Source organism: Semicossyphus pulcher, unplaced genomic scaffold (genome assembly GCF_022749685.1).
Source record: "Semicossyphus pulcher isolate SPU_LCO1_2020_fin unplaced genomic scaffold, fSemPul1.0.p SCAF_5, whole genome shotgun sequence".
Taxonomy (NCBI): domain Eukaryota; kingdom Metazoa; phylum Chordata; class Actinopteri; order Labriformes; family Labridae; genus Semicossyphus; species Semicossyphus pulcher.
Window position 1 is genome coordinate 5,357,789 of NW_027211726.1, and position 72,089 is coordinate 5,429,877.

The window sequence follows — 72,089 nt, forward strand, 5'->3', positions numbered from 1 at the left end:
GACACCAACAATAAAAATGACGAATGTCTGGGAAATAGCTTTAAGATTAATTTAAATGTAGTATAAGTTCAAATATATATTTCGAGGTAAAACTATATAACGAGGAAAATGTCATATTTAGGTTCAGTATGTTGTCGCTGATTGTGTTTCTATGTGCAACATTTTTGAACATATGCAACATACATTTTTTTATTTGTTATAAATTCAGATGAAATATAGACACTATAAGACAATTATTATCATTATTAATTAATTAAAAACTAGAACAAATATTAACTTTAGTTCTAAAATAAAGCATGATAAATAGCACTAAATTAACACTGTTTCTATAAAGAGGATATGAACAAGTTAAAGACTGAATATGAGAGCTCTATTTATAGTTTGTGAACAGAAACGCTTTGTTTTCTTTATTTATCTGTGACTGGTTCGTGATGCGTAGTTATGCTTCTCATAAATAGACTTTTTTATAACTACTCGGAGTTATTGACATGAACAGACAAGACTTACTATTCTTACATGAGATGTTTACCTTTAACATTTCTATTACCTGCAAAACTAACTCCTGAAACTAAACATAAAATACTATCACATGAACCTAAAATTGATACATTATACAAACATTTTTCTCTTTACAATCAATCGACTCAGATGATTCTTTACTCACCTGCCGTCGCGTCATGTAGGACTGTTCCCAGGAGAGTCAGGAGCATCAAAGTCTTCATTGTGACCTGTGACTTCTTCAACATAAATGAACTTAAAGCTAATAAGTCTCTTTGGTGAACTAAAGACAAACCGTGCTACAAGCTCGAGCTCTGAGGGTGAAATGAGGTGAGAGAAAATGGAGCTCTTATATAAGACCTCCGTCTAAAGCCAATAGGAATTTAGCTTGAGCATCAACGTCACTTGTAACTCGGTAAAACTGACCCAATGAGGTTATCAATGAAAGTGAAAGTAAAGTTAGCTATGGTTTCAGCCCATCTGAAGACCCCTATTGCACCTGAAAGCATTGGGGGACGCGCGGGACTTTATTCTATCATCTTTGTTCACATGTGAAAGTCGTATTAAACCTCCTGCTGCTCAGATTTGCTATAATATTTTGTAGGTTAATGTGATGCTATGAGCACAAATGTTTTAACTTTCTGGGAGGTCAGAGGTCAGATACAGATCAAATGGAGTTTGTGAGGATGCAGTCGGTCTTATTGTGCTTTTGTTCTGAGATTAAAAACAGCTCTGATCCAAATATAAACAACAAACAACAAGCGAAGTGTTGTTTCATACGTGTTATAGAGAGTAAATGTGGGGAGGTGCTCCCCCTAGTGGCTCAAACCTGCAGTTGGTGTGCAGCAGAACCATTGTACTCATGAGGTCTGTTATTATCTGATATTTAAATACATCTGTGCACAATCATAACATTAAATGAGGTTATTAAATGTGATGGAGGGAGACATCTTATATTCTTTAAAGTCAATATCAAATGATTTACTTTTATATCTGTGTTGTGTGTCACATGTCAGTCGAGGCCTTCACACAGGTCTGAGCACAAACTAACTAACTGTCAGGACAATCATTACAATTTAACTAAAGATAGTTTAAATGAAACATTTTGACTCACAGTTTGTCTTTGAAAACAAGAACCAAAGCAGTAAACTGAAAGCAGAAAGAGAGTCAGAGAGCTTCTCAAACATCAGATCAGGTCAGCTCTGTCTGACAGGTTCAATGCTGCTGAAGTGATTTGGAGCTGTGTACGCTGAAAACTGCTCCAACAGGAGAAATGTGACACCTCTGCTGATGTTTGAACACCTGATGCTGGTTTTCATTTCTCTCTGGCTTTGACGCTGTAAACTCTGTTTCAATCCCCACTTTTGAATCATTAAATCAATCGTTAACAGAACACAAACAGATCAATATAAGTGTCACATCTTTTATCTAGATGTTACATCTATATTTTTGTGACATTGACACGTAAACTCTGGTTGACAGAAGCTCTTCATGCTCACTGCGGATCAACACCTGAGTTTATTATAAGCCTGTACATAAGAGGTGAACGTGGCCTTAACTTGAAGAAGTGAAGCCAGTTGTGGAGGAACCTTAAACCTGCATTCTTTCTTTTTTGAACAATATGTTTATTTCCTTTTATCAACATAGTTATAAGACATATCCTATACATAATATATACCTTACACTAACTTAATATCAACAGCGTAAATAATAGGCATAGAAAGGACAAAACGACAAATAAGAATAATAATAACGACAAAAACATAAAAACTGGAAATGAAGATGAAGAAACAAACAAACAGACAGACAAAAATAAATCAAATTAAATTAAAAACCAAAAAAAAAACAACAATTTTGGGGCAGGGACAACAATTTCCCATGCAACGCACATAATCACATCACTAGAGGTACTTTAAAACGGACCACAGACGATCACCGGCAGAATGGATCTGTTCCAGTTATTCATTTTTAAATGTACATTTATTTGCTTATTGTTCATTGTTTATCAAAAATTCAAAATCTCAAAATCTTTGCCATATCTGGGGTAGAGCAAAGGGAATGAAAAGTCAATGATCATGTGCAGTCCCCCACAGCTGTTGACCAGATCTCTCATGGATTCACATTGACATCCCTTTGTAGCAGACCTGACACACTAACATTCCCCAGTAGATGGGTGAAAGGGCCCCAAATTTTTTCAAAGGTTTCACCTTTCCTTTTCAGGATATAAGTTATCTTCTCCATAGCATAACAATGACTCATTTCTCTAAGCCACTGGCCCACCTGTGGCCTTTGAGTATTCTTCCAGGATAAGGCAATTGAACGTTTTGCTTGGAGTAAACACATATTCATAAGAATTAGTTTATTTCTTGAAATGACTAGGGTGGGAGGATATAACCCTAAAATAAACATTTTAGGGTCAAGGGGTAGCTTTACAGCTAACATTTTATGTATTATTTGTGAAATCTCACACCAAAAAGTTGCAATCTCTTTGCAATCCCACATGCAGTGAAATAGTGTGCCTTTAAACTGTTCGCATTTAACACAAATATCTGGAATATTATTATTGAACTGATGTAATTTGGCAGGAGTTAGGTAGGATCGCATCAGCCAATTATATTGTAGTAATCTTAATCTCATGTTTGCCGTTTGTCTATGTGCATTAAAACATATCACACCCCAGTCATCCAAGGAGATATCTTCCTGAATATCTTTCTTCCAGGCTTCAAGCCGGTCAGTAGAGGATTCAGGTGAGTTAGAAACCAACATATCATACAACACTGAAATACGCCCTTTGCTATGACAATTCCCAGAGATCAAACGTTCCATTTCAGAAAGAGGTGGAGGAGTTAATAACTGATCACGGGAAGCGGTTATAAAGCTTCTTACCTGCAAATATTTGAAAAAGTGGTTATTCAAAAGGTCATATTTAGTGCGTAGCTGTTCAAATGACATCAAATTTTCGTCTTGAAACATATCTCCTAGTTTAGTAAGACCTTTTGTGGCCCAAAGACGAAAGCCTTGGTCCGCTTTACCTGGTTTAAATTGGTCATTACCCCAAATTGGACTAAAATGGGATATTGAGGAGTTTTCTCCAAGGAGATCTCTAACATTGTACCAAACATTGATCATATTCAACACAAATGGGTTAGTTGTTTGTTCCCTAAGCTTTTTAATACTTGCAGAGTACATGTATGCGTTAAGTGTTAGTTTAGGTGTAAGTGAAAATGATTCGATGTCTACCCATGCTGGGGCTGACTCCGAGGAGAAGTAATACATTATAGTGCGCAACTGTGCGGCCCATTAATACCACTGGAAGTTTGGAAGTTCGAGTCCCCCCCTGTCATATGGCAAATATAATAATGTCAAACGTAGCCGGTGTCGTCTGTTATTCCAAATAAAATTCAGACATGTTTTCCTTAATTTAGAGAAGTAGGATACTGGCAGGGGTAGAGGTATATTTTGAAACAGGTACAATAGTTTTGGTAGAACATTCATTTTAAGTATGTCTATTCGCCCTATCAAAGAAATCGGCATATTAGACCATCTTTCTATTGATTTATAAATTGACTCCAGAGTAGGATTATAATTGGTTTGGACAATTTTCCTCACATCAGGAACTATGTGTACACCAAGATAGGTAAAATTATCTGTAGAGCTAAATGAGGAAATATAATCCATAGGGTTGTGCCTTTCTAGTTCATTCAATAACATTATAGAGGACTTTGTATTATTGACCTTATACCCTGATAATAATCCAAATGTCTTAATTACATCTTATAAGGCCGGGATTGAGTTTGATAGGTCCGTAAGGAATAGAATGACATCATCTGCAAAGAGAGCTATTCGATGATCTACCTGTCCTAGCCTGATCCCAGAAATATTCTCGTGTGCTCTAATTGCCGCGGCGAAGGGCTCTATAGCTAATGTAAATAAGAGGGGTGACAAGGGGCACCCCTGTCGAACCCCTCTGTTGATATTAAATGGTTGAGAAATAACATTGTTAGTCAGAATTTCAGCAGTGGGACGAGTGTATAGTATCTTTACCCATTTACTGAAAGCTGACCCAAATCCAAACCGGTCCAGAGCCGCAAACAAAAAAGGCCATTCAATTCTATCAAACGCCTTTTCGGCATCGAGTGAAAGCAAAGCTGTATCAGGGGCATCTTTTTTTTCATGCAGTATATTTAACACCCTTTGACGTTATGAAAGCCTTGTCTCCCTTTAATAAACCCATTTTGATCCATCTCTATAATCTTTGGGAGTACAGACTCTAATCTACGTGCTAAAACCTTGCAAAGAATTTTTATGTCCGATTCCAAAATGAGATTGGGCGGTAAGATTGACATTTATGGGCCTGTTTGTTCGGTTTTAAAAGTAGAGTGATCATTGCTCCTGTCAATGAAGGAGGGAGTGAACCGTTGTTATAGGATTCCTGAAACATCTCCATAATTGGAGTTATAAGTTTAATTTTAAACTTTATAAACGTCAACTGGCAAGACATCAGGGCCAGCTGCCTTACCGGCATTCATGGCATCAATTGCTTCTATAATTTCATTCATTGTCAAATTAGAATCTAGATTGGTTTTTGCTTCTTTTGAAATGTTTGGAAATTTCAAATTGTCTAAAAAAAATTTCTGTGTGTCCGAATTAGGAGGGTATTCTGAATGGTATAGAGATTCATAGAACTCTCTAAAGGTGTCATTTATCTCTTTAGGGTCCACAGTCATTTCACCCCTAATATTTTCAATTGCATTAATCGCTCTTTCCGATTGTAATTGTTTAATTTGCCAGGCTAGGAGCTTCCCTGGTTTCTCTCCTTGGTCATAAAAAGTCTGTTTCAGTCTCTGTAAGCTAGACATTTTGTTGTATTCAGCCTTAAGTAGTAATAGTTCCCGATGTGGGTCTGTTGAACCATCCAAAAACTCATCCCTCTCTAAGGAGTGATTTTAGAATCTAGCTGTTCTAGTTTTAGACAGGTGTGCTTTAATTTAGGAGAAGTAAAACTTATCATTTGTCCTCTTAAAAAGGCCTTAAAAGCTTCCCATTTAGTACAAGCCGAGGTCTGTGTTGTGTTAAATTCAAAAAACATATCTATTTGATTTCCAACAAAATCTGTAAAAGCAGCGTCCTGTAGCCACTTTATATGAAAACGCCATCTCGGAGGGCTATTAACCAACTTAGTATCAGAGTAAATAAAAGATATCGGCGCGTGGTCTGATATTAATATACTATCATATTTGCAGTCCTCAATTTTATATCTAATCTGTGTCGAGATTAAAAAATAATCTATTCGCGAATACGTTTTGTGTGTGCCAGAGTGACAAGAATATTCTATATTGTTTGAGTTCAGTTCACGCCAAATTTCAGATAAGCTTAGATCTTTCATGAAATTCAATATAGATTTTCTTGCTCTCGTGTGAGATGTATCGGAACCTGTAGACTTGTCTTTTAGTGGGTCTAGGGTGACATTGAAATCACCCCCTATGATGAAATTCCCTGGGAGTGTTGACAAGGTCAGGAATAGTTTATCAAAAAATGCAGGGTCATCCTCATTGGGACCATATACATTCACTAAGTTAAGTTTCTCGTACACTAAGATGCCCTGAAGAATAATGTATCTACCCTTGGAATCAGTTATTGAGTTAACTACCTGAAATGGAATAGTTGTATGGATTAAAATTAAGACGCCACGGGCGTGGGAACTATAGGAGGCCGAATACACTTGTCCCTGCCACCTTTTTTTAATTTTAGATACATCACATGGCATCATATGAGATTCCTGAAGAAAAACTATGTTTGAGTGTTTTTGTTTCAATCTATTGAGTACCTGTTTCACTTTAGTCAATTTTCCTAAACCCCTGCAGTTCCACGATGTCACCTTAACCTTCATAGAACCAGACATACCTCGATCTCACAAAGCTTTTTGTCCACTTTGTCGTCCTGTGACTGTGCACTATTTATAAGAATATTCATTACTGCCCTCACAAAAAACAAGTAAAAGTAGAAAGACACATATAATGACATACACATAGATCCCAAAACCTCTAACATACATTTCCCCCTGAGAACTACATCTCCCCACCCTTGTAACACCTCCGACATGGCCAACCGACCACTCGACCCACACATGTGAGGGGCCGTCTTATCACCTCCTGTGTCACCCCCACAGCAGGCTACAAACTCCCCTTGGCAGCTTAACAATTAAAGAACCCAGTTATCCCCACATATATCAATACCTCCCCCCCTCTTCTATGACACTGTTTCCCAAAAGTCTATAAAATATTATAACTTAACCAATCCTAATGACAGCAGGATATCTAATTCCTAACTCAGGCATGCGCAGGTATTATAAACTTCACATTCAGGTCCACAACGTACGATTTGGAATCAAATATAAACCAGTGTAAATTATGGCTTGTAAATTATAGAGAAAATGGAAACAAAATATAAAGCCATTTCTGCATTCCAAAATTCAAAATGAAAAATGTTTAAAAGAGAACAGAAATCTGAGACACAAAAATATGTCACTCATCATAAGGGATCCCTACAGATGGATGAACTATTGGGTTTATAACTTAAATAGCAAACAGATTGGTATGGGGCAAGCCGCCCCATCTACCATCCATGAGGGTGTCTCACTTAGCAAAAGAGAAGGAGAATTAATAAAATAAAATAGAATAAAATAAAATAAAATACAATCAGAGCTATCCGCCCCACTGCTATGTCCAGGGGTGTCTCTTATTTATGGTCAATTCCCAGGCACGGTTTATAAAACATGACCAAACAAATAAACTAGTCAAGTTATCAGTGAGGTAGAGTGAGACATAACCGGGGCAAGACGCCCCGCCGCCTCTCACTTACGTCATCCTCCTATAATCAGCTGGCCGCCGGGCGACACGCAGAAAAGTTTTCACCTGGACACGGAGTGTGCTCAGATGTCATTCTCGCTGTCATCCTTCTTCTGCATCTTTGTGATGAAGATCTCTGCCTCCGATGGGTTGTCAAAAAAGTGAGATCGACCTTCATATGTGACCCTCAATCGTGCTGGAAAAACTATTCCATACTGGACGTTCATCCCTCGCAGCTTTCGTTTGACTCCATCGAATCGTCTGCGTTGTTTATGCAGCTCAGCAGAAACATCAGGGAACAGCATCACTTGACGATCTTTGTAAAGGACTTTACCCATTCGTCTTGCAGCATTCTGGACGCGGACTTTATCCTTGTAGTTTAAGAACTTCATGATAAGCGGTCTGGGAGGTCCATTTCCAACAGGTTTCGGGCCGGAGAGCCGGTGGGCGCGCTCGATAACCATAGGAGAAGCAAGCGGTGCCAGTCCTAAGGCTTCGGGTAGCCATGATTCCAGGAATGCACAAGCATCGCTTCCCTCTGCCGTCTCTGGGAGATTTATCAGCCGTAGATTGGATCTTCTGCTCCGATTCTCATAGCTGTCCAGTTTTGAGGTAAGCGTTGAGACTTTCTCTTCCAGATTCTTGGCTCTTCTCTGTAAGGACACAACGTCGTCTTCGGTGGTGGATATGCGTTCCTCTGTCTCCGCGATTCTATTTTGACAGCTCGCCAAGTCGCTTTTAATGCTATTGATGGCTAAGAGTACCCCATCCAACTTGGATGAAAACTCCGTCTTCATGCCGTTGATTGCTTGCAAGATTGCGTTGCTGTCGTCGGGGCTAGCGTTAGCTGCTGAGCTATCCTCGTTGACCTTGCTAGCTTGGAAGTTTCCACCTTGTAGCATGGCCTCGGCGCTTTCGTCTTCAGTTTGGATTCCCTCCTTTTTACCTCGTGTTCTCAGCGGCATGATGTGTATTTAGGGGTTAGAATAGCCAATTCGGCAACTTTAGGTGGGTTCAGATGTTTTAAAATAGGATTTACTTAGGAATTGTAGCCGAGCCGGGGAGCGTCAACCTCTCAGCTCAGCCTCATAACCGGAAGGCCATTAGAAACCTGCATTCTTTCTAATGGCCAGCAGGAGGCGACTCCACTGGCTGCAACATTTTATTGTGTGGAAGCAGATATGAACATGAGTAATGTTTCACCTGCTGCAATAACACTCATAAACAGTCCATAGGTTATCACTGAGTTCACCTTGACAGAGAAGTCAGCGATGTCACAGCGCCCCCTGTGGACGTTTATGTATCTGTCATTCAACTGCTAATCGGAAATCACCTGAGTATGTCAGTATGTTGGTGGAGATAGTGACAGTACATGATTCTACTCACATCACTGATCAGATGTAGAAGAATAGAAACAAACAGCGTCTCTGCTGCATGAAACCAAGAGATAGACTATCTTTGAGAGAGCTGAACTCCTGAGAAATCCTTTAAAGGGAAACTTCACTGAACCTCATCTCTTTCTGTCTGAGTTGGTATAAAGTGTGAAAAGTGTCTGAATGTGTTGCTTGTGTTCTCTGTGTTTCTGGGCTGCAGCTCTAAACAGCAGCATGCTCTGTTGTTACTCCGGCACCAGCTCCGTCAGCTGACGTAGTCTCTTCCCCTGAAAGATTTCAGGCTATTCCAGCTCAGACTTTTAGTCTCTCTTGTATTTCAAAACAAGCTGCAGAAAGCAAAAATGTAATCCCTAAATATGAGCACAAAGAATGTTCCAGACACGCATTTACATACAATTTAATAGGTAGGCGTATTTCTTTGAGCTGAGTATAACGCTGAAGACGGGCAGCAGAGTGAGGCCAAGGCTGTGGGTTCTGGCTCGCAATGCATCCTGGTACATGTAGGCCCTGTCTGCGCCACGGCATGAACAAGAGAACCAAGCTTTCTCTGTCAGTATAGTACACACTGAGGAATCTATTACTGCTATTAACTATTTACCATCAGCCTTACATCAGAGTGAACTTTCTCTATAATGTTTTGATGTTATTGAACTATGAACCTCCAACAGACAAATAAACACATAACTGTTTACTGTTGTTTTAGAAGAACTTAAAAATGAATGTGAACAAGTTTTAGTAAAAATGGGGACAGTTAAACTCTAAAGTAACGTCCTCAGTAACCATTAACACACACACACACACATACACACACACACACACACACACACACACACACACACACACACACACACACACACAAGCTGTAATGATAGAACATCTGAAAGAAAACTGACAATAAAAACACTTTAAAAGAAAAGAGGCCAAAACAATAAACAGTTTGGAGCTCCAGATTATTAAATTATCTTCAGCTTTTATATTTTACTCACCTATGAAATCTGACTGGTGCTGTTTTAAGAGAAGAACAAATAAGTTCACCACATAAAAAAAGCTTCTTCTGAACACTCCAAACATCTGCACAGACAGGAGATCCTCTCTTTAACAGAGATGTTGTGTTCGACCGAACAGGACACAGAGACACACCAGCATCCCACAACAACTGTGTTCAGAAAGAAAAGAGTGTCCAATGTTGTGAAGGAGGGTTTGATGATTTTAAATGATTCAGTGAAACATTAAAACACAACTAATGATACAATTAAAATTAGACACCTTGAAATCTTCACCTTCACCTTTAAGCTTTCTAATAACCACTGTTGGAGCCATAATGAAGTTTTTATTTGTGTTGATTCTATCTTTGTATGAGCCACTCATTAATAAAGGCTGTTGTGTGTAAATATGTATATAATTCTGTGAAGAAACACCTGATGAAGCCTTGGTTTAGACTGAGCATAAAGACAAGCTACAGGTAATTGCAGGCAGGTGTGTGAATTGGAAACTTTGACTGTGTCAGCGAGTTACCGTGAGTTTATCAGCTTTATGATTTATTTCATATTCATTAAATTAAACCTTTTAGTGAATTAAAAGAGAATTTTGCTGATATTAATATGAATTAAAGTGTAAATAAATTGATCACTGTTGGGGTGTTGGTTTAGCTCAGCAGTTAAATCGTGCGTCCCATGTACAGAGGCTCAGTGTTCGACGCAGCGACCCCGGGCTTGACCCCGACCCTCGGCCCTTTGCTGCATGTCGTCCCCGCTCTCTCTTCCCACATTTCTGACTCTATTCACTGTCCTGTCTAATAAAAGCAAAGGCCAAAAACATCATCTTTAAAAAACACAACATAAAATAAATGGCTCACCTGTGTAATAAGTGACAGCACATTGGATATTGTTTTTATTGTCTCAACAAGAACAAGCGTCTAAACTTGCTCCAGTTCCCCCTCAGTGGCTTGTTTTAAATAAATGTAGTTGTATTGAAAATGAGTCACTACAACCACTGTTTCATTTCAAAGTTAAACTTTAAAGCTTCTCAAAGGTAGCAACCTCCTGGGCCGTGAGATGAAGAGCTAAAACTGCATTTCCTGAACGTCCTCACCACTTGAGCCTATTTACAGCCTTTTATCTTAAAGCTACGACAAAGATTTCACCTTTAAAAAGAGTATAAATAATGTCTCTCTTTTGGTCTTAAATAACGTCTTTTCACATCCTTTGGGATCTTGAGGCTTCAGGAGACTTGAGTTACACTGGATGAGCTGTATGGAGCCATTTGTTGTTTTTCTGTTTCCCCAGCTGCTTCAGTTGTTTAGACGAATGCTCCAACGCTGTTTTTCTGTGAAGCTTCAGAAATGTTTTGGAGACAAGAAACGTCACCAGATTTTCCATCAGCATGTGGGTGAGCAGATAATGACTGAATTACTTTTTATTATTGGGTGAACTTTTCCTTTAAGACACAAAACCCGGGGGTTAAAGTTCATTACATGGTATCAAGTTTACAGTCCTAACAAAGAACTACACTTTTGTCATTTGATCTATAACTTAAAGATCATGAAACACTCATGGTCCTGCACTCATCTAACCCTGCGCTACACTCACCTGGATGTCCGTGGTTGAGGGTCTGACTCAGGACCTTGTGGGGGTGTCATCTGTACAAGTCTCTGCCGTTTTGCTCGTCACCTCCGCCGCGCTTCTCTCCAATACCTGCGCGTGTCTTTGCTGCCACTCTGCCCGTCTGCCCTGCATTTTTCCTTCTGTGTCATCTACAGGGGTCAGCATCATGCGATGGCCTGTATTTTCATCGCCTCTCAGCTGCTGACAGCTTCATCTACCGAGAACAGAAATGATTACATTTCCTCAACCTGGAATGGTATACCACAGCTGTACTCTTTACAGTAAGAAGACACAGAAACTATAATCACTTTAAAATTGTGCAAAATCCTTAAATGTAGCTCAGCGTAAGTTCAAGAAGGAAGACTGTTTATACTCGTTCATTCATCCATTAGCCATCATTCAGCATGTCTCGTTCTCTCTCTCTCTCCCTCTCTGTCTGGTGATCAGCTGATCATGGGCGTTTACAATTGGAGAACTAAATGTCATGAGTCATTCTAGTGTAGTTATGTTGTTGATTTGTATTTTGGTGTTTTGATATTATTTCCTTTTTTTTCCTCAGTCACTTTGTCTCTTGTTGTCATGAGTTCTTATTGTTTAGTTTGTATATTGTGTTCTGTCTTGGTTTAGTCTGGTTTAGTTGTGCATTTCATTGAGATTATTTCCTGTTTTACTTTGTAGTCCTGTCAGTCCTGAGTTTGGTTCCTAGTGTTTCCTGTTTTATTTTGTAGTTCTTGCCCCTTGTATGTCACGTCTTGTTTTACTTCCCTCCGTTCTGTTTCCCACCTTTCAGATTGTTTTCACCTGCCCTTGATTGTCTCACCTGTGTCTAATTAGCTTCACCTCCCAAGTTTATTTAGTCTTTGTGCTCCCTTGTGTCATTGTCAGTTCGTCGTCAACTTTATCCCGGATCCTTGTCAGTGATCCTGTTACCCGAACCTGTACCTGGACTTTCTTGTGACTCCCGATGTTTCTGTTGGATTTTTGGTTTTACCTTTCAGTTGGATATTTTTGTTGGATTTCGACCTGGACTGTTTCACAGTAAGCTTTTGTTTGTTGCCCTTTTGTCTTTTGTTAATTAAACTTTTTGTTTTTGTCTGCACCTTGGGTCCTCTCGCTTTTTGTTTTAGTCCAAACCCTGACACTAAACCAACCAGAGTTAGCCTCCACGTCTGTCGACCAATCATCCCTCTGCTGTCAAATTTTAAAGCTGTTCTCTCCCGCAGACAGTTTGTCGTTTCAGCTCGATCATTGCGACCCTCCTCCACTCCGTTCACCTCCAATCCATCTCATCAGCGTCCAAGTCCAGCTCCTCAGCTCATCCTGTCTTCACCATCATCACCACCACCAGTGTCGAGACTCCATCGGGTGGTATCCCATCCTGCTCTCGGCCTCTCTACCCCTTAAAGTACATGAAGGCATCACGATGGAGTCTAATCGCCAAAGACTTTGCACATTTCATTCTTTCCAAACTTGTAAATAAATAATTGTTCAATCTTAATGACGTCTCTCCTGATTGAAATGTGATTAACATTTGACTCTATCAATCACGGTCAACGGCCAAACACATTCAGTAATGGGTGGGATGGGAGTCATTTAATCAATATTTTATGTACACCAGCCATAACATTATGAACACCTGCTTAATATTGTGTAGCTCCCCTTTTGCCGTCAGAACAGCCCTGACCCGTCGAGGCACGGACTCCCCTCGACCTCTGAAGGTGTGCTGAGGTATCTGGCACCACGACGTTAGCAGCAGATCCTTTAAGTCCTGTAAGTTGCGAGGTGGGGCCTCCATGGATCAGACCTGTTTGTCCAGCACATCCCACAGATGCTCGATTGAGATCTGGGGAATTTGGAGGCCAAGTCAACACCTTGAACTTGTCGTTGAACCATGTCTGCAGTGTGGCAGGGCGCATTATCCTGCTGAAAGAGGCAACTGCCATTAGGGAACACTGTTTCCATAAACTTGGTCTGCAACAATGTTTAGGGAGGTGGTACGTGTCACAGTAACGTCTACATGAACGGCAGGACCCGAGGTTTCCCAGCAGAACATTGCCAAAGAGCATCACACTGCCTTCTTCCCATAGTGCATCCTGGTGCCATGTCTTCCCCAGGTAAGAGACACACACGCACCCGGCCATCCACATGATGTAAAAGAACATGATTCATCAGACCAGGCCGCCTTCTTCCATTGCTCCATGGTCCAGTTCTGATGCTCACGTGCCCATTGTAGGCGCTTTAACCGGTGTACAGAGGTCAGCATGGGCACCCTGACCAGTCTGCGGCTACGCAGCTCCATACACAACAAACTGTGATGCTCTGTGTGTTCTGACACCTTTCCATCAGAACCTGCATCAACTCTCTGAGCAGTCTGAGCTACAGTAGGTCTTCTGCTGGATCAGACCACACGGGCCAGCCTTCGCTCCTCACATGCATCAGTGAGCCTTGGTTGTCCATGACCCTGTCGCTGGTTCACTGGTTTGGACGTCTTTTGGTCGGTCCTGACCGCTGCAGACCGGGAACACCCCACGAGAGCTGCAGTTGTGGAGACGCTCTGACCCAGTCGTCTAGCCATCACAGTCTGGCCCTTGTCAAAGTCGCTCACATCCTCATGCTTGCCCATTTTTTCCTGCTTCCAACACGTCAACTTCAAGGACAAAATGTTCACTTGCTGCCTAACATATCCCACCCACTGACAGGTGCCATGGTAACGAGATAATCAATGTAATTCACTTCACCTGTCGGTCGTCATAATGTAATGGCTGATCAGAGTATAAATTGTGTCAAAGATATGCATCAAAATTTACTATTAGTGGCAGAACATAGTTTATGTTTGCATCTAGGCTCCGCCCTCATCACTCCTCAGATTTATTTTACATGCAGAAATTTGAGGAGTGATGAGATAATATCTTAAACCTCTCTAGCCGGAGCCTGCAGGTGGATGCTGGGGTGGTGGTGGGGCTGAAAGTATGAGCGCAGTCCTGGTGCAGGGCAGCGGTGGCAATGACAGAGCAGAGGGAGACACTGGAAATCTTACAGCTCAACTAGACATTGGGAAGAAGTGTTTGTCAGGTGACGCATGAACCAGCTCGCAGCCGTCGCTCCATTTAGTGTAATTATCGTGAACTGATTTAATAACGTTTTTTTTTAATTACAAAAGGTTTATCTGGGAGACGCGAAACGTGCCCATAATTCTGGAATGAACCAGATGTAAGCCACGGTTGGAAGGATGAGTCTGCAAAGTCTCAAACTCATAAAAAAATAAAACAAAATAAAAACATGTTTACAGAACTAAGTTTCAATAAAGTTTAACATCTACAAGTCAGAACCACATTCATTCAGTGACTGTATGAGGCATTACAAAAAGACACATTTGGATTTTTAGGGGTTTTATTGAAAAGTAAGATTAAAGTACAAAAATAATCAAATTGACAGGCAACTTGTTTGCGATGTACACCCAACACAAGAAGTGATGGATGTTAAATTTCTGTGTTAACACAACTCAAGATAAAACGTTTCTTCTTCTGAATTGTGGAAAAAAACATTTACTGAAGCTTCCTAACAGCTCGCTGAGAAGATTTAAAAATCCCACAGCCCTTAAACATCTCGTCTGAAACTAAAATCAAATCATTACAATTTGATCACATCGTACTGAGATGCTATCATACCTCTGCATCCTTCATATTGAATTCAGATATTATGGAAAACAACAACAACATGGTCCTAATGAATCATGAAAAACCTTAAACACATAAATTATATTTAGCTCGAGCCTTATCAATCAAAACATTTCATCAGCTTTACAGAAATATACAAACAATATTTACACATATTTACAGTTGCACATTTACAACTGGAAAATAAATTTTGTTTTTTTATTTTGTGTGTGTGTGTGTGTGTGTGTGTGTGTGTGTGTGTGTGTGTGTGTGTTCACTCATTCAGCATGTTTTTGGATGTTGCTGATTTATTTGTAGTTTTGCTACCACTGACCAAATACAACCAGAAAACCAAACAATGGCTTTTTTTGTATAAAAAGTAAAGACTATTTCCACTGATTCACAAATATCTGTATTGTTAATGTATATATTATGATATTATAGACCTTCTGAGTATTGATCTGAAAATAGGATGGCGTGTGGATGTGTGTGTTTATAAATGTAGAATAACGTGTGTTTTACCAACATCAATTTAAGCACAAAGCTCCCAAAACCAGAAGCATCAAACTGTAACTACGGCGGATTTGTTTTAAAAGCACACAAAATATTTAGAATGTAAATATGAAGAGAAGTGAGACGCTTTGATGGATTGATTGTTGTTGTTTAACTTCTCACCAAGAAAAAAATAATCATCCTCATTTCAATAACCAAAGTTACAGCATCAAAAGAAAGGCCACTTTTTTTAAACTAAGTTAACCAAACAATCTAATGTCGTCTTTTATGTTTGAGGAGATTTGTACAGCGTTGATCAACTAATTTTCAAACTTGTTTTCTCTGCATTTCAATCAATAAGCATCTAAATCGAGATTTCCAACCCTGATCAGCTCATTTCATGTGATGAATAACCAATAAATTCCCAGGACAATGTGCTGGAAGCGCTGCTTGTTCCAGTGCAAAACGTATCCATAAACCTGAAGAAGAAAAAACAAACATGAAATCAAAAACAAAATAACTTCATAAATGTTTGCAGAGTAAGTTTCCACAAAGCTGAATATTAAAAGTCATTGAGACCTAAAATATGTTTGCTTCAATCATCAATCCAACAGTTTCACTTATTTTTGTAGAAGACGAGTTTATGGTCAAATATTTTATTGACAGCTAAAATGTGTCACCAACATGTTACAATAATAAAGAATCACAGAAGGTTCCTTTGAACAGTTTAAAGCAGCTTTAAAGCAACAAGTTCACGGCCTATGTGATGCTACTCACTGTGTTCAGGGTGGTGTGTTTGTCTTTTAGGCATTTTGATTCTCAAGCATTTTTTCTTGCTCCACGACAGGGTTGTTCACAGCTGTGAGGTCAGAAGCACAATGTTAACAAGCAGCAGATATATAATATCACAACAGATAACACTCCAGAAAACCGCTTTAATACAAAGAGAGCGTTTCAGCTCAGAGTGAATAGAATAAAACAGGTTGTACTTACGAGATGGAGGGCGTTTGGCTGAAAATAAATACAAACACATTATTAAAGATGTAACCGTTAAATATTTCAGACAGTGTCACCTTCAGTCCAGTGATGATCCTCTCTAATACCAACTCAAACTGATAAATAAATCCTTATGACTTTTGTTTAAATCTTACACTATTTCTTTTCTGATGGCCTCTTCCTTACATCATCGTGCTGCAGTCAAATTATAATTAAACTGTTTCTGGGTCTTACAGCGCTTAACGTTGATAAAAACACATTTTAAATGTTAAGAAGATCATTTGTTTCACTTTTGCAAACTGGACAGAAAAAAAGTCTAGAAAGAAAATACAGAAAATAAAATGACTTCATGTTTCTGCTTTGGTCTCTCACCATTCCTCTTCTTCAACATGAACACAACGGCAGCGATGAGGGCGAGAGCAAGAACAAGCACTGCAGCAATGATGCCGATGGTCACGTGCATGGAATTCCCTGTTGAGCAGAAAACAACAAAACACAGTCACAACCTGAGCAGGTGAAGCAGGTGAAAGAGAAGAACATCTGCCAGTCAGACCATAATCCTGAATATAAGCACAGTTTGTTTGTGCTGCTGATGTTAACTCTCATCCTGTCTGTAGATAATTACTGTATTGATGCTGAATCTTTGAACAAGTCCATGAACTCATCTCCTAAAACTGACATGAAGTAAAATACAGTGCCTATAATCTCTGAACATGTAAATGGTTACACAATGACTGAAAAAAAACATTCTAAACTTGTTTGAGTAAATTCTTTTTACAATAATCTTCAGACAACTTTCTAAAAAATGTCTTCTATTGGAGGTAAATAAAAAGAAGTCTTTATCAAAAATATAAACTGAACAAAAACACTTTTTTGTGTTTCATTATTGACATTTGTCTGTGTTGATCAAAGGTCAGTAAAGAGCGGACAGACAGCACAAACAGCTGCAGTCATCTATAATCCTTTGAAACAAATCATTTAAATCTGATAAAAGTTTCTTTTTATTCTTTTATTGTTTTGCTGTCAGGGTCCAGAGGTGGACACTTACATTGGTTTCATACTAATCTCAGCCTTCAAACTGTTTATTAAATGTAGAAAAAACTTGATGAAAGTGAGTGAAAAACAATATAAGGAAACAAAACTTCCCTTCCAACACAGGACTGTTACAGTGAACTTCCCACTCTCATCCCCTCTGACTCCAGTCTTACCTTCGTTGGTCCTGATCGCTTTTGTGCCCAGCTTGGTGACGATGTCCTCCTTCACACCAGAGAGCTGAAACACACATTCGTACTTCCCCCAGTCTGCAGAGGACTCTGATGGAAGCTTCAGCTCGACACTCATCTGGAAGGATCCGTCGTGGTTGGGGAGGATCTCTCCGTGGTCCACGTCCTCATGAAGCTCCGCTCCATCTTTCCTCCAGAACATCACGGCGCTGTTAGGGTAGAAACCTGTAGCGTGGCAGCTGACTGGAGAGGAGGAAGTCTTCTGGAGGAGAGACACTGAGGGGAGGTCTGGAGAGAGAGAGAAAAACCGATTGTAGTTTCTTTATCATCATTTACTGTTAATTAATATCATAATTCCTGTTAACTGTCATGTATTTAAATGCCTGAATATCAAGATTATATTTATAGTACCTATGCAAAGAAAAAGAAGCTCACTGGAGTGTAAATGATATAAATATGGGAGGGCAGAGGAAGGAAAAAGACAAAAGGAGACAAAAGAGTGAGAATAAAAAGTAGAGAGAAAGAGAGAGAAGCAGAAAGATGAAGAGAGAGCAGGAGAGAAAGAGAAATGTGTGTAACATTTATTGTCATGTCAGGAAGAGAAGAGGTGTATGAACGTCGTGCTAATAAAAACACATCAGGTCATGTGATTCTACCTGTTCTCAGCAGAGAGCTCCTCCCATAGTCCACATACTTCTTCACCCACTCGGGGCAAATCTGGGTGAGGTAGTTCTTGTCCTGTGCTATTTGAGCTCTGTTATTATCCCACTTGTGTTTGGTGATGACAGCCTGTGGTGTTGGAGCGATCCATGTATCTGTCCTCATGTCCAGCACTACGAAGTCTTCTCCATCATAACCAACCTGATCAAAACCATTAACGTCTTGAGTCTCATCATCCCACTCACAGCCGTACATCTCCTGGTAAAGGTGGATACCTGAGAGAGAGAGAGAGAGAGAGAGAGAGAGAGAGAGAGAGAGAGAGAGAGAGAGAGAGAGAGAGAGAGAGAGAGAGCAGAGTGAGATCACAGCCCAGTCATCATCTATTAACAGAGACACACTGATCCACACACACCAACACAGAGCACCTACACCTCCTGCTGTTATTGGCTGGATGGAAGACGCTCACAGCCAATCATCATGTGGACAGTGTGGACGGTTTAGAGAGAGAGAGAGAGAGAGAGAGAGAGAGAGAGAGAGAGAGAGAGAGAGAGAGAGAGAGAGAGACTGCTGGGAAACAGAGTGACATCCTAACACAGTTCACATCCTGCTGTTGTTTTATTACCACAGAGACACACTGAGGCCAACACACACACACACACACACACACACACACACACACACACACACACACACACACACACACACACACACACACACACACACACACACACACACACACACACACACACACACACACACACTCAAAACCCTCTCCCTGTGACAAACTACACACTAGACCGCCCCGAGCTGCTCTAGAAGCTTCCACTGAAGGAGAGTCTCAGTCCAGGATCAGTCTGTAGACTCCTCCTGCTCAGCCAGCACAGTGTTCAGCAGTGTGTTACTACAACTGCTCACAATAAGGCAGAGACCACCAGGACCACTATGGAGACTGGGAGGCAGTCTGTGCGTCCTGATTGGTCCATCCATCAGTCAATCATTAGACACAACCGACAGCTGTTTCTACCTGCAGGCGTCGGCTTGATGCTGCCTGAGAGGACGAACCGACACACTGTGGTCAGCACAGTGGAGATAATCTGATCTCATCTGTTTTCTACATTTTGAGAGAACAAACTAATCATGTTTGTCATGTTTGATTATGTTATGACTATTTTTTAATTAATCAATAAATAGTTTAATCTGTTAAATGTCTTTAAAAAGTCAAATAAGTTCATCACAACGTCCCAGAGGCAAAAAGGTGAAATCTTTAAGTTGCTTCTTCCGTCTGAGCAACACTGAACAGCATTTCATTTCTTTCAATAGTATATTATGTCAGAGACACACTGAGGTCCAGTTCAATTAATCTGATCTGTGTTTCTGCTCTTTATATATCATGGACACAGTGTGGTCAGTGCAGCAGAGTCGAGCTGTTACACTTTTGAAACCTCTGATCACAATCACACATTCATCATGTCGTCCTGTCAGCCACGTTCATTAACACACGCTGCTCCTCCTCTCATGTGCGGACCCAGCACAAGCAGCCTGTGTCCCATTTACAGTCCTGCACCTTAGTTTTAGAAACCAGGCGCTGACGTTCCTCTATCAGCTGTGTGTTGTAGAGCTGTTGTGATCAACAGGTTTTCTACAGGAGAGTTCATATGGACCGACTGACTGTGGGCAGCCCAGTCGAGTTATTCTGGTCTAATCTAGTGGAGATAAAGGGTTAATAATCTCTGAAGGTTATTATGGGATGGACAGAAACGCTGCATCAGGGCAGTTTAGCAGCATCCAGCAGTCTGAGTGTCAGTGATGTTTCTGTGAGTCTGACTGTGTTTCAGACAAGAAACGCCTCCAAACAGCTTCAACTACGTCAGTGACACACTCCTGACTGTGTGTGTGTGTGTGTGTGTGTGTGTGTGTGTGTGTGTGTGTGTGAGATTTGATTTTTAACCAGATCTTTATTGATCACTCTTCACACTGTACAAAAACATAACACAACCTTGTTTTAAACGCACCAATCACATTCACAGTTTCACTTCAGCATGTCTCCCACCAACAGCTGACCCTCCACCACAGAGCACAGCACCCTCTCATGAGCCCAGACTGACTGGAAACTCTCCAGGTCCTGGTTGGCTCCGTAAAAACTGAAGTCCAACAACAACCTGGACTTCAACATTTTCACAAACAGTAGCTTTACATGAAGCTCCAAAGATTCCCCCACCTTCCTCTTCCTGCTCACATATATGGCCATCTTTGCTTGTCCCAGGAGGAAATTTATGCTCTGACATTTATGCTTTTGGTGCCGAGTGTATTTGAACCCACAGATAAAAACCTGTTAAGTAAAAATCTCTTTAAAACAGCCAAAAAACTTTCCCAGTAAAACAAACAGAGGAGTCAGACGAGTGCACTCTAAAGAGCAGTGAAACACTGTCTCCCTGTGCTCACAGGAAGGACACGTATCCTGCACACTGACATTCAGAACAGAAATAAAAGCAGTGACAGCTATGATGCCATGTAGGATCCTCCACTGTAGGTCTGCATGTTTCTTGATCGGGGGGGGTTTGTACAGAGACCTCCACTCAGGTCTGGCCTCAGGACTGAGCCCCAGATAAGTCCTCCAGGGGGTGTCACTGCGACCATTCAGGGCTTTTTTATGTACAGTCTTAACAATCAGTTTGTAAAAAGTCTTCCCCGCCCCGTCACTTAAAGAAACACCTGCAGTGTTGGTGGAAGCCAGTAAAAGACCAGAGCAGTCCTTCAGGTCAGGAAGCAGTGCGAGAGCAGGGTAGGGGTCAGAGCTGTCTGGCAGCAGAGAGCCGTCACCATAGTCAGTAAGTAGAGACCACTGGTGCCCTGTCAGCTGATGTTTCCAGCGCCTCAGTAACTGTCTTATGATCCGTGTGGATCTCACTCCCAGACGAGCAGCCAGACCAGCCGGATTGTCCAACTGAGGTCCAGTCGGCTCCACCACCTGCCCCAGCGTAGAGATCCTGGCAGAGAGGAACATTCTGGACAGAGTGGGTCCAGCCCAGCGAGGAGAGCCCAAGCGTCCGCCTAACAACACCGGCTCTTTAAGCAGCCAGTACAGAGAGTCTGCCTGTTCCTGTCTCTGCTTCTTCAGCAGAGTCCACACTGTAAAAACACTGAGATAAAACCCTGGCAGAGAGGACATGTTCACTTTCTTTAAATCCATTAAAAACAGAGCTCAGTCCCAGTCCACCAAAACGCTGCAGGATACAGCAGGACAGCGGCCTCCACACCAGGTCAGCGGGCCCAGTGAGCAGTCTCTGCATGAACTGAAGGCGGACAGTAGCACCCCTACTGGCTAGATGAACCAGACCCTGCCCTCCCTCCTCTTTAGGGAGAAAGAGCACACTCTGAGGAACCCAATGCAGCCTGTCCCAGAAAAAATCCACCAACACTTTTTGGACGTCAGACAGGAGAGAGGGAGGAGGATCGACACAGGCCAACATGTGCCACAGAGCAGAGGAGACCAGACTATTGGCCACAAGTACCCGCCCTCTAAAACACATTTTAGGCAACAACCACCTCCATTTCTTAAGACGACCTTTGACCTTTTCCACAACACTTTCCCAATTTTTCTTTATGAAGGTCTCATTCCCCAAAAAGACTCCCAGATATTTCAGACCTCCTTTTTTCCAGACCAGACCTCCAGGTAGACTGAGCTGATCCCTCAGCCTCTCCCCCACCATGACAGCCTCACTTTTCACCCAGTTCACTTTGGCAGAAGACATGGAACCAAATAAATTAACATTTCTTTCTAACAGATCAATATCTTTCTGCTTATTTACCAGGACAACGGCATCATCAGCGTATGCAGACAGTTTAAAATGAACATCAGAGCCTGGAAAACACACCCCGCACAGATCTGAGGTCAGTTTGTGAAGCAGAGGTTCAATGGCTGAAGAGTGTAACATGCCAGACAAGGGACATCCCTGCCTCACCCCCCTCTGCACACTAAAAGGAGCACTCAGACCTCCATTGGTTTTTAGAACACTCTCAATGCCACAGTACAACACCTGGATCTTGGCTATGACACGTGGGCTGAACCCAAAGGCAGCTCGAGTCTGCCACAGATACTGGTGTTCAACCCGATCAAAAGCCTTTTCCTGGTCTATTGAAATCAAACCAGTGTCTACAGCCAATGAACGAGAGACCTCCAGAACATCTCGAATCAGAGTGATGTTATCACTAATGAGCCTGCCGGGCACACAGTGGGTCTGATCAGCGTGGATGATGGAGCCCATCACCTGTCTGAGTCTAGAGGCCAGGACCTTGGACAAGATTTAAAAGTCTGTGCAAAGTAACGACACCGGTCTCCAGTTTTTCAATTCCTGCAGGTCACTCTTCTTTGGCAGCAGAGTAATGACCGCCCTCCTGCAGCTCAGAGGCAGCCGACCCCTCTCCAAACTGTCTCTGATCACCTCCAGCAGATCCTCCCCCAGCACAGACCAGAAGGACTCAATCCCAGGAGCTCTACCATGCTGCAGACTCATCAACGCAGAGTACAGTTCAGGCAGGGACAGCTGGGCCTCCAACTTCACATTTTCCTCTGCCCCAACCTGAGGAAGACCAGCATAGAAGGACTCACACACCTCTGGACGCTCTGTAAATTCACTCCTGTAGAAGTCCTTGTAAAAGTTAGCTGCAAACTTCCTGATGTCAGAGGAGTCTGAGATGGAAGAACCGTTTCTGGACCGTAAAGAATGGATGATCTTTTTCTGTCCATGTTTCCTCTCCAGGCCAAAGAAGAAGTGAGATGGAGCATCCATCAGTGTGACATCCAGGACACGAGATCTGACCAGGGCCCCCTGTGCTGTGACGCCCAGCAGGTTGGCTAGAGCCGACTTTTTAGATTGAAGGGAATCCAACAGCCCTCGATTTCCTGTGGAGTCTACCAAACGCTGGAGCTCCACCACTTCAGTCTCTAGATCTCTCAAAGATCTGCTGATGTCTCTGGTGACATTGCGAGTATAATACTGACACAATTGTTTGATCTGACATTTGCCAAAGTCCCACCACTGCTGAACACAATCAAAGTCAGACTTACACTGTCTGTGGGTGACCCAGAATCCTCCACAGCATCCCTAAAAGCCTTATCATGTAACAGGGCCGTGTTAAAATGCCAATAAGCACTGTTCAGTCCGACCTTCTTAATAAAAACAGAACAAAACACAAGACAGTGATCCGTGAAGCCCACAGGGTTTATGTGACAGCCTTTAAAAACACTCAGCTGGTGTTTGAAAGAACACAAGCGATCCAGCCTGGCCAGAGATAAAACATCGTCTTTAGAGTGACTCCAGGTGTACTGTCTGTGATTATGATTGAAACTCCTCCACACATCAGCCAGCTCCTGAGTCTCTGTGAGCTGTCTGAGCCTGTGTGATGAAGCAGCATGAGGCTCCTGGTGATTCCTGTCCAGTTGGATTTTCTGTCCAGTTAAAACCTCCACCCAGAAATAAATACTCGTCACTGCTGCAGCGTCTGATGGTGTCACACAACACACCCAGAACAGTAAGTCTGTCCACATGAGTGCATGGTACATAAACATTAATCAGAGGGAGCTTAACATTTTCATACTGAACTTTGACCTTCAGTAAACAGCCTTCAATAACTTCCTCTACCTCACATGAGACAGGCAGGAAGCTTCTAGAGAACATAATCCCAACTCCTCCACTACAGCTGGACTTATGGCTCCGGATCACATCCCCACCCCACTCTCTCCTCCACTGACTTTCACTCTCGGAGGTGCTGTGTGTCTCCTGAACCATCAGCACATCTAACTTCTTAAACTCCTGCAGCTGAAACAGAGCGGCTCTTTTAGCAACATCTCGAGCTCCGTTCAGGTTCAAAGTGCCGACTCTGAAGTCACACATGGAGAGAGAGAGGTTTATAGAAGACACAAGAAAAACACACCACAGAAAGAAAAAGAAAGAGATCAGAGTCTGTTTAAGCATCATCTTCAAGGATTTGTGCTTTAACTTTTAGAATCAGTTTCCTGAGACGATAAACCTCCTGACCTGTGAGGCCTTCGTCCCCAAACGCTCCGGACTGTTTGGTTAGAGGCCGAGCTGACTCAACAAACCGCTGCAGGTCTGGAAAGTAGCTCTCTACTTTCACCAGCTTCGCTCCCCGAGTGTCCTGAAGGAACTTCTGGATTTTAGCTAAAGTGAACCTTCTGTGTCCGTCCTCCTGTGTGGACATGAACTCACTGTCAGACTCTGCTGGAACAGCCTTTAGACCTTTCTTCACTTTGGACCCTTTAGCACTGTTCTGCACACTTTCTGGGCTCTTTCTCTTCTGTGACATTTTTAATAACTCATCATCAGACATGTCCTCATCTTCCACAGAGTCAGCACACACTGAGATTACATTTCCCTGAGCTCACTCTGCATCCTGACTTTCACTTATCACACCTGTTTGTTCCCTCCTGTTTTAAATCTCACTTTGTTCACCTGACTCCTTCTGTGACTTTGTTTCTGTTTCTGCGTCTCCCTGCCTGCTGTCCTTTTCCTGCCGCTCCTCAGTGACTCTGTTACACTTGTTTCTAGCATCAGGGACCCTGCCTCTCCGGGGGGCAGCTTCAGCTCTACTGGAGTTTTCCGGGCAGGAGCAGATTAAATGCCCCTCCACACCACAACCAAAACATTTCATTGTTTCTGACGTAGCAAACATCATGTCGTTAAATCGCTCTACTTTGAAATTAAAGGACAGATTCAAGTCGGCAGTGTTGTCTTTAAGCACCATGAACACCGGCCTCCTGTGACAAACAACATGTTTCAGAAGATTTACAGCCGAGACAAACCATCTTGATCGGGGAGACTACCTGTCCATACCTGGAGAGCTCTTTGGCCAACATGTCATTTTTAATGAACGGGGGGGCGTTAGAGATGATTATCTTTTTAGCCGGATTAACAAGAGGGAGTACGGGGGTGAAAGTGTCTTTGATGACTGCACCTTCCTCCACCACTTCACCGACTTTGACGGTGCTATCGAGAAAGATAACAACGGCTCCATTCATGCGGGAGGCAGACTTCACACTGTCGTAACCCACCACCTCTCCAACCGCTAAACTCGCCTCCTCCACCGAGCAGCTGACTGCCGGCACCAGCTTCACTGCATGTCGGCGTGTCAACTTCTCCAACTCCATTCCCACATCTACGACGGGCACGTTGCCCAGTCGAGCTGGTAGACACGCTACCAAACTACACTACACCTGAAAACACCAGACAGGAAGAAAGTAAAGAAAATAAAGAGAAATAAACACAAACAACAGATTGAAACTCGCTCACGCTGGAGCTCACGCTGCCACACGCCGTCCACTCAGAGAGAGAGAGAGAGAGAGAGAGAGAGAGGGAGAGAGAGAGAGAGAAAGAGAGAGAGTGTGTGTGTGTGAGAGAGAGAGAGCGAGAGAGAGAGTGAGTGTGTGTGTGTGTGTGTGTGTGTGAGAGAGAGTGTGTGTGAGAGAGAGTGAGAGTGTGTGTGTGTGTTTGCATTTGTGAGAGAGTGAAAGAGAGAGAGAGAGAGAGAGAGAGAGAGAGAGAGAGAGAGAGAGTGTGTGTGTGTGAGAGAGAGAGAGCGAGAGAGAGAGTGTGTGTGTGTGAGTGTGTGTGTGCAACAGAGCGAGAGAGAGAGTGTGTGTGTGTGTGTGTGTGTGTGTCACAGAGAGAGAGAGAAAGAGTGTGTGTGTGTGAGTGTGTGTGTGAGTGTGTGTGTGTGTGTGAGTGTGTGTGTGTGTGTGTGTGTGTGTGTGTGTGTGTGTGTGTGTGTGTGTGTGTGTGTGGTCACATCTGTCTAAAATACAGGATGAAAATATAAACAACATTTCATCAGTAGAAAGTTAAACATGAACAAACCTCCAGTTTGGTTGAAGCGCTGCTTTACAATTTCTATGTTGGATTTGAAGCTCTGCTGTTCACCCACAGCGAGATCAGTGCTCCTCTGCCAGTAGTCAGGATCCTCTGCTGTGCCTCTTCTCATCCAGTCCTGTTTGGGTTCTGCTCTCCTGGTGTTGCTGTCATAGTGAATCATCTGAACATCATCAACATACCCAACAGCTACAAACTCTGGGAAGTTTGGGACTCCAGAAGACCCAGTGTAGAAATACTTCAGAGAGTGAGGCACTGTAAGAAAAAGTTCATGTGATCATTTCAGGTTTTATTTGACACTTTAATGAATCACTGAACAATTTAATGATCCAGCACACAGAATCAAAAAGAACTACAGCACATTCAACACAAGCTCATCATCTCTTTGCAGTCAATAAACACTAAAACAATGTTTGTGTAGATTTAAAAACAAAGTTTCTCTTGAACTTTTTATTCTAATATTTCTGATGAATGTGTCTTCAAAATGTTTTTATTCTGAAAGGAAATATTTAACAAGTCATAAATTCAGCTCATGCAGTCGTGTACCTGACTTTCACTGACATCAAACAGTCTGTCATAAATCATCTTTTTATCTAGTGCTGGATATCTTAGTGTGAAGTGAAACTCCAGTTTGATTTCCAGTTTGTGTCTTCATTCAATCTTCAGGAAACTTCTTTAGCAGTTTACACTCGTTATCTTATTAGTTTGAAATCTGAAATCTCAAACCTCTGAACAAAATGTACACGTGATTCAATCTGATTTATAAACCAATAAATCAAATGTTATTTATTGTCTATTTAATTAAATAACATCTTTTATGGTCTTAATTTTATATCATCAGTAGTGACCAATGATAACTTAAGTTTCTTCATAAGGTTTTGAAGTACAGATTTGATTTAATCTTCTTTGGTTTAGAAGAAGGTTTTACTCTTTTATTTTGTTATTGTTTTTATTAGTCAATGAAATCATCAGTAATATATTTGTATTTTAATATAAGATGGTTTGTCGATGTCAAATTTATGGATATAAATGTTTTTTCTGAATACGATCAATAAAAAAGGAAATGGACTCTTGTGTAACTCGTTTTAATGTAAATGTATTTGTTCAAATTAAAGTATTATATAATTAACTCCGTTAGTCTTTCATAAAAATATTATGTGAACGATTTAAATTTTCTGTTAATTATGACAATCTCAGAAAAATGTGAACGGACACACCTCTATATCTTTAATCAACATATTTATATTTCACATGTAGTGATTCTACACATTTTCTATTTGCAGAATTTTGTTTTTAATAACTAATATTATTTATTAAATTCTAACATTCCCTCCACCATAAACTGAGCTTCTCTTAGTCCTGATTTAAACGTTGTTTTTGTTCTAACAGGTTTCTGTGAGTTTTGCCAGTTAAATAATTGATCGTGTAAAAATCCTGCTCTGTCGTCTGCTCTCTGAGTGCATGTAGATCATTTTCCGTGTTAAACGCACGGCACACACTGAAGAAGTTTTACAAATCTGTGCAGGAATACGTCTTGTTAGTTAATAAAATACCCAAAGATTATAGTCTGATTAATACTGTTCTTTGAGGCTGATGCTGTTTGGACACTTTCAGAGATCAAACTTGTTTTTGTGCCCAAAATCCAAACTGAGCCCATATTTCAGTTTCTAAATTAACTCGTCAGTGCCCTCTGGTGGACAAACTCTGTAATGGGAATGTTTCCAACCTACTTCAAACCTGCTTTAAGTTTACTGATACTTATCGACCAACGTACAAAGATACCAACAATAAAAATGACGAATGTCTAAGAAATAGCTTTAAGATTAATTTTAATGTTGTATAAGTTCAAATATATATTTCGAGGTAAAACTATATAACGAGGAAAATGTCATATTTAGGTTCAGTATGTTGTCGCTGATTGTGTTTCTATGTGCAACATTTTTGAACATATGCAACATACATTTTTTTATTTGTTATAAATTCAGATGAAATATAGACACTATAAGACAATTATTATCATTATTAATCAATTAAAAACTAGAACAAATATTAACTTTAGTTCTAAAATAAGTCATGATAAATAGCACTAAATTAACACTGTTTCTATAAAGAGGATATGAACAAGTTAAGGACTGAATTTGAAACTCCTGAAACTAAACATAAAATACTATCATATGAACCTCAAATTGATACATTATACAAACATTTTTCTCTTTACAATCAATCGACTTAAATTATTCTTTACTCACCTGCCGTCGCGTCATGTAGGACTGTTCCCAGGAGAGTCAGGAGCATCAAAGTCTTCATTGTGACCTGTGACTTCTTCAACATAGATGAACTTAAAGCTAATAAGTCTCTTTGGTGAGCTAAAGACAAACCGTGCTACAAGCTCGAGCTCTGAGGGTGAAATGGTGTGAGAGAAAATGGAGCTCTGATATCGACCTCTAAAGCCAATAGGAATTTAGCCTGAGCATCAACGTCACTTGTAACTCGGTAAAACTGACCCACTGAGGTTATCAATGAAAGTGAAAGTAAAGTTAGCTATGGTTTCAGCCCATCTGAAGACCCCTATTGCACCTGAAAGCATTGGGGGACGCGCGGGACTTTATTCTATCATCTTTGTTCACATGTGAAAGTCGTATTAAACCTCCTGCTGCTCAGATTTGCTATAATATTTTGTAGGTTAATGTGATGCAATGAGCACAAATGTTTTAACTTTCTGGGAGGTCAGAGGTCAGATACAGATCAAATTGAGTTTGTGAGGATGCAGTCGGTCTTATTGTGCTTTTGTTCTGAGATTAAAAACAGCTCTGATCCAAATATAAACAACAAACAACAAGCGAAGTGTTGTTTCATACATGTTATAGAGAGTAAATGTGGGGAGGTGCTCCCCCTAGTGGCTCAAACCTGCAGTTGGTGTGCAGCAGAACCATTGTACTCATGAGGTCTGTTATTATCTGATATTTAAATACATCTGTGCACAATCATAACATTAAATGAGGTTATTAAATGTGATGGAGGGAGACATCTTATATTCTTTAAAGTCAATATCAAATGATTTACTTTTATATCTGTGTTGTGTGTAACATGTCAGTCGAGGCCTTCACACAGGTCTGAGCACAAACTAACTAACTGTCAGGACAATCATTACAATTTAACTAAAGATAGTTTAAATGAAACATTTTGACTCACAGTTTGTCTTTGAAAACAAGAACCAAAGCAGTAAACTGAAAGCAGAAAGAGAGTCAGAGAGCTTCTCAAACATCAGATCAGGTCAGCTCTGTCTGACAGGTTCAATGCTGCTGAAGTGATTTGGAGCTGTGTACGCTGAAAACTGCTCCAACAGGAGAAATGTGACACCTCTGCTGATGTTTGAACACCTGATGCTGGTTTTCATTTCTCTCTGGCTTTGACGCTGTAAACTCTGTTTCAATCCCCACTTTTGAATCATTAAATCAGTCGTTAACAGAACACAAACAGATCGATATAAGTGTCACATCTTTTATCTAGATGTTACATTTATATTTTTGTGACATTGACACATAAACTCTGGTTGACAGAAGCTCTTCATGCTCACTGCGGATCAACACCTGAGTTTATTATAAGCCTGTACATAAGAGGTGAACGTGGCCTTAACTTGAAGAAGTGAAGCCAGTTGTGGAGGAACCTTAAACCTGCATTCTTTCTTTTTTGAACAATATGTTTATTTCCTTTTATCAACATAGTTATAAGACATATCCTATACATAATATATACCTTACACTAACTTAATATCAACAGCGTAAATAATAGGCATAGAAAGGACAAAACGACAAATAAGAATAATAATAACGACAAAAACATAAAAACTGGAAATGAAGATGAAGAAACAAACAAACAGACAGACAAAAATAAATCAAATTAAATTAAAAACCAAAAAAAAAACAACAATTTTGGGGCAGGGACAACAATTTCCCATGCAACGCACATAATCACATCACTAGAGGTACTTTAAAACGGACCACAGACGATCACCGGCAGAATGGATCTGTTCCAGTTATTCATTTTTAAATGTACATTTATTTGCTTATTGTTCATTGTTTATCAAAAATTCAAAATCTCAAAATCTTTGCCATGTCTGGGGTAGAGCAAAGGGAATGAAAAGTCAATGATCATGTGCAGTCCCCCACAGCTGTTGACCAGATCTCTCATGGATTCACATTGACATCCCTTTGTAGCAGACCTGACACACTAACATTCCCCAGTAGATGGGTGAAAGGGCCCCAAATTTTTTCAAAGGTTTCACCTTTCCTTTTCAGGATATAAGTTATCTTCTCCATAGCATAACAATGACTCATTTCTCTAAGCCACTGGCCCACCTGTGGCCTTTGAGTATTCTTCCAGGATAAGGCAATTGAACGTTTTGCTTGGAGTAAACACATATTCATAAGAATTAGTTTATTTCTTGAAATGACTAGGGTGGGAGGATATAACCCTAAAATAAACATTTTAGGGTCAAGGGGTAGCTTTACAGCTAACATTTTATGTATTATTTGTGAAATCTCACACCAAAAAGTTGCAATCTCTTTGCAATCCCACATGCAGTGAAATAGTGTGCCTTTAAACTGTTCGCATTTAACACAAATATCTGGAATATTATTATTGAACTGATGTAATTTGGCAGGAGTTAGGTAGGATCGCATCAGCCAATTATATTGTAGTAATCTTAATCTCATGTTTGCCGTTTGTCTATGTGCATTAAAACATATCACACCCCAGTCATCCAAGGAGATATCTTCCTGAATATCTTTCTTCCAGGCTTCAAGCCGGTCAGTAGAGGATTCAGGTGAGTTAGAAACCAACATATCATACAACACTGAAATACGCCCTTTGCTATGACAATTCCCAGAGATCAAACGTTCCATTTCAGAAAGAGGTGGAGGAGTTAATAACTGATTACGGGAAGCGGTTATAAAGCTTCTTACCTGCAAATATTTGAAAAAGTGGTTATTCAAAAGGTCATATTTAGTGCGTAGCTGTTCAAATGACATCAAATTTTCGTCTTGAAACATATCTCCTAGTTTAGTAAGACCTTTTGTGGCCCAAAGACGAAAGCCTTGGTCCGCTTTACCTGGTTTAAATTGGTCATTAACCCAAATTGGACTAAAATGGGATATTGAGGAGTTTTCTCCAAGGAGATCTCTAACATTGTACCAAACATTGATCATATTCAACACAAATGGGTTAGTTGTTTGTTCCCTAAGCTTTTTAATACTTGCAGAGTACATGTATGCGTTAAGTGTTAGTTTAGGTGTAAGTGAAAATGATTCGATGTCTACCCATGCTGGGGCTGACTCCGAGGAGAAGTAATACATTATAGTGCGCAACTGTGCGGCCCATTAATACCACTGGAAGTTTGGAAGTTTGAGTCCCCCCCTGTCATATGGCAAATATAATAATGTCAAACGTAGCCGGTGTCGTCTGTTATTCCAAATAAAATTCAGACATGTTTTCCTTAATTTAGAGAAGTAGGATACTGGCAGGGGTAGAGGTATATTTTGAAACAGGTACAATAGTTTTGGTAGAACATTCATTTTAAGTATGTCTATTCGCCCTATCAAAGAAATCGGCATATTAGACCATCTTTCTATTGATTTATAAATTGACTCCAGAGTAGGATTATAATTGGTTTGGACAATTTTCCTCACATCAGGAACTATGTGTACACCAAGATAGGTAAAATTATCTGTAGAGCTAAATGAGGAAATATAATCCATAGGGTTGCGCCTTTCTAGTTCATCAACATTATAGAGGACTTTGTATTATTGACCTTACACCCTGATAATAATCCAAATGTCTTAATTACATCTAATAAGGCCGGGATTGAGTTTGATAGGTCCGTAAGGAATAGAATGACATCATCTGCAAAGAGAGCTATTCGATGATCTACCTGTCCTAGCCTGATCCCAGAAATATTCTCGTGTGCTCTAATTGCCGCGGCGAAGGGCTCTATAGCTAATGTAAATAAGAGGGGTGACAAGGGGCACCCCTGTCGAACCCCTCTGTTGATATTAAATGGTTGAGAAATAACATTGTTAGTCAGAATTTCAGCAGTGGGACGAGTGTATAGTATCTTTACCCATTTACTGAAAGCTGACCGTAATCCAAACCGGTCCAGAGCCGCAAACAAAAAAGGCCATTCAATTCTATCAAACGCCTTTTCGGCATCGAGTGAAAGCAAAGCTGTATCGGGGGCATCTTTTTTTTCATGTAGTATATTTAACACCCTTTGACGTTATGAAAGCCTTGTCTCCCTTTAATAAACCCATTTTGATCCATCTCTATAATCTTTGGGAGTACAGACTCTAATCTACGTGCTAAAACCTTGCAAAGAATTTTTATGTCCGAATTCAAAAGTGAGATTGGGCGGTAAGATTGACATTTATGGGCCTGTTTGTTCGGTTTTAAAAGTAGAGTGATCATTGCTCCTGTCAATGAAGGAGGGAGTGAACCGTTGTTATAGGATTCCTGAAACATCTCCATAATTGGAGTTATAAGTTTAATTTTAAACTTTATAAACGTCAACTGGCAAGCCATCAGGGCCAGCTGCCTTACCGGCATTCATGGCATCAATTGCTTCTATAATTTCATTCATTGTCAAATTAGAATCTAGATTGGTTTTTGCTTCTTTTGAAATGTTTGGAAATTTCAAATTGTCTAAAAAAAATTTCTGTGTGTCCGAATTAGGAGGGTATTCTGAATGGTATAGAGATTCATAGAACTCTCTAAAGGTGTCATTTATCTCTTTAGGGTCCACAGTCATTTCACCCCTAATATTTTCAATTGCATTAATCGCTCTTTCCGATTGTAATTGTTTAATTTGCCAGGCTAGGAGCTTCCCTGGTTTCTCTCCTTGGTCATAAAAAGTCTGTTTCAGTCTCTGTAAGCTAGACATTTTGTTGTATTCAGCCTTAAGTAGTAATAGTTCCCGATGTGGGTCTGTTGAACCATCCAAAAACTCATCCCTCTCTAAGGAGTGATTTTAGAATCTAGCTGTTCTAGTTTTAGACGGGTGTGCTTTAATTTAGGAGAAGTAAAACTTATCATTTGTCCTCTTAAAAAGGCCTTAAAAGCTTCCCATTTAGTACAAGCCGAGGTCTGTGTTGTGTTAAATTCAAAAAACATATCTATTTGATTTCCAACAAAATCTGTAAAAGCAGCGTCCTGTAGCGTGTATATGAAAACGCCATCTCGGAGGGCTATTAACCAACTTAGTATCAGAGTAAATAAAAGATATCGGCGCGTGGTCTGATATTAATATACTATCATATTTGCAGTCCTCAATTTTATATCTAATCTGTGTCGAGATTAAAAAATAATCTATTCGCGAATACGTTTTGTGTGTGCCAGAGTGACAAGAATATTCTATATTGTTTGAGTTCAGTTCACGCCAAATTTCAGATAAGCTTAGATCTTTCATGAAATTCAATATAGATTTTCTTGCTCTCGTGTGAGATGTATCAGAACCTGTAGACTTGTCTTTTAGTGGGTCTAGGGTGACATTGAAATCACCCCCTATGATGAAATTCCCTGGGAGTGTTGACAAGGTCAGGAATAGTTTATCAAAAAATGCAGGGTCATCCTCATTGGGACCATATACATTCACTAAGTTAAGTTTCTCGTACACTAAGATGCCCTGAAGAATAATGTATCTACCCTTGGAATCAGTTATTGAGTTAACTACCTGAAATGGAATAGTTGTATGGATTAAAATTAAGACGCCACGGGCGTGGGAACTATAGGAGGCCGAATACACTTGTCCCTGCCACCTTTTTTTAATTTTAGATACATCACATGGCATCATATGAGATTCCTGAAGAAAAACTATGTTTGAGTGTTTTTGTTTCAATCTATCGAGTACCTGTTTCACTTTAGTCAATTTTCCTAAACCCCTGCAGTTCCACGATGTCACCTTAACCTTCATAGAACCAGACATACCTCGATCTCACAAAGCTTTTTGTCCACTTTGTCGTCCTGTGACTGTGCACTATTTATAAGAATATTCATTACTGCCCTCACAAAAAACAAGTAAAAGTAGAAAGACACATATAATGACATACACATAGATCCCAAAACCTCTAACATACATTTCCCCCTGAGAACTACATCTCCCCACCCTTGTAACACCTCGGACATGGCCAACCGACCACTCGACCCACACATGTGAGGGGCCGTCTTATCACCTCCTGTGTCACCCCCACAGCAGGCTACAAACTCCCCTTGGCAGCTTAACAATTAAAGAACCCAGTTATCCCCACATATATCAATACCTCCCCCCCTCTTCTATGACACTGTTTCCCAAAAGTCTATAAAATATTATAACTTAACCAATCCTAATGACAGCAGGATATCTAATTCCTAACTCAGGCATGCGCAGGTATTATAAACTTGACATTCAGGTCCACAACGTACGATTTGGAATCAAATATAAACCAGTGTAAATTATGGCTTGTAAATTATAGAGAAAATGGAAACAAAATATAAAGCCATTTCTGCATTCCAAAATTCAAAATGAAAAATGTTTAAAAGAGAACAGAAATCTGAGACACAAAAATATGTCACTCATCATAAGGGATCCCTACAGATGGATGAGCTATTGGGTTTATAACTTAAATAGCAAACAGATTGGTATGGGGCAAGCCGCCCCATCTACCATCCATGAGGGTGTCTCACTTAGCAAAAGAGAAGGAGAATTAATAAAATAAAATAGAATAAAATAAAATAAAATACAATCAGAGCTATCCGCCCCACTGCTATGTCCAGGGGTGTCTCTTATTTATGGTCAATTCCCAGGCACGGTTTATAAAACATGACCAAACAAATAAACTAGTCAAGTTATCAGTGAGGTAGAGTGAGACATAACCGGGGCAAGACGCCCCGCCGCCTCTCACTTACGTCATCCTCCTACAATCAGCTGGCCGCCGGGCGACACGCAGAAAAAAAAAAGTTTTCACCTGGACACGGAGTGTGCTCAGATGTCATTCTCGCTTTCATCCTTCTTCTGCATCTTTGTGATGAAGATCTCTGCCTCCGATGGGTTGTCAAAAAAGTGAGATCGACCTTCATATGTGACCCTCAATCGTGCTGGAAAAACTATTCCATACTGGACGTTCATCCCTCGCAGCTTTCGTTTGACTCCATCGAATCGTCTGCGTTGTTTATGCAGCTCAGCAGAAACATCAGGGAACAGCATCACTTGACGATCTTTGTAAAGGACTTTACCCATTCGTCTTGCAGCATTCTGGACGCGGACTTTATCCTTGTAGTTTAAGAACTTCACGATAAGCGGTCTGGGAGGTCCATTTCCAACAGGTTTCGGGCCGGAGAGCCGGTGGGCGCGCTCGATAACCATAGGAGAAGCAAGCGGTGCCAGTCCTAAGGCTTCGGGTAGCCATGATTCCAGGAATGCACAAGCATCGCTTCCCTCTGCCGTCTCTGGGAGATTTATCAGCCGTAGATTGGATCTTCTGCTCCGATTCTCATAGCTGTCCAGTTTTGAGGTAAGCGTTGAGACTTTCTCTTCCAGATTCTTGGCTCTTCTCTGTAAGGACACAACGTCGTCTTCGGTGGTGGATATGCGTTCCTCTGTCTCCGCGATTCTATTTTGACAGCTCGCCAAGTCGCTTTTAATGCTATTGATGGCTAAGAGTACCCCATCCAACTTGGATGAAAACTCCGTCTTCATGCCGTTGATTGCTTGCAAGATTGCGTTGCTGTCGTCGGGGCTAGCGTTAGCTGCTGAGCTATCCTCGTTGACCTTGCTAGCTTGGAAGTTCCACCTTGTAGCATGGCCTCGGCGCTTTCGTCTTCAGTTTGGATTCCCTCCTTTTTACCTCGTGTTCTCAGCGGCATGATGTGTATTTAGGGGTTAGAATAGCCAATTCGGCAACTTTAGGTGGGTTCAGATGTTTTAAAATAGGATTTACTTAGGAATTGTAGCCGAGCCGGGGAGCGTCAACCTCTCAGCTCAGCCTCATAACCGGAAGGCCATTAGAAACCTGCATTCTTTCTAATGGCCAGCAGGAGGCGACTCCACTGGCTGCAACATTTTATTGTGTGGAAGCAGATATGAACATGAGTAATGTTTCACCTGCTGCAATAACACTCATAAACAGTCCATAGGTTATCACTGAGTTCACCTTGACAGAGAAGTCAGCGATGTCACAGCGCCCCCTGTGGACGTTTATGTATCTGTCATTCAACTGCTAATCGGAAATCACCTGAGTATGTCAGTATGTTGGTGGAGATAGTGACAGTACATGATTCTACTCACATCACTGATCAGATGAAGAAGAATAGAAACAAACAGCGTCTCTGCTGCATGAAACCAAGAGATAGACTATCTTTGAGAGAGCTGAACTCCTGAGAAATCCTTTAAAGGGAAACTTCACTGAACCTCATCTCTTTCTGTCTGAGTTGGTTTGAAGTGTGAAAAGTGTCTGAATGTGTTGCTTGTGTTCTCTGTGTTTCTGGGCTGCAGCTCTAAACAGCAGCATGCTCTGTTGTTACTCCGGCACCAGCTCCGTCAGCTGACGTAGTCTCTTCCCCTGAAAGATTTCAGGCTATTCCAGCTCAGACTTTTAGTCTCTCTTGTATTTCAAAACAAGCTTCAGAAAGCAAAAATGTAATCCTTAAATATGAGCACAAAGAATGTTACAGACACAGATTTACATACAATTTAATATGTAGGCGTATTTCTTTGAGCTGAGTATAACGCTGAAGACGGGCAGCAGAGTGAGGCCAAGGTACATGTAGGCACTGTCTGAACCACAGCATGAACAAGTGAACCAAGCTTTCTCTGTCAGTATAGTACACACTGAGGAATCTATTACTGCTATTAACTATTTACCATCAGCCTTACATCAGAGTGAACACCTTGAAATCTTCACCTTCACCTTTAAGCTTTCTAATAACCACTGTTGGAGCCACAATTAAGTTTTTATTTGTGTTGATTCTATCTTTGTATGAGCCACTCATTAATAAAGGCTGTTGTGTGTAAATATGTTTATAATTCTGTGAAGAAACACCTGATGAAGCCTTGGTTTAGACTGAGCATAAAGACAAGCTACAGGTAATTGCAGGCAGGTGTGTGAATTGGAGGCAAACTTTGACTGTGTCAGCGAGTTACCGTGAGTTTATCAGCTTTATGATTTATTTCGTATTCATTAAATTAAACCTTTCAGTGAATTAAAAGAGAATTTTGCTGATATTAATATGAATTAAAGTGTAAATAAATTGATCACTGTTGGGGTGTTGGTTTAGCTCAGCAGTTAAATCGTGCGTCCCATGTACAGAGGCTCAGTGTTCGACGCAGCGACCCCGGGCTTGACCCCGACCCTCGGCCCTTTGCTGCATGTCGTCCCCACTCTCTCTCCCCACATTTCTGACTCTATTCACTGTCCTGACTAATAAAAGCAAAGGCCAAAAACATCATCTTTAAAAAACACAACATAAAATAAATGGCTCACCTGTGTAATAAGTGACAGCACATTGGATATTGTTTTTATTGTTTCAACAAGAACAAGCGTCTAAACTTGCTCCAGTTCCCCCTCAGTGGCTTGTTTTAGATAAATGTAGTTGTATTGAAAATGAGTCACTACAACCACTGTTTCATTTCAAAGTTAAACTTTAAAGCTTCTCAAAGGTAGCAACCTCCTGGGCCGTGCGATGAAGAGCTAAAACTGCATTTCCTTGAACGTCCTCACCACTTGAGCCTATTTACAGCCTTTTATCTTAAAGCTACGACAAAGATTTCACCTTTAAAAAGAGTATAAATAATGTCTCTCTTTTGGTCTTAAATAACGTCTTTTCACATCCTTTGGGATCTTGAGGCTTCAGGAGACTTGAGTTACACTGGATGAGCTGTATGGAGCCATTTGTTGTTTTTCTGTTTCCCCAGCTGCTTCAGTTGTTTAGACGAATGCTCCAACGCTGTTTTTCTGTGAAGCTTCAGAAATGTTTTGGAGACAAGAAACGTCACCAGATTTTCCATCAGCATGTGGGTGAGCAGATAATGACTGAATTACTTTTTATTATTGGGTGAACTTTTCCTTTAAGACACAACACTCGGGGGTTAAAGTTCATTACATGGTATCAAGCTGACAGTCCTAACAAAGAACTACACTTTTGTCATTTGACCTATAACTTAAAGATCATGATACACTCATGGTCCTGCACTCATCTAACCCTGCGCTACACTCACCTGGATGTCCGTGGTTGAGGGTCTGACTCAGGACTTTGTGGGCGTGTCATCTGTACAAGTCTCTGCCTTTTTGCTCGTCACCTCCGCCGCGCTTCTCTCCAATACCTGCGCTCGCTTTTTGTTTTAGTCCAAACCCTGACACTAAACCAACCAGAGTTAGCCTCCACGTCTGTCGACCAATCATCCCTCTGCTGTCAAATTTTAAAGCTGTTCTCTCCCGCAGACAGTTTGTCGTTTCAGCTCGATCATTGCGACCCTCCTCCACTCCGTTCACCTCCAATCCATCTCATCAGCGTCCAAGTCCAGCTCCTCAGCTCATCCTGTCTTCACCATCATCACCACCACCAGTGTCGAGACTCCATCGGGGGGTATCCCATCCTGCTCTCTGCCTCTCTACTCCTTCAAGTACATGAAGGCATCACGATGGAGTCTAATCGCCAAAGACTTTGCACATTTCATTCTTTCCTAACTTATAAATAAATAATTGTTCAATCTTAATGACGTCTCTCCTGATTGAAATGTGATTAACATTTGACTCTATCAATCACGGTCAACGGCCAAACACATTCAGTAATGGGTGGGATGGGAGTCATTTAATCAATATTTTATGTACACCAGCCATAACATTATGACCACCTGCTTAATATTGTGTAGCTCCCCTTTTGCCGCCAGAACAGCCCTGACCCGTCGAGGCATGGACTCCCCTCGACCTCTGAAGGTGTGCTGAGGTATCTGGCACCACGACGTTAGCAGCAGATCCTTTAAGTCCTGTAAGCAGCGAGGTGGGGCCTCCATGGATCAGACCTGTTTGTCCAGCACATCCCACAGATGCTCGATTGAGATCTGGGGAATTTGGAGGCCAAGTCAACACCTTGAACTTGTCGTTGAACCATGTCTGCAGTGTGGCAGGGCGCATTATCCTGCTGAAAGAGGCCACTGCCATTAGGGAACACTTTTTCCATAAACTTGGTTTGTAACAATGTTTAGGGAGGTGGTACGTGTCAAAGTAACGTCTACATGAACGGCAGGACCCGAGGTTTCCCAGCAGAACATTGCCAAAGAGCATCACACTGCCTTCTTCCCATAGTGCATCCTGGTGCCATGTCTTCCCCAGGTAACAGACACACACGCAGCCGGCCATCCACATCATGTAAAAACACTTGATTCATCAGACCAGGCCGCCTTCTTCCATTGCTCCGTGGTCCAGTCTCTGATGCTCACGTGCCCATTGTAGGCGCTTTAACCGGTGGACAGAGGTCAGCATGGGCACCCTGACCAGTCTGCGGCTACGCAGCTCCATACACAACAAACTGTGATGCTCTGTGTGTTCTGACACCTTTCCATCAGAACCTGCATCAACTCTTTCAGCAGTCTGAGCTACAGTAGCTCTTCTGCTGGATCAGACCACACGGGCCAGCCTTCGCTCCTCACATGCATCAGTGAGCCTTGGTTGTCCATGACCCTGTCGCTGGTTCACCAGTTTGGACGTCTTTTGGTCGGTCCTGACCGCTGCAGACCGGGAACACCCCACGAGAGCTGCAGTTGTGGAGATGCTCTGACCCAGTCGTCTAGCCATCACAGTCTGGCCCTTGTCAAAGTCGCTCACATCCTCATGCTTGCCCATTTTTTCCTGCTTCCAACACGTCAACTTCAAGGACAAAATGTTCACTTGCTGCCTAACATATCCCACCCACTGACAGGTGCCATGGTAACGAGATAATCAATGTAATTCACTTCACCTGTCAGTCGTCATAATGTAATGGCTGATCAGAGTATAAATTGTGTTACATATATGCATCAAACTTTACTATTAGTGGCAGAACATAGTTTATGTTTGCATCTAGGCTCCGCCCTCATCACTCCTCAGATTTATTTTACATGCAGAGATTTGAGGAGTGATGAGATAATATCTTAAACCTCTCTAGCCGGAGCCTGCAGGTGGATGCTGGGGTGGTGGTGGGGCTGAAAGTATGACGCAGTCCTGGTGCAGGGCAGCGATGGCAATGACAGAGCAGAGGGAGACACTGGAAATCTTACAGCTCAACTAGACATTGGGAAGAAGTGTTTGTCAGGTGACGCATGAACCAGCTCGCAGCCGTCGCTCCATTTAGTGTAATTATCGTGAACTGATTTAATAACGTTTTTTTAAATTACAAAAGGTTTATCTGGGAGACGCGAAACGTGCCCATAATTCTGGAATGAACCAGATGTAAGCCACGGTTGGAAGGATGAGTCTGCAAAGTCTTAAACTCATAAAAATAAAACCACCAACGCACAATGAAAAACAGGACATTATTCTAAGCTTTGATTTATTTGTGTGCAGACCTCTCTTGTTTGACAGCAGGAAACCATACAACAAGTTTCTTCAAAACAAGTGTCAATGAAAATCAGCTCGACCACTTTCTTTTCACCTGAAAAGTCCAGCTCACCTTATTATCTCTAAAAAAACATGTTTACAGAACTAAGTTTCAATAAAGTTTAACATCTACAAGTCAGAACCACATTCATTCAGTGACTGTATGAGGCATTACAAAAAGACACATTTGGATTTTTAGGGGTTTTATTGAAAAGCAAGATTAAAGTACAAAAACAATCAAATTGACAGGAAACTTGTTTGCGATGTACACCCAACACAAGAAGTGATGGATGTTAAATTTCTGTGTTAACACAACTCAAGATAAAACGTTTCTTCTTCTGAATTGTGGAAAAAAACATTTACTGAAGCTTCCTAACAGCTCGCTGAGAATATTTAAAAATCCCACAGCCCTTAAACATCTCGTCTGAAACTAAAATCAAAACATTACAATTTGTTCACATCGTACTGAGATGCTATCATACCTCTGCATCCTTAATATTGAATTAAGATATTATGGAAAACAACAACAACATGGTCCTAATGAATCATGAAAAACCTTAAACACATAAATTATATTTAGCTCGAGCCTTATCAATCAAAACATTTCATCAGCTTTACAGAAATATACAAACAATATTTACACAACTGCAAAATAAATTTTGTTTTTTTATTGTGTGTGTGTGTGTGTGTGTGTGTGTGTGTGTGTGTGTGTGTGTGTGTGTGTGTGTGTGTGTGTGTGTGTTCACTCATTCAGCATGTTTTTGGATGTTGCTGATTTATTTGTAGTTTTGCTACCACTGACCAAATACAACCAGAAAACCAAACAATGGCTTTTTTTGTATAAAAAGTAAAGACTATTTCCACCTATTCACAAATATCTGTATTGTTAATGTATATATTATGATATTATAGACCTTCTGAGTATTGATCTGAAAATAGGATGGCGTGTGGATGTGTGTGTTTATAAATGTAGAATAACGTGTGTTTTACCAACATCAATTTAAGCACAAAGCTCCCAAAACCAGAAGCATCAAACTGTAACTACGGCGGATTTGTTTTAAAAGCACACAAAATATTTATAATGTAAATATGAAGAGAAGTGAGACGCTTTTATGGATTGATTGTTGTTGTTTAACTTCTCACCAAGAAAAAAATAATCATCCTCATTTCAATAACCAAAGTTAAAGCATCAAAAGAAAGGCCACTTTTTTTAAACTAAGTTAACCAAACAATCTAATGTCATCTTTTATGTTTGAGGAGATTTGTACAGCGTTGATCAACTAATTTTCAAACTTGTTTTCTCTGCATTTCAATCAATAAGCATCTAAATCGAGATTTCCAACCCTGATCAGCTCATTTCTTGTGATGAATAACCAATAAATTCCCAGGACAATGTGCTGGAAGCGCTGCTTGTTCCAGTGCAAAACGTATCCATAAACCTGAAGAAGAAAAAACAAACACGAAATCAAAAACAAAATAACTTCATGAATGTTTGCAGAGTAAGTTTCCACAAAGCTGAATATTAAAAGTCATTGAGACCTAAAATATGTTTGCTTCAATCATCAATCGAAACTTCACAACATCACCGGAGTTTCATACCGCAGAGAGGAAGCGGACCTTAAAACAGACTTTACAGGGCGCCTTGAAACCGACAACGTCGGTATAATGAGTCGGTATTTGACAACCTGTGATCGTTAGAACGAAATATTGATCATAACTTGTCGTAAAATATAAAAAATGCAGTGAATAACTGCAGATTTGATTTGTTTTCTGGGTCAACATCTGAGTAAAAATAAGTTAATTGTCTAAAAATCAAAAGCAGCAAAAACAGATTAATTTCTATTAAATTTAATAAATAAAAAATACCTCTCGTCATGATCAGTTATTTCCCTGCTAACTTTTATTACAGATGAAGGAATGAATTCAGAGGGAGCAGGAGAGTCTCTCTGTCAGCAGGTAACACTACGTGTGAGCGTGATCATCAGTGAGGTCGGGTTTGATCAGCGTGACGTGATTTCTATTTATCCTGAAACTTTGAGCCTAATAAATCATTTTCATAGTTCATGAACAGACAGTATTTGGGCTTATTAAATAATTAATTCAGATCAGATGATCAGTGATCAAAAATGTAAATAATGAAAAAATAATATAAAGACACAGTGCTGTAGGAAATGTCCGTATGGCTCTGCTGCAGGAACACAGACTGCAGCCTGTTCTTCATGTGCAGGTGTTTGTTACACAGGTAACAGGTTACAGAGAGAAAACACTGTTACTGTGTCTGTTATTAGAATTAATACAGTGCACATGTGTGCAGACACAAACAGCTGTTAAAGCAGACTGACAGCTGATCCAGCGGTGATCAGCTGACGCGATCATCACAAACAGACGTCGCAGCACGTGACGCTTAATCAGAAAGGACGTCTCATGTCTCTTAAAAAACATTCCCTCGTTTCCTCTCTCCTCTCTTGGTTTCCTCGCGTCTCTCCATGCATCTCTGGTGGGAGGGACTAAGACGCAAGTGAACGACGCAAGTAAAGGAAGCATGGATGAAATTTCAGGGACTTGGGAAGCAGCCATGCTGTGTTTCCAAATCCAAACTGTGACAATGTGATGCTACTCACTGTGTTCAGGGTGGTGTGTTTGTCTTTTAGGCATTTTGATTCTCAAGCATTTTTTCTTGCTCCACGACAGGGTTGTTCACAGCTGTGAGGTCAGAAGCACAATGTTAACAAGCAGCAGATATATAATATCACAACAGATAACACTCCAGAAAACCGCTTTAATACAAAGAGAGCGTTTCAGCTCAGAGTGAATATAATAAAACAGGTTGTACTTACGAGATGGAGGGCGTTTGGCTGAAAATAAATACAAACACATTATTAAAGATGTAACCGTTAAATATTTCAGACAGTGTCACCTTCAGTCCAGTGATGATCCTCTCTAATACCAACTCACACTGATAAATAAATCCTTATGACTTTTGTTTAAATCTTACACTATTTCTTTTCTGATGGCCTCTTCCTTACATCATCGTGCTGCAGTCAAATTATAATTAAACTGTTTCTGGGTCTTACAGCGCTTAACGTTGATAAAAACACATTTTAAATGTTAAGAAGATCATTTGTTTCACTTTTGCAAACTGGACAGAAAAAAAGTCTAGAAAGAAAATACAGAAAATAAAATGACTTCATGTTTCTGCTTTGGTCTCTCACCATTCCTCTTCTTCAGCATGAACACAACGGCAGCGATGAGGGCGAGAGCAAGAACAAGCACTGCAGCAATGATGCCGATGGTCACGTGCATGGAATTCCCTGTTGAGCAGAAAACAACAAAACACAGTCACAACCTGAGCAGGTGAAGCAGGTGAAAGAGAAGAACATCTGCCAGTCAGACCATAATCCTGAATATAAGCACAGTTTGTTTGTGCTGCTGATGTTAACTCTCATCCTGTCTGTAGATAATTACTGTATTGATGCTGAATCTTTGAACAAGTCCATGAACTCATCTCCTAAAACTGACATGAAGTAAAATACAGTGCCTATAATCTCTGAACATGTAAATGGTTACACAATGACTGAAAAAAAAAACACTCTAAACTTGTTTGAGTAAATTCTTTTTACAATAATCTTCAGACAACTTTCTAAAAAATGTCTTCTATTGGAGGTAAATAAAAAGAAGTCTTTATCAAAAATATAAACTGAACAAAAACACTTTTTTGTGTTTCATTATTGACATTTGTCTGTGTTGATCAAAGGTCAGTAAAGAGCGGACAGACAGCACAAACAGCTGCAGTCATCTATAATCCTTTGAAACAAATCATTTAAATCTGATAAAAGTTTCTTTTTATTCTTTTATTGTTTTGCTGTCAGGGTCCAGAGGTGGACACTTACATTGGTTTCATACTAATCTCAGCCTTCAAGCTGTTTATTAAATGTATAAAAAACTTGATGAAAGTGAGTGAAAAACAATATAAGGAAACAAAACTTCCCTTCCGACACAGGACTGTTACAGTGAACTTCCCACTCTCATCCCCTCTGACTCCAGTCTTACCTTCGTTGGTCCTGATCGCGACTTTGTCCAGCTTGGTGACGATGTCCTCCTTCACACCAGAGAGCTGAAACACACATTCGTACTTCCCCCAGTCTGCAGAGGACTCTGATGGAAGCTTCAGCTCGACACTCATCTGGAAGGATCCGTCGTGGTTGGGGAGGATCTCTCCGTGGTCCACATCCTCATGAAGCTCCTCTCCATCTTTCCTCCAGAACATCATGGCGCTGTTAGGGTAGAAACCTGTAGCGTGGCAGCTGACTGGAGAGGAGGAAGTCTTCTGGAGGAGAGACACTGAGGGGAGGTCTGGAGAGAGAGAGAAAGACAGATTATAGTTTCTTAATTATCATTTACTGTTGATTACTATCATAGTTCCTGTTAACTGTCATGTATTTAAATGCCTTACTAACATCAAGATTATATTTATAGTACCTATGCAAAGAAAATGAAGCTCACTGGAGTGTAAATGATATAAATATGGGAGGGCAGAGGGAGGAAAAAGACAAAAGGACACAAAAGAGTGAGAATAAAAAGTAGAGAGACAGAGAGAGAGAAGCAGAAAGATGAAGAGAGAGCAGGAGAGAAAGAGAAATGTGTGTAACATTTATTGTCATGTCAGGAAGAGAAGAGGTGTATGAACGTTGTGCTAATAAAAACACATCAGGTCATGTGATTCTACCTGTTCTCAGCAGAGAGCTCCTCCCATAGTCCACATACTTCTTCAGCCACTCAGGGCAAATCTGGGTGAGGTAGTTCTTTTCCTGTGCTATTTCAGCTGTTTTACTATCCCACTTGTGTTTGGTGATGACAGCCTGTGGTATTGGAGCGATCCATGTCAGCGTCTTCAGGTCTAATGCTATGAAGTCTTCTCCATCATAACTCTCCTGCCTGAAACCATAAACGTCTTGAGTCTCATCGTCCCACTCACAGCCGTACGTCTTCTGGTTAATGTGGACACCTGAGAGAGAGAGAGAGAGAGAGAGAGAGAGAGAGAGAGAGAGAGAGGGAAAACAGAGTGACATCCTAACACAGTTCACATCCTGCTGTTCTAGAAGCTTCCACTGAAGGAGAGTCTCAGTCTGATCTGTGTTTCTGCTCTTTATATATCATGGACACAGTGTGGTCAGTGCAGCAGAGTCGAGCTGTTACACTTTTTAAACCTCTGATCACAATCACACATTCATCATGTTGTCCTGTCAGCCACGTTCATTAACACACGCTGCTCCTCCTCTCATGTGCGGACCCAGCACAAGCAGCCTGTGTCCCATTTACAGTCCTGCACCTTAGTTTTAGAAACCAGGCGCTGACGTTCCTCTATCAGCTGTGTGTTGTAGAGCTGTTGTGATCAACAGGTTTTCTACAGGAGAGTTCATATGGACCGACTGACTGTGGGCAGCCCAGTCGAGTTATTCTGGTCTAATCTAGTGGAGATAAAGGGTTAATAATCTCTGAAGGTTATTATGGGATGGACAGAAACGCTGCATCAGGGCAGTTTAGCAGCATCCAGCAGTCTGAGTGTCAGTGATGTTTCTGTGAGTCTGACTGTGTGTGAGAGAGAGAGGGCGAGAGTGTGTGTGTGTGTGTGTGTGTGTGTGTGTGTGGTCACATCTGTCTAAAATACAGGATGAAAATATAAACAACATTTCATCAGTAGAAAGTTAAACATGAACAAACCTCCAGTTTGGTTGAAGCGCTGCTTTGCAGTTTCTATGTTGACTTTGGAGGCCTGCTGTTGACCCTGACGGTACTCAGTCTCCCTCTGCCAGTAGTCGGCTATCTCTGCTGTGCCTCTGCTCATCCAGTCCTGTTTGGGTTCTGCTCTCTTGGTGTCACTGTCATAGTGATCTATCTGAATGTCATCAACATACCCAACAGCTACAAACTGTGGGAAGTTTGGGACTCCAGAAGACCCAGTGAAGAAATACTTCAGAGAGTGAGGCACTGTAAGAAAAAGTTCATGTGATCATTTCAGGTTTCATTTGACACTTTAATGAATCACTGAACAATTTAATGATCCAGCACACAGAATCAAAAAGAACTACAGCACATTCAACACAAGCTCATCATCTCTTTGCAGTCAATAAACACTAAAACAATGTTTGTGTAGATTTAAAAACAAAGTTTCTCTTGAACTTTTTATTCTAATATTTCTGATGAATGTGTCTTCAAAATGTTTTTATTCTGAAAGGAAATATTTAACAAGTCATAAATTCAGCTCATGCAGTCGTGTACCTGACTTTCACTGACATCAAACAGTCTGTCATAAATCATCTTTTTATCTAGTGCTGGATATCTTAGTGTGAAGTGAAACTCCACTTTGATTTCCAGTTTGTGTCTTCATTCAATCTTCAGGAAACTTCTTTAGCAGTTTACACTCGTTATCTTATTAGTTTGAAATCTGAAATCTCAAACCTCTGAACAAAATGTACACGTGATTCAATCTGATTTACATATTCAATAAATTAAATGTTATTTTCTATTTGATATTTTGGGTGATCTGATATTTTATACCATCAGTAGTGAGCAATGATAACTTCAATTTCTTCAGGTTTTTCTAATCTTTGGTTTAGAAGAAGGTTTTACTCTTTTCTTTTGTTATTGTTTTTTTATATCCAAAGAACGATTAGTTATATATCTTTATCTTAATATCAGGAGGTTTGTCGATGTCAATTTTATGGCTATAAATGTTTTTACTGAATTCGATCAATAAAAAAGAAAATGGACTCTTGTGTAACTCGCTTTAATGTAAATGTATTTGTTCAAATTAAAGTATTATATATTTAACTCTGTTAGTCTTTCATAAAAATATTATGTGTACGACTGAAATTTTCTGTTAATTATGAGAATCTCAGAAAAATGTGAATGGACACACCTCTATATTTTTAATCAACATATTTATATTTCACATGTAGTGATTCTACACATTTTCTATTTGCAGAATTTTGTTTTTAAATAACTAATATTATTTATTAAATTCTAACATTCCCTCCACCATAAACTGAGCGTCTCTTAGTCCTGATTTAAACGTTTTTGTTCGAACAGGTTTCTGTGAGTTTTCATCATTTGCACACCTGTACAGTTTTTAATCACACCTGTTCTATTTGCTATTTGTATTATACGTATTGCTTTTTATCTTTTTATTCTTATTCCAATTTTTTTATCTTATTCTATTTAAGTCTTTTACTTAGTTTTATTCTAGTTCTGTGTTAATTGTTCTGCACCAAAATCACCAAAACAAGTTCCTTGTATGTGTAAACCTACTTGGCAATAAACCCAGATTCTGATTCTGACTGAAAAATCTTGCTCTGTCGTCTGCTCTCTGAATGCATGTAGATCGGACTTCAGGATCAGCTACACACAAAGAGAGGTACTCTATCACAAGCTGTAATTAAGGCGTGGAAATAAAAAGTAAGTGTAAATATGATCTTGCTTTGGATACATCAACTGAGTCAGTATTTTGTCTTGTTTTTGATGAATGATGAAAACAACCATCTTGGTAGAGGACTCAGATTTCACACTGTATATTGTGAATAGCGATACAAAATGCTGTTGTCAAATTAAACCATCATCAAGAGTATCTTATTGTCAGTAGTAGAGTTAGGAACATGACCACAGGAACAGTTTGGGGGGAAAATTGCACTTTAATCTGCATTCAGGAGCCCTCTAAGCCAAACAGAGTCTAAAAAGTCCTTCAGAAAGGATGCAACACAGGGATTCAGGGCTGTGACCTTTCGCTGGACCGTCTTGCCACTCCTTCGGCTGACCTGGACCCTTGAGGTGCATTTGCTGTTGTCCTGGTTTATCCTCACAATAAACCTGTAAATACAAGAAATAGTCTGTTTAAATAGTCTGTATAGTAATATTCTATTTTCTTTGCTGTTATCATTGATAGGTGGCTGATTAGATGCCCAAGATGGTTGCTAGGTGGTAGCTAGGTTGTGGTGGCGCAGTGAGTAGCTGCAGTTTAAAAGCCTCTTTTTTAAAAATGGATAGTCATCCACCAATCGATCATAAAAAGTAATGATCCTGATTTGCATGCTGAGGCGATCCCCCATCATCAGATCACTCTCTCATGGAGTAGAATGGCTTGCCAACTCCAGAGGAAAGGCTTACACTAATAGCACACAACAAACAATACACACAACTGGTAAATAAAACCTTTTGTGCAAAATGTAAATAATTGTAATTAGTTCATAACAATAGAAGTCTGCTTCCAGTTTTTCAGAAAAAGTACATGGTGGAAAGAAAACCTAGAATATCCTGAGGGGTCTTGGATAGTGGTCGAAGGAAAACATCCTCAACCTTCTGTTAACAGGCTTGACATTATCCTGGTGTTACAAAATAGTGGAGTATCCCTTTAAAGTCTGACAACGCTTCTGCTATGGTCATTTGGGGTGTAAACTAATAAATGACCGCATGATGTGCCTACCTCTGGATGAACTCCAAAGTCGTGGCTGCCTCTTGCTGCTGTTCTATGCTGGAGACATAGTAGCAGCTGAACAGGACAGCCAGTGCAGCAGAGAAGTCAGGTAGGTCAGTTTGCTGGATAAGGACTTTCCCTTTCCATCGTCAGCATCAGCTTCTTTGCATGCAGAATTGAATCTCCTGCAAAACATAAAAATTGCATGTATTTAGGCACACTTGTTGTAGGAGTGACTCTGAAAATGTAACAACTGGAATCATCACTAGAAAGATCCTGATTTGGCTGCATTTGTAATGTTTGAATTAATCTTGTTCCGGTGTAAGAGTTTTAAAACCAGTAGGACTTGTAAATACCCTGGTATACTGTGATACCGCCCAAACCTACTGATAGTCTTACCAAGAGCCACCAGCCCAGGGCTGCTTGGGAGTTAGAGCCTGGCTTCTGCATCTACCGGGGTCGTTGTGACCTTAATGAATACAGAAAGGTAGGAAAAGAAGACAGAAAGCAATGTTTACTTATACCAATATTAGTTGATGGTTGGTTGGTACCTTACACACAGGTCCCCAAGTAGGGGACACCCAACCAATTACTGCAAGCTGTACAGTATATATATATATAGGAATATTGTTACATAAATATGTTACATGTATATGTATTTTATTACAGTTTTAAGTTTGAAGATTGAATCAGTATTTCAATTTTAAATTGAATGACAAAAGACCATCTGTACCTTGCTCATAATACTAAATAAAACAATATCAAAAATATGTCACACTACTGTAATTTATATTGGAAAAATCAAAAACAGTCAAACATTGTTTTACATAAAAAAATTTTTTTAAAAAATAGTGTGATATATTTTGACTGTGTTGCCAGGCCCTGTGTATCCTGCCCAAAAAACTAAAATCTTCCTCCCTGCAGAGTGAAATGAGTTATATGGGGTCAATAGAGGATCGATTATGAGGAGCAATTTCAGAGAGGGACATGTAAACACCCAGTAGTTTGCTACTGTGTAAGCTAAACTTGTGTAAGCTCGACGTAGTTGAATTTCGTATTAAAGTATGTCTTGCGTGTTTTATCAGACCTAAACACTCCCTCGTTAAACATCTTCATCAGATTATCTTTGTTTGTCCACTTATGACTTCAGAAAGGTCATTTTCAGGCATTTTTAACTTTGTTAATTCCTCATGAAGTTTGGACATCACATGTGTCACTCCGTTACACTTCTTGGAACTCCTCAATTATAATCTGGATAGTACTGGCTGGTAAGAGCATTTAGCTTGCATCCTCAAGTAAAACAGTGCCAAGTTGGTGAGGAATTTATCCTGATCTATGTTATCAGGAAAGACACAATCATGAACTTCAGCATTATCACAGCCTTCAATGCTCACGTCATCATGTGGCCTATGACTGGAAACATCAATGTCAGGACTGACAGGAAATCAAATGAGTATTTGTGTTTTCTACTTAGGTGGGATGAGAAAGATGCCTTCACATGGAAGAATTTTTTAAAATTAGGAAATGGGCATATAATGTTTTGTCCGTCTCTAATATGCCATTTAAGATGGTCACAGAGGCTGGATATATTCTGTGTTGTCATTGTGCACCTCTCTACCAGGCAAGTCCTCACATCGCTTTGCACGGGTCTGTTGACAGGTGTTGAGTCCCTTGTGTGTTTTCAGTGCAAATGTGATTTAAGTGCAAAGAAGGTAGTAAATTTGCATGGGCACCCAGCCAAACCACAAGGTTTCTATGCTCCTTCACGTGATGATAAAATTTTGAAAGCGTCCCCGTGTAGAAAACACACTGCTTGCACTTGTATAGCAACACCATTGTGATGAATTGACTCGTGTAACGATAACCACCAACTAACGCAGCACGCTAGTAACGTTCGGTAAACACACGTTAGCTTCGCCTGACTTGCGAAAAACACCTGGCCACTTGCCAGTTAAATATCTTAAATCATGTAAAAAAAAAACAAATATTAATTGCGCACACAGCAAACTTCACTTTATCCGTCGGGTGTCTAACGTTACTCACCAAACTCGTCGTTTTAGGCTGAACCCGGGCCGGCGTTGTCCGTCTTTCATCGCAGCTGTAAAATCCGAAAGCGAAAAAAAACAGACGACTTAAAAACGTTTACAAAAATGAGATCCACATCAAAAATGCATCTATATAGGACGACAATGCGTCGTTAATATCCAACTCCTTCTGTTGTCTCCTAATAGGCTTACTAACTAGCTAACAGAGCATGCCGTGCACAGCTTCCGGTTTGGCGTATCTCAATCTCCAACCATCGAATTTGTTTTACTATAAATACAAATCTTGATCTTTGACACTCTTATAGGATTAAAATAGAGTCAAATGAAAATGTTGTCAAAACCGGGGTTTTATATTTGAGAAAATTTGCTTAAATTGACAGATGGCTAGAACCAGGGCAGATATGCATCAAGAAGCACACCGGAAAAGCTGTAGCTGAATCTCAAATCATTTAACTCCTTACGATAAATACAAATCTTGATGAAACCGTTTTTATTGAATTAGAATAGAGTCAGATAAAAATGAAATAAAAATTGGTGTTTTAAATTGAATAAAATGCGATTAAGTTTACAGATGGCTAGAGTCTCAGTTGGACTAACAACATTAGATAAGTTAGCTAGCAGTTAATGTTATAGATGTGAGGTTGGCAGTCTTGTTGAAAGATGACCTGGCTGAATTGTTTAAAACACTCAACTGAACTAAATCATATAAAACGTAATATGGAAATAACATTTCTTACTTACATGTTTTTCGGTCAATGCTTTGCCTTCCCAAGAAGTGCTGTGTTCCCTCCAAAAAACTTTAAAACCAAGCTTTCACGTAATTGGTCCGTTTTTCGCGGGCAGAACAGTTACTGTAAGTGGATTTACAGTACACTCAAACAACTGTAATACCCACGCAGTCCGAAGATATTTACCCACAATGCACTGCAACTTACAGTACTGTGCAGTGTACCCCTTCTACTGTATAATACTCTTCATAATAATGTATAATACTGACTGTGCAACTCAAAAAAAAGGGTTACAGTGATTCTTTCCTCACCTGCCGCCGTGTCATGTAGGACTGTTCCCAGGAGAGTCAGGAGCATCACAGTCTTCATTGGGACCTGTGACTTCTTCAACATTGATGAACTTAAAACTAATACGTTTCTTTGTAGAGCTTAAGACAAAACGTGCTGCTAGCTCGAGCTCTGAGGGTGAAATGAAGTGAGAGCAAATGGAGCACTGACTACTATGGAGGATTGAAACTGCCATAAATTACTTGCCTTAATAAATAAATAAATATCTCAAATAAATAAGTAAATAAAATAATAAAGACAGAAATGTAGAAATAAAAGCCTCAATTATCAAATAAATGTTCATATTCATTTAAAAATAAATAAATATATTCAGAAATATAAATTTAATATAATATAAATAATATAAAATTAATTAATTTAATGTTTTTATTTATTTGACAAATTCCTTACTTTTATATTCATTTATTTTCACATTTAATATTTCCCAATTTATTCTTTTCTGTTTACATTTATATCTGTTTTTCTTTATTTCCCTATTTATTTATTTCTGTATTTATTCATTTCTGTCTACATTTATTTGTGTATTTCTTCATCCATATGTAAATGAGTAGGCGTGTCTTGGCTATCCAGGTATTAGCAATCAAACCCACACACTACAGTACTGCGTGGATGTGACGAGGTCTGTGCCCAGAGCTGCAAATATGGTGGTACTGCCAGTAGTTGGTGAGGGCTGTGTAGAAAAACGCCACAACTGAGGAAATTTGGCAACATTATCAAGGTAATATTGACAACAGCCTAGCAAGCTAACGCTATGTTAGGTAGCAAGCTGTCCTTGTAAACTTGATAATGGTTAAAACTAGGATATCGACAGTTACAGTGTTGGAGCTGAATTAATATTTCAGTTACATGGTAAGCGCTTCAACCAGTGCATGAGGATAACGTCATGTAATGTTTATGTTCACTGTCAAGTGTAGTCAGTAGTCGAGCCAAGCTCATGAACCAAAAACACTATTCATGTAAGACTATACTTCTCCCTCTAGATCTAGCATCTGATCAGATAGTTGCCAGACGCTCTGTTTCATAGCTCCTGCAAGAGGCAGCCGATCGCCTGGACGATCTAGAACAACGTAAGTATGAGCCATAACCAGAAATTAGACTGCAGTGTGGATTATTGTTCTCAGCCGGATATAACCAACATAACGTCTCTCTCCGTCAGTGGTTTCGGATAACTCTATCAAATTTTCCAACTGTGCCTCAGCTCGAAATAGCATGAAGTTTGGAGAAGCATTTTCAGCTATGTCACCCTAAAGCCGCTTTACATCCATTGCTAGTTGCATATAGCTAGGCTAGCATTGCTTCTTCAAGTAATTTCCGGAAACTGTGGGGAGCTAGACGTATACAACCGATCTGTGGGCTCTCATATGATCAACCAATGGCTGTTAAGTGATACAATCAAGACACGCCTACTCATTTACATACAGAAAATAAATACAGAAATAATTGTAGACAGAAATGAATAAATACAGAAATAAATGAATAAATAGGAAAATAAAGAAAAACAGATTGAAATGTAAACAGAAAGAATAGATTGATACGAAAATAAGGAATTTGTCAAATAAATAAAAACATTTAATTTATTTATTTTTATATTTCTGAATTTTTTTTTTTTTTTTTTCATTTGATAATTGAGGCTTTATTTCTACATTTCTGTCTTTATTATTTGATTTACTTATTTATTTATTTGAGATATTTATTTATTTATTTTTGATTATGGCAGTTTCAGTCCTCCATAGCCATCAACCTCCATAACAGCCAATAGGAATTTAGCCTGAGCATCAACATCACGTGTAACTCGGTAAAACTGAGGTTATCAATGGAAGTGAAAGTAAAGTCAGTATGTTTCAGCCCATCTAAAAGCATTGTATTAGGAGACACAGGGGACTTTATTCTATTTCATCATCTTTGTTCACATGTGAAAGTCGTGTTAAATCTCCTGCTGCTCAGAATTTCTATAATATTTTGTAGGTTAATGTGATGCTATGAGCACAAATGTTTTAACTTTCTGGGAGGTCAGAGGTCAGATGCAGATCAAATGGAGTTTGTGAGGATGTAGTAGAGTCTTATTGTGCTTTTGTTCTGAGATTGAAAACAGCTCTGATCAAAATATAAACGACAGACAACAATCCATAGTGCAGTGTCATGTGAAGTCTGTCATGAAACATGACAATAATATATTTTCAACAAATAAAAAATATCACTGATTCATGATAACTGCGTCCCCTCAGTGCTTCAGCAATATGCTAAACCAGCCATCCAAACCATTATTGGTCATTTTGGCAAAGAAATTACCAGCGAGGACGCGTCAGCAGCACCAGATCCTCTCAGCAATGCCAAAGTGCACGAGATGCCAGCACTGTGATGCCAGCGCTCAGCGGCTATGGAGGCTGGAATATATCCACAGCCTGCAAAGTCCTCATCAGGGATTTCATTGGAATATAGGCTATCCCAATTCAGATACATTCATTAATATTAGTTTGTATAACAAACTGCAGGCTGCATGGTGATGCAGTGGTTAGTGCTGTCGCCTCACAGCTGTAAGGTCACTGGTTCAACTCCCTTTTTGGACAAAGTTAGCCTTTCTGTGTGGAGTTTGCATGTTCTCCCCGTGCACGTGTGGGTTCTCTCCGGGGTCTCCGGCTTCCTCTCACAGTCCAAAGACATGCTCGTTAGGTTAATTGGTAACTCAAAATTGACTCAAATGTGGGTGTAAGTGAGAAAGATTGTCTGTCTCTATTTGTCAGCCCTGTGATTGACTGGCGACCAGTCCAGGGTGTAACCCCGCCTTTCGCCCAATGACAGCTGGGATAGGCTCCAGCCCACCCGCGACCCTGAACAGGATAAGCGGTATAGATAATGGATGGATGGATAACGAACAGCACTCCCTTAGAGAGAGAGAGAGAGAGAGAGAGAGAGAGAGAGAGAGAGAGAGAGAGAGAGAGAGAGCACAGAAAGTGGTCATCTGAGCATGAGACATGTTGTTCCGTAAATTTCAGTGTGGTGAAGTTATTGAAGCAGAGTGCACCACATGGGCGTACTCCTGGCTGGGACAACAGAAAAAGGATATAAAAATAAATAAAACATTTAACTGAAATGTTGCTTTCAAGAGTCAGTCGAACGGAACATCAAAAAAACAAAGTAGCTTGTCATTGAACAATGAATCCCTCAAATAAAAGGCTGAAATACTCACATTTGGTTCATGGGAGAAATTACATTTTCCCTCTGACACCAACTTCCTAACATCAGGCTTGACAGCTGTTAGGCTTATTCGCAAGCAGTCCTCCAAAGACTGGTTTGACAGTCGGTTCCTCTCATGGGTCTTGATAGTGTTCATCTTTGAGGACGCAGCTTCGCATGTATAGGTCGACCCGAACATGGTGAGCACATACATAGCCAACGCCTTCAGTGTGCCGTAGTCTTGGGGACAAGCCACCCAAAAAGTGCTCAAGCCTTCATCACCACGGAGAGCAGCTTTCATTTTGCTGGAGACCTGGATGTCAACAAGTTCACTTTGAATCACCGCTTCGTCCAACGGCATCACCTTCTTCACATCAGCGGAGAATTCTCCGCCTGGATGGTGAATGGGTCACGCACAAATTCAATGACACCCCTGGAAATGGCAAAGTCATCAAATCTGGCAGAGAAATTCTCCCTCAGCTGTGAGATGAATTTCTTCATATTCTCTGTGACGTGTTGAAGTGCAGCAGCCTCCCTGATAACAAATCAGCGTGGAATAGATCAAGTTTGTTTGTGAAAGTCTGGACCCCACAGTGTCTGCTTGGAAAAAAATCTGGCCCTTGGACAAATCTAGTTGATGACCCCTGACATACACTCTGCTGTGTGGCAACGCCTCACACACACACCACGTACAGATGACTACATGCCTACAACTGATTTACATCGCACCTCACGCATTCATGAAGGTCCTGATAAACAGTATTAAGACAGATGGTACAGACTTATGGAAAAGTTATGGTCACATTTAACTCGCATATACTGGACAAGTTCTTCTTTGGCGGCGGTTACTGTTTTCCCTCTCCACTTTGCAAAAGCGTGTTTTTGTCAGACAAATATACCACATGTACCTCTGGCTAAACCACACGACGGGAAGTGGCAAGATCGGGGACACTGGGTTCCTCAGAAGGCTGCTTGTCATGATTTTGTTCCCACAGAGGATCCTAAGACAGAATACAGCGTGCAAGGTGATGTATATCGTACAAGACTGACAACATCTGTACATGTGCACAGAACTGTTGGGTTGGTTGAGGACTCACCACGTGGTTTGCTCACTGATGTCTATGTAACCATGGCTTCACTGGAAATTCCACCTTATCTGTCGACGGTCCCAGAATGTCTCTGGGCCAAACATAAATATGATGTAGGTCAAATTCAGAACCTTTAATCATTCATCCAAAATCAGACTACAGGCCTGTTAAAACAATATCCTCTCAGAAAAGAAGCACTTGACGGCATTACGCCAGTTTTTGAGTCCCTTTAAAAGAGGGATCATTATACTTTGTGAAACATCTTCCAGTCAGAATTCTTATTTTTCCTGTAAAGACAATTTGAAGATTTGTACAAGATCTGCAAGCAGTAAATGCTGCAGTTCACCCAAGAGTTCCCGAGGTACCAAATCCACACAATCTTGCTGCAAGTACAACCACAAGCTACTCTTTTTTTCGGTTGTCGACCTCACAAACGCGTTTTTTTCGGTCCCAGTACACCCCGATAGCCAGTACTGGCTCGTGTTCTCGTTTAAAGGTAAAACTTATACATGGACACGTTGCGTCCAAGTTTAGTCTCCCACGCATTTCATCAACAGCTGACTTAAAATTTGCTAAACTTTTCCATCAGGCTCCACTCTCATTCAATACAATCAATCTAAAGGTGTGTAGCCCTTCAGCTGAAGCCTGTCAAGAAGACACACTCGCACTGCTGACGTTTCTAGCAGAAAACGGCCACAAAGCAAGTCTCTCAAACTAAAGTAACCTACCTGGGACATGTGATCACAGCAGAGGGTGAATCCCTCTCTCCCGAACACGTTCAGGCTACATTGGAGCTCCCCAAACCGTTAAAGAACAAACAAATGGTGAGTTTCCTTTGCATGATGTCATATTGCTGACAATGGATCCCTAACTACTCTGAACAACAAGCTCCTCTCTCATCTTGGATTCATGACAACAGCTCTCTGCCCATGATAAGATCACATGGACACCTGAAGCCCAACAGGTTTGTGCATCACTTTGGTGCCCTCTGGAGACACGGAGGATTTTTAACATCCTCAGGTGAACCTGTTTCTAACCATTTACTGGTCTCATCGCTGCTTAAAGCTGTTTTGCTCCCCTCAGCAGTTTCCCCCTCCAGCAAACAGGATTCAACAGCAGTGGCAAAAGCACTGCTCATGGAGGTGATTCCCCGGTGGGGGATCCCTGGTAAGATAAGCTGTGGTAATGGCCTTGCTGTCATTCATCAGGCCATCTGCGTCCATCTCCATCCACAATGTTTATTTTTATTACATTTATTAAGTATCTTTTAATGTGTTAGTTGTGATTTTAGTTTTATTTAGAAACTGATTTTGGCATTTTTATGTGCCTAACTGTGGTTTGATTTAAAACATCCCTGCTCCTATCAGCCACAGAGTGCAGGTGCGGTAGAGTGTGAAAATGGTTCCTTTAAAGCTAAATGCTGTGAGGATGCTGGACTTAGATGGGTAAAGATGTATCTGCTCATATTTTCACCTCCATGGCATCCTTTTAGACAACCAGGCCTCTGTGGCATCAGAGGGACAAGATGTTGTTTAACGTTTGTTATATTGATCATCACCTTTCCATTATTATGGTTTGAAATGCAACAACTGCCAACCAGAGTTGACAACCTGACTGCACACACATGACCGGACCAATAAAACACACACCAGACTAACGTGTGAGTTGACTAAACAGCTGACATTTAAAGCACTGATCCAAACTGACTCTGACCTCCCTGATGACCCCCCGCTCACCTGACCTCTTCCCTTTCCCCGACTATGACACAGACATGATATCACACATGGGTAAGTATTGACAATTCCCACAGAACAGCAGATATCACAATGATTTCTACATTGATTCTGTCATGGTTTCAATTTAAACAAAAAGGTGAGGACCCAGATGCAGCCTTTGATATAAGTTTGATAAACAAAAGGCAAAAAATGCAAAAACAAAATCTAAAATCCAACAAAAGACAAAAAAGGAAAATCAAAAGACAGAGCAAAAAACGTACAACAAAACCAGGAACAGGTAATCCAAGGGACACGAGGGGTCAGGGGAAGCACAAAGAAGATCCAGGGAAGGAAACACAAGGAACCAAGTGCAGGTCATGGACATAGATTAAACTCCAGAGGAAGGACGACAATGAACAGGCGACGTAGCAGGGGAGCACAAAGACTAAATACACTTAGGAGGTGAGGCTAATCAGACACAGGTGAGACAATCAAGGGGCAGGTGAAAACAATCAGGGCAGGGCACATAATCAAACAAGCGGGAAACACAAAGGCAGGAAGTGGACCAACACGAGAGACAAGGTGACAAAGTAAAACAGGAAGTGATCTAATCAAAAAGACACAAGTGAAATACTTAACAAGACTAAACACTGACAAGAACACAGAATAAACTAAATACAAAACTAAACGATGAAAACTCATGACAAGGGACAAAGTGAAAAGGTAAAACAAGAAATAATAACTAAACACCAAAATACAAGACAAAACCAGAACTAAACTAGAAACTCATGACAGATTCTTTTACTCCCCTTCTGTGTGACGAGTGTAATTAAACTGTAAAACAGGGTTTACATTCTGATGATGTTTAAGGCTTATATACTCATACTCATTTATTGTCAGTTAATGATAAAAAGTGGGGAGTTGTGAAGGACATTTTTATGTTAACCTGTTGAATCAAATGTTTAAATGTCTTTAGCGTTATAGACCCAATAATCATGGTATAATCAGCTAAGGTTAATTTAATGATGCATGCATCTGATTATTTTAGACATACAACACAAAAACTAAACTACTTAAAGCTCGGTGTCATTTATCAGAACATGGACGACATCCATAGACGCCTTTTCAAGCCAGTGCCAATTTTGTATTTGTATATTACGATAAAAAAAGTTACTTCACAATTTCAAACAATTGTTTCAGATGTTTTGAGCCATGCATCATTTATATAAATGAACTAAAAGTCACAAGGTGTGAAGCACAAAGGGCAGAAAAAACAAGTTTATTCCACCAAATTGTAGCTGTAGATGTGTTATAGATGTGTGAGCCTATATATGTGTGAGCTATAGATGTGTCAGCGTTTAGTGTATACGTGTGTGTGGAACAACAGGAAGAGAGACATTTGGAGTATGAGGGACTTTTATTAAAAGCAAACTTACAGAACCAAAGGTGTGAAACAGCAGGTCAGCGGCATTCATTGACTTTAACACAAGAAGAGATTTTAAGCATCAATGTTCGGTTTCTGTGTGTTTCAAAACAGATCAAAAGAGATTTGATATGAAACAAAACAAAGAACATGATCCTGATTCATTCAGAAGACGGAAATTACTTTTTGCTCCAGTCTGGTAAAAAAACAACTAAATCTTTACATTTGATCAGTTTCATAGAAATAATCAAGCAAACTGTGTGTGTGTGTGCGTGTGTGTGTGTGTAACCAGACTGATTGATTGTCCATGTCTTATGTACGAATAAAGATTCAGCACAGTGATAACACACAGACAAAGTCTATCCATCATTTCCTCCTGGCTCATCTGGCTGAGACTCACGGGGGACTGGAGAGTGCGAGAGGTGGACTCCAGTTCCTCACCAGGAGGGACACACAGAGACCACTGCTAGATTGATTGCGCGGGTGCAAAAAGGCTTTAGAAACCTGAAGAGATAAAAAAAAAAGGTAAAATAGAACCATAAATTATCTTATAAATGTTTGGAAATATCAATTCACAGAGCAACATATGTACAGTCATTAAAACCCACAATATTTATAATTCAGTCATTTCAGTCTGAACATTTGGAAATCAAGTATTTATTAAATGTCATGTTTTTGAAGTTAGTTCAACACTTTTTAATACATTTGTTTTTCTGAGTTTGTTCTTGTGAAGGTTCATTTATGACATTTGAATTACACTGAGCTGCTGCTGAAGGTTCAGCTTTGTTAGCTGTGCGAATAGTCCATGTCCAATATGAAGAAACTCACGGTGTGCAGGGCGGCCTGTTTCTCATTCAGCTTCTGGATTCAGTTTCTGAGAGAGCTCAGAGTTGTCATCAGGGGATCGTTGAAGTCGGCTGAAACACAAAGCGAAGACAAGTCATTTTAGTTCTCACATGAACAAATATCTTTTCTCCTCTGTCCTCTGATCCTCTCTGCTAGTTTCTTTCTTAACTCCAGAATTCAAACCTTCAACTAACACGTGTATCTTGTCCGAAGCACACAGCTCACTTTGTCTCTTGTACACGAATTAAACTTGACAAAACAAACATTATACCAAGAGAAAACACTGCCTTTAACCCTTTCCCCCTAAAATCCAAAACAATATCCACAATACAGTCGGAAACAGAGAAACTCCACCGTCTAACCACAAGCAACAAACTACCTTCAAGTGTTTGTTAAGGGCTGTAAAACTGCTCGTCAGTGTTACAGAGGCATGAATAAATCTGAGTGTGTGGACAGTATGTCTACACGTAGATGTAGAAGCGTACATGATGAAAGATTAACTGACAAATTATGAATGTTTAATAAAATCTGATAAAAGTTTCTTTTTATTCTTTTATTGTTTTGCTGTCAGGGTCCAGAGGTGGACACTTACATTGGTTTCATACTAATCTCAGCCTTCAAACTGTTTATTAAATGTATAAAAAACTTGATGAAAGTGAGTGAAAAACAATATAAGGAAACAAAACTTCCCTTCCAACACAGGACTGTTACAGTGAACTTCCCACTCTCATCCCCTCTGACTCCAGTCTTACCTTCGTTGGTCCTGATCGCGACTTTGTCCAGCTTGGTGACGATGTCCTCCCTCACACCAGAGAGCTGAAACACACATTCGTACTTCCCCCAGTCTGCAGAGGACTCTGATGGAAGTTTCAGCTCGACACTCATCTGGAAGGATCCGTCGTGGTTGGGGAGGATCTCTCCGTGGTCCACGTCGTCATGAAGCTCTGCTCCATCTTTCCTCCAGAAAATCACGGCGCTGTTAGGGTAGAAACCTGTAGCGTGGCAGCTGACTGGAGAGGAGGAAGTCTTCTGGAGGAGAGACACTGAGGGGAGGTCTGGAGAGAGAGAGAAAGACAGATTATAGTTTCTTAATTATCATTTACTGTTGATTACTATCATAATTCCTGTTAACTGTCATGTATTTAAATGCCTTAAAACACAAATATTATATTTATAGTACCTATGCAAAGAAAATGAAGCTCACTGGAGTGTAAATGATATAAATATGGGAGGGGCAGAGTGTGAGAAAAAAAAGATATGTAGCAGAGAGGAACAGATATAAAAAGTAGGAACAGAGAGAGAGAAGCAGAAAGATGAAGAGAGAGCAGGAGAGAAAGAGAAATGTGTGGAACATTTATTGTCATGTCAGGAAGAGAAGAGGTGTATGAACGTTGTGCTAATAAAAACACATCAGGTCATGTGATTCTACCTGTTCTCAGCAGAGAGCTCCTCCCATAGTCCACATACTTCTTCACCCACTCAGGGCAAATCTGGGTGAGGTAGTTCTTGGTCTGTGCTATTTGAGCTCTGTTATTATCCCACTTGTGTTTGGTGATGACAGCCTGTGGTGTTGGAGCGATCCATGTCATTGTCTTCAGGTCGAATGCTATGAAGTCTTCTCCATCATAACCAAACTGTTCATAACCATTAACTTCTCCAGTCTCATCATCCCACTCACAGCCGTACATCTGCTGGACAAGGTGGACACCTGAGAGAGAGAGAGAGAGCAGAGAGAGATCACAGCCCAGTCATCTATTATCAGTTGATTTCACATCTCCACCACAGACACACTGATCCACACACACCAGCACAGAGCACCTACACCTCCTGCTGTTATTGGCTGGATGGAAGACGCTCACAGCCAATCATCATGTGGACAGTGTGGACGGTTTAGAGCGAGAGAGAGCTGCTCTAGAAGCTTCCACTGAAGGAGAGTCTCAGTCCAGGATCAGTCTGTAGACTCCTCCTGCTCAGCCAGCACAGTGTTCAGCAGTGTGTTAGTACAACTGCTCACAATAAGGCAGAGACCACCAGGACCACTATGGAGACTGGGAGGCAGTCTGTGCTTCCTGATTGGTCCATCCATCAGTCAATCATTAGACACAACCGACAGCTGTTTCTACCTGCAGGCGTCGGCTTGATGCTGCCTGAGAGGACGAACCGACACACTGTGGTCAGCACAGTGGAGATAATCTGATCTCATCTGTTTTCTACATTTTGAGAGAACAAACTAATCATGTTTGTCATGTTTGATTATGTTATGACTATTTTTTTAATTAATCAATAAATAGTTTAATCTGTTAAATGTCTTTAAAAAGTAAAATAAGTTCATCACAACGTCCCAGAGGCAAAAAGGTGAAGATCTTATTTCAATAGCATATTATGTCAGAGACACACTGAGGAGAGAGAGTGAGTGAGTGAGGATGAAAATACAAACATTTCATCAGTAGAAAGTTAAACATGAACAAACCTCCAGTTTGGTTGAAGCGCTGCTTTGCAATTTCTATGTTGGATTTGGAGGCCTGCTGTTGACCCACAGCGACCTCAGTCTCCCTCTCCCAGTAGTCAGCTTCGCCTTCTGTGACTCTGCTCATCCAGTCCTGTTTGGGTTCTGCTCTCCTGGTGTCACTGTCATAGTAATCTATCTGAATGTCATCAACATACCCAACAGTCACAAACTCTGGGAAGTTTGGGACTCCAGAAGACGCAGTGTAGAAATACTTCAGAGAGTGAGGCACTGTAAGAAAAAGTTCATGTGATCATTTCAGGTTTTATTTGACACTTTAATGAATCACTGAACAATTTAATGATCCAGCACACAGAATCAAAAAGAACTACAGCACATTCAACACAAGCTCATCATCTCTTTGTGGTCAATAAATAAAGTAAAAAAAGTTTCTCTTGAACTTTTTATTCTAATATAAACATTTTTTACTCAAGTGTAACTCGCTTAATGTAAATATATTTGTACAAACTCAACAATTATTATATATTTAACTCCTTATTTCACTGATAAGATTATTTTATGTACAATTAAAATTTTCCGTTAATAATGACACACCTCTACATTTTTAATAAACATATTTTTATATTTTTAAATAACTAATATTATTCATTTAATTTTAACATTCCCTCCACCATAAACTGAGTGTCTCTTAGTCCTGATTTAAACGTTGTTTTTGTTCTAACAGGTTTCTGTGAGTTTTGCCAGTTAAATATTTGATCATTTCAGAATCCCGCACGTCGTCTGCTCTCTGAATTTGTGTAGATCATTTTCTGTGTTAAACTGCACTTATAAAAAATCACGCACTGCACACACTGAAAATGTTTTACAAATCTGTGCAGGATTAAATATAATCCCTGTTAATAAAATACCCAAACCTTATAGCCTGATCAATGCTGGGTTTTGAGGCTGATGATGATGTGAACACTTTTAGAGATTAAACTTGTTTTCGTGGCCAAAATCCAAACTGAGCCCATATTTCAGTTTCAAAATAAACTCGTCAGTGCCCTCTGGTGGACAAACTCGGTAATGGGAATGTTTCCAAACTACTTCAAACCTGTTTACTGATACTTGTCGACCAACATACAGATGCCAACACATCTGTAATAAGCTAACATCAGCAGATATATAGTGACTTTTTTGATCTGTCTCTGCTAAACAGCCTGTTATTGTACAAAGAGTGAATGTAATAACTGTCAGTGTGATGTGATCTGACAAAACCAACAAAACTCAATAAAGATGAGGATTATCTGGGGAATAGCTTCAAGGTTTATCTTAATATAGTATAAGGTAAAAATATATATTTAGAGGTAAAACAATATTACGAGGTAACCTTAATATTTAGGTTTAGTATTTTGTCAATGTATTTCTATGTTCACTATTTGAGTTATTTGTTCACAGTTCTGATGAAATATAGACACCGTGAGACAATTATTATTGTAATAAATTAAAAATAGAAGCAATATTAATTGTAGTCCTAAAATAACAGTCATGTTTAATAGCACTAAATGAACAACACACTTTCTACAAAAGGCTCATGAAGTTAAAGACTGAATTTAAGAGCTCTATTTATAGTTTTTGAACAGAATCGCTTTGTTTTGACGCCTTTCTGCCTATTTTCTTTATCTATGTGTGTGTGACTGGTTCGTGCTGCGTAGCTACGCTGCAATTTTAGCATTTATGGCCGTCATGATATAAATTGGGCCGAAATAATATCTCGAGTTGCTCTTTTGTAGGAGAAGACAAATGTGCTTTCTTCAACACTTCCCAGATAAAGACTTTTCTTATAACTACTAGGCGGTAATGACAGGAACAGACAGGATTTACTCACTTGAAATGAGATGTTTACCTTTAACATCTCTATGATCTGCAAAAAAAACCCTCCTGAAACTAAACATCAAATAATAATACGAATCTTAAATTGGGCTGCAGCGCTGTTGCCTCACAGCTAGAAGGTCACTGGTCCAAACCCCGGTTTGGACAAAGTTGGCCTTTCTGTGCGGGGTTTGCATGTTCTCCCCGTGCACGCGTGAGTTCTCTCCGGGGTCTCCGGCTTCCTCCCACAGTCCAAAGACATGCTTGTTAGGTTAATTGGTGACTTTAGTTGACCATAGTGTGGGTGTGAATGAGAAAGTTTGTTTGTCTCTATGCGTCAGCCCTGTGATTGACTGGCGACCAGTCCAGGGTGTACCCCACCTTTCACCCGATGACAGCTGGGATAAGCTCCAGCACCCCCGCGACCCTGAACAGGATAAGCGGTATAGATAATGGATGGATGGATGGAATCTTAAACTGATGTGTATATTATATAAAAATACGATCAATCGACTCAGATGATTCTTTACTCACATGCCGTCGTGTCATGTAGGACTGTTCCCAGGAGAGTCAGGAGCACCAAAGTCTTCATTGTGACCTGTGACTTCTTTAACTTTGATGAACTTTAAACTTATAAGTGTCTTTGTCCCGCTAGCTCGAGCTCTGAGGGTAAAATGAGGTGAGAGAAAATGGAGCACTGACATCAACCTCCGTAACAGCCACTAGAAATTTAGCCAGAGCATCAAAATCACTTGTAACTCGGTAAAACTGACCCACTGAGGTTATCAATGAAAGTGAAAGTACAGTCACTTTGTTTTAGCCCACCCGAGAGCATTGGGGGACGCGCGGGACTTTATTCTATGATCTTTGTTCACATGCCTCCTGCTGCTCAGATTTTCTGTAATATTATGCTAATGTGATGCTATGAGCACATATGTTTTAACTTTCTGGGAGGTCAGAGGTCAGATACAGATGAAATGGAGTTTATGAGGATGTAGTAGAGTTTTATTGTGCTTTTGTTCTGAGATTGAAAACAGCTCTGATCCAAATATAAACAACAAAACAACAATCCAAAGTGTTCCATACATGGTATAGATATATTGTGAAGAAAGACAGCAGAGGTAGGCCAAGGCTGTGGGTTCTGGCTCGCAATGCATCCTGGTACATGTAGGCACTAAACTATAATCAAAACATTACAATTTGTTCACATCGTACTGAGATGCTATCATACCTCTGAATCCTTAATATTGACTTAAGATATTATGGAAAACAACAACAACATAATCCTAATAAATAATGAAAAACCTTAAACACATAAATTATATTTTAAATAAAATACCTAAAAGGGATAAAGAAAGGAAATAATGCAAAAAGAAATAAAAGCTGTAAAAGCAATAGAAGAGATAGAAACCAGTAAAAGATAATAAAAACAATAAAGAGCTAAAAGCAATACAAGCAATAAAAAGGAATCAAATCATTAAGCAACGAAAGAGATGGAAGCACTAAAAGCAATAAAGGAGATAAAGGATCAATAAAAACAATGAAAGAAGGAAAAGTAAGAATAAGGTGAAATTGACATTTTAAAAACATAAATAAGAGCCAATAAGAAGACGACATCACATAAAAGCAAGTCTATAGAAGTCAGTTTTAAGAAGAGAGCAGGACTGTACAACTCTCTTTATATGTGGGTCAAATGTAAGGTCGCGGTCGAATATTACGCCAAGGTTTCTGGCGGTGAGCTTTACATTATCAGAAAGGCTGCTATCGATATGGAGGGTGGAGTTATGTGGATTGGTTAGTACTATTTCTGTTTTGGAGTTATCTAATTGGAGAAAGTTCTCAGCCATCCAACAGCTTATGTCACTGAGATAATCTTTGACAGCAGCTAGGCTTCTAGGGTCCCCAGGTCTCAGTGGAAGGTATATCTGTGTGTCTTCTGCATAGCAATGAAAGGAGACATTGTGGCGCTGCATTATTTGGCCAAGTGGCAGCATGTAAATTGAAAATAAAATCGGACCTAAAACTGAACCTTGCGGTACACCACAGGTAATTGTAGTGGCAGAAGACGAGTATTTACCTATGGTGACCGCAAAGGTTCGTTCTAAAAGGTAAGAATAAAACCAACTAAGTGCAGTGTCCCTGATACCAAATCAATTTTTAAGACGATCAATTAAAATGGCGTGATCCACGGTGTCAAAAGCTGCACTTCAGTCTAAAAGGATTAAAATTGTGCCCTCCCTATAGCTCGAGCCTTATCAATCAAAACATTTCATCAGTTTTACAGAAATATACAAACAATATTTACACAACTGGAAAATAAATTTTGTTATGATGTTTTTACATTGTGTGTATGCGTGTGTGTGTGTGGGTTTGTGTCCACTGGGGGTGGCAAGGATTTGCGCATTAGCGTTAAGGTGGAATAAATTCCCAGGAGAACGTGTTGGAAGCGCTGCTTGTAACTTATCCATAAACCTGAAGAAGAAAAAACAGAGAAGAAAAAACAAACATGAAATCAAAAACAAAATAACTTCATAAATGTTTGCAGAGTAAGTTTCCACAAAGCTGAATATTAAAAGTCACTGAGACCTAAAATATGTTTGCTTCAATCATCAATCCAACAGTTTCACTTATTTTTGTAGAAGACGAGTTTATGGTCAAATATTTTATTGACAGCTAAAATGTGTCACCAACATGTTACAATAATAAAGAATCACAGAAGGTTCCTTTGAACAGTTTAAAGCAGCTTTAAAGCAACAAGTTCACGGCCTATGTGATGCTACTCACTGTGTTCAGGGTGGTGTGTTTGTCTTTTAGGCATTTTGATTCTCAAGCATCTTTTCTTGCTCCACGACAGGGTTGTTCACAGCTGAGAGGTCAGAAGCACAATGTTAACAAGCAGCAGATATATAATATCACAACAGATAACACTCCAGAAAACCGCTTTAATACAAAGAGAGCGTTTCAGCTCAGAGTGAATAGAATAAAACAGGTTGTACTTACGAGATGGAGGGCGTTTGGCTGAAAATAAATACAAACACATTATTAAAGATGTAACCGTTAAATATTTCAGACAGTGTCACCTTCAGTCCAGTGATGATCCTCTCTAATACCAACTCAAACTGATAAATACATCCTTATGACTTTTGTTTAAATCTTACACTATTTCTTTTCTGATGGCCTCTTCCTTACATCATCGTGCTGCAGTCAAATTATAATTAAACTGTTTCTGGGTCTTACAGCGCTTAACGTTGATAAAAACACATTTTAAATGTTAAGAAGATCATTTGTTTCACTTTTGCAAACTGGACAGAAAAAAGTCTAGAAAGAAAATACAGAAAATAAAATGACTTCATGTTTCTGCTTTGGTCTCTCACCATTCCTCTTCTTCAACATGAATACAACGGCAGCGATGAGGGCGAGAGCAAGAACAAGCACTGCAGCAATGATGCCGATGGTCACGTGCATGGAATTCCCTGTTGAGCAGAAAACAACAAAACACAGTCACAACCTGAGCAGGTGAAGCAGGTTAACAAGTGGGTGATGTGTAAAATATAATATTCCAGTTCTTCAAGTCTCTGTCCTTGTTTACTAACAACCCCAAACCTATCCAAAATGTTGTGTTACCATATTTTTAATGTAAGATAATCAATGTTAAAAATGTGTATGTACATGTAGAATTTACACTTTAGATGAATCACATCTTCGTAACAGAATTTGTTGTTAGTATTTCTGGGTGTGTCAGAGATCCACAAAGATACAGGATGGGCAAAATCTACTTTCCTTGTTACTGGCACTAATCAGCCCTCACAAGTGATGAGATCTAATAAGCTTGTTGATGAGTTGTGTTACATATCTTACTTTCCATGTTATTATTTTCACAAATGCTTTATTATACAATTATAATTGAGACTGAAGGTTGGTAATGAATCATAAAATAATAGTTTTATTAAACAGACTGCAGTGGTAACGGCTGTGACGTCATCTGTTTCCATGCAGAATTTTTTTTCAGTTCTGTGAGGATTTGTTTATTTTGTTAAACTAAACTGTTTGTAAACAGAATGCTTGCAGTAAAAAAAACAACACTTTTTTTCAACTTTACCTAAATACCTAAATGTACAAATGTAAACAAAATGTAACGGCTCAACTATGAGATCTATTAAAGATGAGTGGAATATCTGGCATTATTTATACTGTTGGTATTTTCTGCAATATAATACTTATAGATAAAAGAGTGAATATTGAGGAGCCACAGAACTAGTGAATATATTAACAGTTGTCATTTGTTGCTAGGCAGATTTCAGTGAAACAGGTTTGCTCTGGGGAAAAACCAATTCACCACATGTAGGCTACAGTTGGAAGTCTTTAACACTAATAAAAATTATACACACCAACTCACAGTGGAAAATAGGGAAAAATCTGTTATTTTAACTTTTTCTCTTGATCCAGAGTGCTTCCTCTCACAAAGGACATGTATTTGTTTGTAGACTTATGGTTAGACAGCAGGAAACCATACAATATGGCAAGTTTCTCGAAGAAGGTCTCAAAGTAAATCAGCGCTTCTATTTCCTTTTCACGTGAAAAGTTAAATTCAACCTGCAGTTATCTCTAAATTCATTTAGTGACTGTATGTGGAACGACAAAGACACATATTTGGATTTTTAAGGGCTTTATTGAAAGGCAAGGTTAAAGTACAAAAATCAAAATAGCAAGGCAACTTCATTTGCTATGTATACTTCACCCAACACAGGAACTGATTTTGAGCATTGATGTTAAATTTCTGTGTTAACACAACTCAAGATAAAACGTTTCATCTTCTGAATAGTAGAAATTTACTGAAGCTTCCTAACAGCTCGCTGAGAATATTTAAAAATCCCACAGCCCTTAAACATCTCAGCTGTAACCAAAATCAAAACATTACAATTTGTTCACATCGTACTAAGATGCTATCATACCTACGAATCCTTAATATTGAATTAAGATATTATGGAAAACAACATAATCCTAATGAATTATTGAAAACCTTAAACACATGAATTATATTTAGCTCGAGCCTTATCAATCAAAACATTGAATCAGAAATATACAAACAATATTTACACAACTGGAAAATAAATTTTGTTGTTTTTTTATTTTGTATGTGTGTGTGTGTGTGTGTGTGTGTGTGTGTGTGTGTGTGTGTGTGTTCACTCATTCAGCATGTTTTTGGATGTTGCTGATTTATTTGTAGTTTTGCTACCACTGACCAAATACAACCAGAAAACCAAACAATGGCTTTTTTTGTATAAAAAGTAAAGACTATTTCCACTGATTCACAAATATCTGTATTGTTAATGTATATATTATGATATTATAGACCTTCTGAGTATTGATCTGAAAATCGGATGGCGTGTGGATGTGTGTGTTTATAAATGTAGAATAACGTGTGTTTTACCAACATCAATTTAAGCACAAAGCTCCCAAAACCAGAAGCTTCAAACTGTAACTACGGCGGATTTGTTTTAAAAGCACACAAAATATTTTTAATGTAAATATGAAGAGAAGTGAGACGCTTTTATGGATTGATTGTTGTTGTTTAACTTCTCACCAAGAAAAAAATAATCATCCTCATTTCAATAACCAAAGTTACAGCATCAAAAGAAAGGCCACTTTTTTTAAACTAAGTTAACCAAACAATCTAATGTCATCTTTTATGTTTGAGGAGATTTGTACAGCGTTGATCAACTAATTTTCAAACTTGTTTTCTCTGCATTTCAATCAATAAGCATCTAAATCGAGATTTCCAACCCTGATCAGCTCATTTCATGTGATGAATAACCAATAAATTCCCAGTAAAATGTGCTGGAAGCGCTGCTTGTTCCAGTGAACAACGTATCCATAAACCTGAAGAAGAAAAAACAAACACGAAATCAAAAACAAAATAACTTCATAAATGTTTGCAGAGTAAGTTTCCACAAAGCTGAATATTAAAAGTCATTGAGACCTAAAATATGTTTGCTTCAATCATCAATCCAACAGTTTCACTTATTTTTGTAGAAGACGAGTTTATGGTCAAATATTTTATTGACAGCTAAAATGTGTCACCAACATGTTACAATAATAAAGAATCACAGAAGGTTCCTTTGAACAGTTTAAAGCAGCTTTAAAGCAACAAGTTCACGGCCTATGTGATGCTACTCACTGTGTTCAGGGTGGTGTGTTTGTCTTTTAGGCATTTTAATTCTCAAACATTTTTTCTTTCTCCACCAAAGGGTTGTTCACAGCTGTGAGGTCAGAAGCACAATGTTAACAAGCAGCAGATATATAATATCACAACAGATAACACTCCAGAAAACCGCTTTAATACAAAGAGAGCGTTTCAGCTCAGAGTGAATATAATAAAACAGGTTGTACTTACGAGATGGAGGGCGTTTGGCTGAAAATAAATACAAACACATTATTAAAGATGTAACCGTTAAATATTTCAGACAGTGTCACCTTCAGTCCAGTGATGATCCTCTCTAATACCAACTCAAACTGATAAATACATCCTTATGACTTTTGTTTAAATCTTACACTATTTCTTTTCTGATGGCCTCTTCCTTACATCATCGTGCTGCAGTCAAATTATAATTAAACTGTTTCTGGGTCTTACAGCGCTTAACGTTGATAAAAACACATTTTAAATGTTAAGAAGATCATTTGTTTCACTTTTGCAAACTGGACAGAAAAAAGTCTAGAAAGAAAATACAGAAAATAAAATGACTTCATGTTTCTGCTTTGGTCTCTCACCATTCCTCTTCTTCAACATGAATACAACGGCAGCGATGAGGGCGAGAGCAAGAACAAGCACTGCAGCAATGATGCCGATGGTCACGTGCATGGAATTCCCTGTTGAGCAGAAAACAACAAAACACAGTCACAACCTGAGCAGGTGAAGCAGGTGAAAGAGAAGAACATCTGCCAGTCAGACCATAATCCTGAATATAAGCACAGTTTGTTTGTGCTGCTGATGTTAACTCTCATCCTGTCTGTAGATAATTACTGTATTGATGCTGAATCTTTGAACAAGTCCATGAACTCATCTCCTAAAACTGACATGAAGTAA

At 39.9% G+C, this 72,089-nt stretch overlaps 3 protein-coding genes, 3 long non-coding RNA genes and 2 pseudogenes across 6 annotated transcripts in view; all 8 read right to left on the minus strand.

Annotated features, from left to right (window-relative positions):
- Positions 1-894, minus strand: part of LOC138608339 (major histocompatibility complex class I-related gene protein-like) — a 12,334-nt pseudogene extending 11,440 nt beyond the window's left edge.
- A 15,450-nt stretch (positions 895-16,344) lies between these two features.
- On the minus strand, positions 16,345-28,659 carry LOC138608668 (BOLA class I histocompatibility antigen, alpha chain BL3-7-like). The gene is made up of 7 exons (XM_069681229.1): positions 28,506-28,659; positions 26,245-26,511; positions 22,518-22,523; positions 18,367-18,645; positions 17,696-17,998; positions 16,819-16,958; positions 16,345-16,350 (listed from the first exon to the last, which is right to left on the minus strand). The coding sequence occupies exons 1-7, from the start codon at positions 28,585-28,587 to the stop codon at positions 16,345-16,347; spliced, it is 1,083 nt and encodes a 360-aa protein (XP_069537330.1). The 5' UTR covers positions 28,588-28,659.
- A 14,783-nt stretch (positions 28,660-43,442) lies between these two features.
- LOC138608508 (major histocompatibility complex class I-related gene protein-like) lies at positions 43,443-54,217 on the minus strand (annotated as a pseudogene).
- LOC138608509 (uncharacterized) lies at positions 48,495-52,265 on the minus strand. Its single transcript, XR_011309448.1, has 5 exons — positions 52,107-52,265; positions 51,364-51,418; positions 49,720-49,789; positions 49,330-49,505; positions 48,495-48,716 (listed from the first exon to the last, which is right to left on the minus strand). It is a non-coding gene; the product is annotated as an uncharacterized lncRNA (long non-coding RNA).
- Positions 54,218-59,816: 5,599 nt separating the features above from the next.
- LOC138609211 (uncharacterized) lies at positions 59,817-61,176 on the minus strand. Its single transcript, XR_011309466.1, has 2 exons — positions 60,670-61,176; positions 59,817-60,345 (listed from the first exon to the last, which is right to left on the minus strand). It is a non-coding gene; the product is annotated as an uncharacterized lncRNA (long non-coding RNA).
- A 121-nt stretch (positions 61,177-61,297) lies between these two features.
- LOC138608671 (class I histocompatibility antigen, F10 alpha chain-like) lies at positions 61,298-66,018 on the minus strand. Its single transcript, XM_069681232.1, has 5 exons — positions 65,540-66,018; positions 63,158-63,424; positions 62,117-62,395; positions 61,399-61,742; positions 61,298-61,309 (listed from the first exon to the last, which is right to left on the minus strand). The coding sequence occupies exons 1-5, from the start codon at positions 65,595-65,597 to the stop codon at positions 61,298-61,300; spliced, it is 960 nt and encodes a 319-aa protein (XP_069537333.1). The 5' UTR covers positions 65,598-66,018.
- A 3,636-nt stretch (positions 66,019-69,654) lies between these two features.
- Positions 69,655-71,520, minus strand: LOC138608924 (uncharacterized). Its single transcript, XR_011309459.1, has 2 exons — positions 71,184-71,520; positions 69,655-70,885 (listed from the first exon to the last, which is right to left on the minus strand). It is a non-coding gene; the product is annotated as an uncharacterized lncRNA (long non-coding RNA).
- A 112-nt stretch (positions 71,521-71,632) lies between these two features.
- LOC138608672 (class I histocompatibility antigen, F10 alpha chain-like) overlaps positions 71,633-72,089 on the minus strand; it is an 18,026-nt gene continuing 17,569 nt past the window's right edge. Inside the window, exons 5-6 of the mRNA XM_069681233.1 lie at positions 71,774-71,872; positions 71,633-71,640 (exon numbers count right to left, since the gene is read on the minus strand). Of these exons, the coding sequence (XP_069537334.1) occupies positions 71,633-71,640; positions 71,774-71,872 (107 nt within the window). The remainder of the gene's footprint in view (positions 71,641-71,773; positions 71,873-72,089) is intronic.

Coding starts and splice junctions, on each gene's coding strand:
- LOC138608668 (XM_069681229.1), bottom strand. CDS start 28,587: ATGTTGAAGAAGTCACAGGTCACAATGAAGACTTTGATGCTCCTGACT. Junction 26,512..28,505: donor CCTACATGACGCGACGGCAG/GTGAGTAAAGAA, acceptor TTTTTCTTACAG/TGCCTCACTCTCTGAAGTAT. Junction 17,999..18,366: donor GAGCTCTCTGCTGAGAACAG/GTAGAATCACAT, acceptor CTCTCTCTCCAG/ACCTCCCCTCAGTGTCTCTC.
- LOC138608671 (XM_069681232.1), bottom strand. CDS start 65,597: ATGAAGACTTTGGTGCTCCTGACTCTCCTGGGAACAGTCCTACATGAC. Junction 63,425..65,539: donor CCTACATGACACGACGGCAT/GTGAGTAAAGAA, acceptor TTTTTCTTACAG/TGCCTCACTCTCTGAAGTAT. Junction 62,396..63,157: donor GCGCTTCAACCAAACTGGAG/GTTTGTTCATGT, acceptor TCTCTCTCTCAG/GTGTCCACCTTGTCCAGCAG.